Genomic DNA, 72,089 nt, shown 5'->3' on the forward strand with positions numbered 1-72,089 from the left:
TATAAAGACAAATAAAAGGGACTTTGATGCAGGTTTATATCACTGCATCTGTTTGCTTATTTTAAATCCAGGAGGAATAAAAGGGCAAGGAACTTTTCTTTCCTTTCTCGATACAGTTAGTATAGACAAGTAAGAATTCATAGGGCAAAGTTACTGAGATTGGTTCATCCAGCAAAAACCAGAAAACTATCAGGTTAATCTTGATTTGTGTTTTACTTTACATTCCCTTTTTTCTCTGATTCCAATAATGGTACAGAAGTTAGCATTTTTTAGAGGATAGGTAGAAAATCCTCATGATTTTTACTACACAATGACACAGGTTTGATTCAGAAGCAGGTCTTCTGTCATTTAAGTAATTTAGTCAAGAGAAAAAGAAAAAGTGTTTCCTTACCTCTGCATAACGTTCTCTTTGATAAAGCTCACAAACCTATGAGTGGATGAGAATCTTAAATCCTTGCCATTTGGCAACCGAGTAATAATATTTCCTCAGCCCAATACCTAAGGCTAGATTCACACTCTAATAATAAGGAAGAGATAGTAAATAAAATGAGATTGCATATGGATAACTGGGCCACTCACTTCACATTTTGTAGGTTCAATTTGTTACAGCAGTGCCTTGTGTCTATAGTGGCTTAAATGTCCTTACTTCTTAATTATGCCGGTTGTATTCTCTTGATACATCAATTAGTCCTGGAAATGCAGAATTTGCTCACACCCCTAAGCAGCCAAGCTATTATCAATGTCTAATCAGTTCACAATATACTGAGCTCTGTAGAAACATTTTAAATTACCCAAGCTGCAGACACTAGTCACTAAGGCACTAGGATAGCTGAAACTTTTGGGGAGCACGAAAGCAATATCATGGAGCACTACAACCTATTCAGTGGCAATCCCTCTCAGCAGGAAATAGCTTAAGCACATTCTGGGTGACTCTCTCTAAGTAAAACAGAGAAATACAGCAATTATGTTGTTTTTCCTACTACTACACTAACATTAAAACTCATAAAACCACCAAAGATTAGGGAAATAAGCAAACTTGAACAATAACAACACCAATTTTTATTTGCCACCCAATTAATGTCTCAACTGAACAGAGAAAATGTAAAATTGTTTTAATCTAAATTTTCATAATCTTTTCTCTTTCTCTTATGCACATACATGCATCTTCCTTCTAAATCCCTCACGCATAAGATGGTCATTCTTATGAGCCAATAATGTAGGGATTACTATCCACCACATGTTCCCCAGCTATTATATAGATTGCTAATGCTGTGAAATGAAGACGGGAGCAGTACCTTCATTCACCCTGTTAAAGTTAATAACCCAGTGATTTACAAGACATGACACATTTGAAGACAACTGAATTCATTGTCTCATTAAACAAAGCAGACAGGGTTGAAAATATTATCCTCCAGTGCTTTCAACTTGCATATGTCCCATTATAGTTGTATTAATGGGGCTTCAAAAAAGTAATATGCAGGTAGGTAATTGATATTCTTTTTCTTTTAACTTTTTTATTGACTTTATTGGGGTGACATTTTTTAATAAAATTATATAGGTTTCAGGTGTACAATTCTATAATAACTGATCTGTATATTGTACTGTATATTCACCACCCCAAGTCAAGTCTCCTTCCATCACCATTTATCCCCCCCTAAACCCTCTTCTATCTCCCCCACCTTCCTTTTCCTCACCTAATCATATGTCTATGAAGTTTTTTTCCCCCTTAATTCCTTCACCTTTTTCACCCAGCCCTGCTACCTCCTTCCTCTGATGGCGGTCTATTTGTTCTCTAAATCTGTTTCTATTTTGTTTGTTAGTCCATTTTATTAATTAGATTCCACCTATAAGTGAAATCATATGGTATTTGTCTGACTGCCTAATTTACTTAGCATAATATTTTTCAGGTCCATTCATGCTGTTGCGAAAGGTAAGATTTCCCTCTTTTTATGGCCAAGTAGTATTCTGTGGCATAAATGTACCTCAGCTTTTTTATCCATTTATCTACTGATGGACACTTGGGCTACTTCTAAATCTTTGCTATTGTAAATAATTCTGCAACAAAAATAGGGATGCATATAGTTTTTTGAATTAGTATTTCAAGTTTCTTTGGATATATTTCCAGAGATGGAATCTCTGAGTTATAAGGCAGTTCCAACTTTAATATTTTGAGGTCACTCCATATTGCTTTCCAAAGTGGCTGCACCAATCTGCATTCCACAAATGGAATATGAGGGTTCCCTTTTCTCCATATCTTCACCAACACTTGTTGTTTGTTGATTTATTGATGGTAGTCATTCTTACAGGTGTGAAGTATTATCTCTTTGTGGCTAATTGATATTCTTTTTTTTTTTTTTATAAAGCAATTTTTTTAATATATTTTATTGATATTTCGCAGAGAGGAAGGGAGAGGGATAGAAAGCTAGAAACATCGATCAGCTGCCTCCTGCACACCTCCCACTGGGGATGTGCCCGCAACCAAGGTACATGCCCTTGACCGGAATCGAACCCAGGACCTTTCAGTCCGCAGGCCGACGCTCTATCCACTGAGCCAAACCGGTTTCGGCTAATTGATATTCTTAAAAGAAGATATTGACCCTTAGTTTTCAATGTGTTAATAAGATAGGATGAGAAATCAATAGGGCACATTTCATTTACTTGCACAAAAATTTACATGTAATAATTTATATTTTCTTTTTCAACATTGGCTAAATTGGCACACATACATTACTTCTTTTCAATAAACACAACCTGCTCATTCACCTTAATTCACTACCCAAACCTCACCCCCACCTCAGTCTACTCTCTCCATACACTAAGATCCCTGCTTCCCCCTGAACCCCCCCCCCCCACCCGCCACCCAAAGTCCACTAAGATGCCTGGGGAAAAAAAGTCTATTATTGGAGACTCTAAGGCCAAGCTTCCTCTTCTCATACCCTGGCAATATGCAAAATAATAGATAACGATGAAGAAGCAGTGCTTTCAAACTCAGTTAAAGAGTCACTTCTATTAAATTTGTTCTACTGTCTCTCATTTTATTCATGGTCTTTTAAAGTATATGTTAGATCAGTGGTCAGCAAACTGCGGCTCGCGAGCCACATGCGGCTCTTTGGCCCCTTGAGTGTGGCTCTTCCACAAAATACCACGGCCTGGGCGAGTCTATTTTGAAGAAGTGGCGTTAGAAGAAGTTTAAGTTTAGAAAATTTGGCTCTCAAAAGAAATTTCAATCGTTGTACTGTTGATATTTGGTTCTGTTGACTAATGAGTTTGCCGACCGCTGTGTTAGATCATGATACTATTATATTTGAAATTCTTCAATGGCTTCTCACTGCAACCAGAAGACTATCCAAACTACTAGGCCAACTTCTCAGCTTTCATTTCCCTCCATCCTTATCCTTTTCACTAGTCTTCAGTCACATTGGCCTTTTGTCTGCACCTGATAATGTCAAGTTTCTTCTGTCTTGGGGCATTTACAGTTATTCTTTTATCTGCTCATACACTCTTCCTTAAGATTTCTTGTGTTCTATTGTCTTGTTACCATTCAACAGATAACTTAGAAAGCCTTTGCTAATAAATTGGTTATTGCTACAACTAGCTAGTTTATTAATATTAATAATAGAAAGAAAGCAAAGGGGAGGCCAGACATTATAACTATATCATCTAGGCAGCTTCACCAGAAAGCTGCAACTTAACTGGGAACCACTCCCCAGGGAACCACTGGTCCATTTTCTGCAGATCACTGGGGGTAGAGGTCCAACAAAGGGGAAGATGGGCGCATGTGCAGTGAAGTCAGGGTGAGGTAGGGAAGGTGCTTGCCTCTTGGTCTAACCTGGAAACAAAGATAATTAGCTAGGGGGGCAGAGGCACTGCAAGCAAGCAAAATCTTGAAGGCTTAATTAGTTAAACTCCTAGTTATACCCTAAGACCAGGAGTTCTCACTTTCTTGTTCATCCTGCTTCCTTGTACTCATCCATGCTTCCTCCATAGTCATATGGGAAGCCACATGGTCCATGGCCATGTGGACCTCACATGCAGTGGACTACAGCTGGGAACACAAGCTAAGCTGGCCAGATGCTAGATTGGACTGTGCTTTAATATAGAGTGAAGACTCTGGGCAGTGGCTTTGACATTAGCCCTGCTGAAGATAAAATGTGATTTCCCCATGGTGGAACAGAGGGAGATGGGACCTTTGATGGGAAACTCCCTTAATGTTATTTCATCAATAAAACTTTCCACGATACCGATACCTCACCCTCCCATGGGGACTTCAGGAAATTCTTGTTCCTGCAGAACCCCAAGAGCTCCACTTCTACCATTAAGAGGTGGGGACACAGAGAACACCCCCACTGACAACAAATTTACATGTAAAGCAGCCCTCTGGGCACTATGATATTATCCTATTTTGTTTTGACATTACATACCAATACTTAAAATGTTTTTTACTTGGTTACGTGTTTACTCTCTCTTTTCCCTGACAAGAGAATAGTTCATTAGGGGAGGGGTTCTGTTCCATTAATGGCAATATTACAACAGTGTCTGAAACATAGTAGGTGTCCAATACAGTAGACATTAGCATATGCTGTTCTTGAGTACTCAAAATATGGCTGGTGTAAATGAAGAAGTAAAATTTTAATTTATTTAATTTAATTAATTTAAATTTTAACAGCCAAATGTGGCTAGTAGCTATTAAAATGAAGAGCACAGCTTTTGATAATCAGTTTGTGTTCCAAACAAAATAGCTTCTATCTCAGATGGTGCTGGAAATGCACAGAAAGATTTTTCTCCTTGGCTATATTTTTCCCCCGAAAACTACATGCAAGCCATTGCTCCTTTTGTAGGAAATAAACAGCTCATAAATGTTACAGTCTAATGAGAATATATTCTAATAATTTTGATTAATGCTCATAGATATGGACCTTTAGCGAAATGGGAGAATAAGTTGACATTAATCATGACCTCACCAACTACAAGGCAAAAAAAAATTTTAAACAACATTTTAACATTTTATGAGCTCAAAATAATGAAAGTGAATTCCACATATTCTAGAAATGAAGAAAGGGAAAACAAAAGAAGAGTGATAAATGATACTGAGAGGTGATACTCAGAACCCTTAAGATTTCAGATCCTGATATAAGGTTTTAAAGGCAGGGGGATAGCATTTTAAATCCAGTATTTGGCAGAGGAACTTCAGAGCCTAAAAAACTTCTATGGTCTGTAAAAGAAAGGGAATAGAATAAAATTTACTCTTCAAGAGAGTTTGCTATTAGTCTGGGTGGAGGCTTGCATCTAAGTTAAAGAAAAACAAAAAAAAACATCCACCAAAAATAAAATTCCAGGCTCTCAGCACAGATTGGTAAAGATTACAAATTTATGCAACTATGCTCATAAATTAACATATACGATCAGACTGAAGATCATTGAAAACCTAGGATCCTGGAGAAAAACCTTCAATGGAACTTAGAAAGCATGCTCTATTGTCATGATCTTTGTTATAAAAAATAGACTCCCCTTTTTCTATAACAAAGATCATGACAATAGAGCATGCTTTCTAAGTTCCATTGAAGGTTTTTCTCCAGGATCCTAGGTTTTCAATGATCCTCAGTCTGATCGTATATGTTAATAAGCTAGATTCATAAAAAAGTGCATCCATCATTAAAGGGTGTTAAGGTAACAAAGAGTTTCTTCTAGGCCAGGAAAACAAGGTAGGTTGCTATATAGCTAAGGAAGAAGCATACATTTTGAAGAAATGGACAGCCACACCTTAGGAACAATCCAATGAAAAGTCCATGGCAACCAATGTCCACTGCTCTGTTCCTGTGTTGCTAGGAGCACTAGAACTTGCACCATAGCTGCCAGAACTCTGCTTCCCTCTGATGTTGCCTTTGGTTTCCCACTTGTGCCTTTCTAATAAGACTAAGATGCGTCTTCAAATAGCATCTAGCTTATGAGGAGAGCCCCAGGTGTAAGAAGGCTGAAAAATGTAGATTTTATCTTTGCAGACTCTATAGTACAAAAAGAAAGTCTAAAAGGAGTTATGACTGAGTGTTGAATAAGCCAATCTGAAAAATATGCCTCTTATATCTGATCTCCCTAATGCGACTTCCATTATTATGGATATATAAAATAAGATTATACAATATGTTGCAATAATTTTTGAACAATGACCTTAAAATTCTCCACTTCATGGTACATTCCATTTGGAAAGGTCATCCTATGTGTTTGTTCTTGATTCTTAGTACTGGCATAAAATAGACACAATATTTGCTAAACAAATAAATTCTAAATAATCAATTATAAAATTAAACCTCAAGAGACCACAACTCCTTAATTTAATACAAACAGGAGAAAAGGGAATTCATGATAATATAGATTCCATGGTAGATTGAGGTATGCTTCTGACTTTTGAGGAATGTACCATATTTATATGCCTAGAGTTTATATTTTATGACAAGCTGGTATTCCAAGTTGTTTGGGTATAGATTCCCAATAAGCATACATATTAGAGCTCTGAAAGCAAAGGGGACTAATGAGTATTTTTAAAGGATAACTATTATTCTATGATGTAAATAATAGAGACTTAAAGAATGCAATATCGCCAGTCAGAGAACCAGCCATTTAAACTTTAATGTTGACTTCGGATTAATGAAAATCATTGATTATGTTTAGACCAGGGGAGCACCTTTCTCTTCAACTTTTATCACCTTTAATTACTAGAATCCAAGTTATAAGGGTTTTTAGTATTTCTGTAACCTGATTTTTAATATTATAAAATAGAATTACACTGTTAAGATCTTTAAATTTTTTTACATAGACAATATAAAAGAATATTTAATTATTCTATATTATTGGGGAAAAGGTAAATGAAATTTTTTAAATGTGAAAGATAGACCTCCAGTTTCTGGTTCTGCACACAAGGATCCAAAACAACAAGTAAAAAGCCGAATTTACTAAAAAAATCAACAATCCTTTTAGAATCCTTAAGAGAGGTGAAAACACAGAGCAAACCACTGCCCCCAACATTGGAGAGACCGACGTGCCAATATTGAAAACACAGAGCAGAGATTGAAGAGTTAAGACCACGGGGAAAACCGGTGTTGGTATAGGGAAGGGGTCCTCAAACTTTTTAAACAGGGGGCCAGTTCACTGTCCCTCAGACGTTGGAGGGCCGGACTATAGTTTTAAAAAAAAAAAAAAACTATGAACAAATTCCTGTGCGCACTGCAGGCCCGGGATGAGTCGGCTGCTAAGCAGGACAGGCAGCGGCACCCGGCGGGCCGGATAAATGTCCTCGGTGGGCCGCATGTGGCCCGCAGGCCATAGTTTGAGGACCCCTGGTGTAGGGAGATCTGAACTGTAATTGACAAATTGCTGGAGGCTCAGTGTAGACAATTCTGAGAGCTAAGACCTCTTGGAGGACCCTGTCACAGGAAGGCACCACAATTTTTGTGAGATGTACCTCCAAGGAGCTCAACCAGGTTCCAACAGTATTTTAGAGAAAAATTCCCTCATGCTTCTGACAGCAGAGGGAAAGGAATCATTTTTGAAATACCCAGAGCACTCTGGTCTTCTTAACAAGGCCTGACCTCAAGAAGAATTGATTAACAGAAATTTAATCTGCTGCGGTTTTATCAGAGCCTCTCTTACCTGGGGGAAGGGAAATACCCAACTCTAGTCCATTTTAGCCATCCTCCTCCCATCTAAGAGGGAATAAAAAATTAAAAACACTCTTGAAGTTTGCAACCTAGAGGCTGAGACCTAATCACAGGACTATAGAACACACCCTCTCTCCTACTCCCACCTCACAAGCACATTACTCAAGGCATATTTACAAGAGTTCTTTTTACCCAGTACATCAGGTCTAGCTATCAGGAAAAAATTACAAGGTATACCAAAAGGCCCCAAACCACAATTTAAAAAGACAGAGCAAGCTTCAGAACCAGACATGGACTGGAAATTTAAAACAATTATGATTTATATACTAAGGGCTCTAATGAATAAAATAGACAGAATGCAAAAAACAAAAACAAAAACAAAAACAAAAACAAAACAAAAAAAACACAGATGGGTAATGTAAGCAGAGAGATGGAAATCCTAAGAACAAATAAACAAAAGAAGAATGAAGAATGCCTTTAATGGGCTTACTAGTAGACTGGACACAGCTGAGAAGAGAATTTCTGAACATGAGGCTTTCTCAAACTGTGATCTCCTGGTTCATGGGTCAACACTCAACCACTGAGCTATGCCAGCCAGGCCCGAACCTGAGGCTTTCCCAGTAAAAACCTCTAAAACTGAAAAGCAAAGAGAACAAAGACTGAAAAAAAAAAAAGAAAGAAAAAGAAAGAAAGAAAGAAAGAAAGAAAGAAAGGAAGGAAGGAAGGAAGGAAGGAAGGAAGGAAGGAAGGAAGGAAGGAAGGAAGGAAGAAAGAAAGGGAAAATATTTGAAACAATAGTCCGGACATTATAGCTCAGCCATTGAGCATAGACCCAGGAACCACAAGATCACCTGTTCAACTCCAGGTCAGGGAAAATGCCCAGGTTTCAGGCTGGATCCCAGTAGGGGTCAGTTGATGATGTTCCTCTCTCATTGATGGTTCTGTCTCTCTATCCTTCTCCCTTCCTCTCTCTCAACAATAATCACTGAAAATTCCCCCAAATTAATGCCAGACACCAAGCTGCAGATTCTGGAAGCTCAGGGAACAAGCAGAATAAATGCCAAAACAAAACAAAACCAACCAATGAAAAAACCTACAATTAGGCACTTTATTTTTAAATTACAGAAAATCAAAGATCAAGAAAAAGTCTTGAAAGAAACCAGAAGGAGGGTGGGAATCCTTACCTATATAAGAACAAAGATAAGAATTACATCCAAATTCTCTTCATAAACCATCTAAGAAAGAAGAATGGAGTCAAACATTTAAAGTGCTGAGAGAAAAAAAAAACCAACCCACCAACCTAGAATTCAATGAAATCATTCTTCAAAAGTGAAGGAGAAATAAGACTTTCTCAGACAAACTAACAATTGAAGAAATTTGCTGCTAGTAGACCTGCCTTGCCAAAAAAGAAAGAATGCTAAAATAAGTTCTTCAGAGAGAAGAAACTCTTTCTTTATGTAGAAACTCAATCTTCATAAAGAAAGGAAGAGCATCAATGAAGAATTAAGTGAATATAATAAAAACTTTTATTTTTATTATTCTTAATTGGTGTAAAATAATAATAGTAACAATGAATTTGATTGTGTATGCTTATGTATGTCATATGTGCATATGCTTATGCATATATACATACATATATATGTTTATGTATGCTTATATATAAGTGAAATGGATGACAGCAATGATACAAGGGTTGGGCAGGAGGAATTAGAAATATTTTGTTATTATAAAGTACTCACACTGTCAGTGAAGTGATATTGTGTTGGGTTATTTAAAAGTAGGTTTATAGAGAGAAACCAAGATGGCGGCATAGGTAAGTACCTAAACTGCTGCCTCGCACAACAATTTCAAAACTACAACTAAAAGACAGAACGGACACCATCAAGAACCACAGGAAAGCTGGCTGAGTGAAAATTCTACAACTAGAAGGAAAGAGAAAAGCTCACAGAGAATTGGAGGTACGGCAAAGGGTCTTTGTGCGCGCAGAGAGGAAGGGTGGCTGAGAGCCTGGCTGACTTTCTCTGGCGGAAGGGGGAAGGAAGCCCTGGACCGGACTGAACCCCAGTTCTGACTGCACTGAACCCCAGTCCCGGGCGAAACCCCGTGGACCCAGGCTAATAAGGGGGCGTCTGGACTGTCAGGTAGAGAGAAAGGCACCCGAAGACTCGACTCAGAGACCCGGGGGAGACCTGGGGGAGCCCCGGTGGGCAGGGTTCTGGAGGCACGCGCGCCAGTGTGCACAAAGGCTGCGGAGGTTGCCACAGGCTTTCCCTAGCAGAAGGGAGTCGGAAGCACCTGACTGCACTGAACCCCAATTCTGACTGCACTGAACCCCAGTTCCAGGCGAGCCCCTGGGGACCCACGCTCTTGTGGGGGGAATCTGGACTCTTGGGCGGAGACTCGGGAGCCAGGGAAGGCAGAGGTCTGAAGGCACGCGCGTGCGTGCAAGGGCAAGGCTGACTGGAAGCCAAGACTGTCTGCTCCGCCCTGAGACTCCACCCCATCCAAGCTGAGCACAGAGGCTTTTGCAATTTGACAAGTCTAATCCTATAAGGCTGTCTCCAGCACCGAACTTCTCCCAGCGTAGACACAGCTGATCCTCACAGCCAACTGGCCTTCAGGTCAATTCCTCCCAGTGATACCAACAATAATCAAGACTTAACTACAACAAGGCTGTACACACAGTCCACAAAGGGGTGCACCAAGAGTGTCCACTTCAGGTTAACTGGGGAGGCCGACCCACTGGGCCATATAGGAAACCTAGCACAAATATCTACCCTACCAACTCAGGGAATCATTGAAAATGCGGCATCAAAGAAACAGATCACAAACGAAAGAAATGGAGGAAAACAAACGACTGGATATAGAATTCAAAACCATGGTTATAAGGCTTTTCAAGAATATCCTAGAAAAGGCCGATAAATATAACGAGACCCTCGAAGATATGAAAAAGGACCAACTAGAAATTAAACATACACTGACTGAAATAAAAAATATTATACAGAGACCCAACAACAGACTAGAGGAACACAAGAATCAAGTCAAAGAATTGAAATACAAAGAAGCAAAAAACACTCAACTGAAAAAGCAAAAAGAAAAAAAAATCCAAAAAGTTGAAGATAGTGTAAGAAGACTCTAGGACAACTTCAAGCGTACCAACATCAGAATTATGGGGGTGCCAGAAGAAGAGAGACAGCAAGATACTGAAAACCTATTTGAAGAAATAATGACCGAAAACTTCCCCCACCTGGTGAAAGAAATAGACTTACAAGTCCAAGAAGCACACAGAACCCCAAACAAAAGGAATCCAAAGAGGACCACACCAAGACACATCATAATTAAAATGCCAAGAGCAAAAGACAAAGAGAGAATATTAAAAGCAGCAAGAGAAAAACAGTTAATTACCTACAAGGGAGCACCCATACGATTGTCAGCTGATTTCTCAACAGAAACTATGCAGGCCAGAAGGGAGTGGCAAGAAATATTCAAAGTGATGAATAGCAAGAACCTACAACCAAGATTACTCTACCCAGCAAAGCTATCATTCAAAATTGAAGGGCAGATAAAGAGCTTCACAGATAAGAAAAAGCTAAAGGAGTTCATCACCACCAAACCAGTATTATATGAAATGCTGAAAGGTATTCTTAAAGAAGAGAAAGAAGAAAAAAAGTATAGATAAAAATTATGAACAACAAATACATATCTATCAATAAGTGAACCTAAAAAACAAGTGAATTAAAAACCTGAGGAACAGAATAATCTGTTGAATATAATAGAATCAGGGACATAGAAAGGGAGTGGACTGATAATTCTCAGGGGGAAAGGGGTATGTGGGGGGGTTCAGGAAGAGACTGGACAAAAATCATACACCCATGGATGAGGACAGTGGGGGGGAGGTAAGGGCAGAAGGTGGGGTGGGAACCAGGTGGAGGGGAGCTATGGAGGGAAAAAGGAGAAACAATTGTAATAATCTGAATAAAGATTTATTTTTAAAAAATTACAACAAAAAAATAAAAATAAATAAAAAATAAAAGTAGGTTTGTATTAGTTATAAATGTGTATTGCAAACTCTAGGTAACTACTAAAAATTTTAAGAAAAGTATAACTAATATGCTAAGAAAGGAGAGAAAATGGAATCACTTATAATGCTCAGTTAACATAGACACAAACAGCAGTATGATGGTTACCAGAAGGGAAAAGAAGTGGAGATGGGAGTGGGGGAGGGAGGGAGGTAGTAAAGGATAAAGCAATTTGACTGCAATGCAATACACAGATGATGCATTATAGAACAGTACACTTGAAAACTATTTAATTAACCAAAGTCACCCTAGTAAATTTATTTTTAAAAGTCTCAAAAATAAATAAATAAAATAAAATGCTCAGTTAAAACCATAAAAAGCAAGCCCTAACCAGGTGGCTAAGTTGGTTGGAGCATCGTCCCATATACCTAAAGGTTGTGGGTTTGATTCCTAGTCAGGGCACATACCTAGGTTGCAGGTTCAGTCCCCAGTGGGGGCATGTATGTGAGGCAACCTTTCGATGTTTCTCTCTCTTTCCCTTCCTCTCTAAAAGAAATCTTTAAAAAATATCCTCGGGTTAGGATTAAAAAAAAACCTCACAAAAGTCAGAAAATATAGAAACAAAGGACAAAGGCAACAAATAGAAAACAGTAACAAACTGTAAATATTAATTCAACTATATCAATAATCACTTTGAATGTCAATGGCCCTAATGTACCAATTAGAATATAGAGATCGCCAGAAGATCAAAAGAAATGGCTTAACTGAATTTTTAAAACTAGTCACTACATTTTCAAAGAAAATTGATGTTATTATTATAGAGTCCAAAAACAGTCTACCCTTCTAATTATGTTATTGCATTTCTCACTAAGTTTTCACTGATAAAGAAAATTCATCTGTCTGGTTTAACTTTAAAAATTGCATTTCTGTAACTTTGGTATTAAGAATTGTTATCATTAGAAATCTTTCATTTTTACTGTCCACTCTGGTGAGTAATGTTGATAGGGGAGACTATGCATATATGGGAGAAATTGTATATAGGAAATCTTTGTACCTTCCTCTTAATTTTGCTGTGAACCTACACTGATATAAAACAATAAATTCCTTTAAAAATAAACTATAAGATAAAAGACAAAAGAAATCTTTATTTCTAAGAATTTAGATGGAAATTTAAAAAATAATTCCCATTCAATGTTAATTGATAATAAAAGCATTTAGGCAAATATTTGCTATCTTTATTAGTAAAAAGGAGACATTCTTTAGATTTTTTACAATTACTTTGAATTAACCTTTGATAAGACTTTACATTTTCATGTTAATATGCTCTTGTTATCCCACATCCAATAGTATTTTTGCACTAAGAACCAAATACCAAGAGTAAGGCTATGAATGAATGAGCAGAGCAAACCCTCTCACTCTAAAATGCACTGTACATTTTCAGCTAAATGGTTAGCTGAAGCACTCCTGTTGTTGCCAATAATATAGGTCGCTGGGACACCTGGGAAATGGAATAACTGGGCTGTCTGATCTAACAGGAAATGATTGCAGAGCTCTGTGGTGTTTCAGTGCCTCAGGCCATAGGACAAATTTGTAGGTGATCTGAGAGGAAGTTCTAGAGTCAAGATGACACCAAACTATAATTTTTTTATTCAAATCCCCGCTGAAGCTGTGAGAAAATAAGTGATTTAAGCTTTTAATCTCTTTTCATCTTTCAATTTTAATGTCATAGAGATTTTATAATAAGCAGCAAATGATAAAAAAATAAAAAAGCGATAGAAAATAGAGTAAGTGCCACATACTGTCTCTTAAAGAGTTCAAAACACATTTGTGGATATCATCTCATATTGAGAGATGATATTTAATTTTTCAAAGTCTCCACAAGTCAACTTAGTATTTAAAATACACATTTTGGGGTTTTTCTTTCAAAAAAGTAAATATTCTGTTCATCTTTTTCTTTATGAGTGTTTTTTTTGTCTATCTCCACATCAGACTTGATTGGGGTGGAGTGTACACTTTGGAAAAAGAGGTGCATGCTTATTGCCATATTTGTAAGGATGATTTTATTTTTTATTTTTTCTTAACACCCCAGATTTCACATCTGTTTCATTGTGTCAATCTCATTCTTAAAACATTCTTTCTGGAATAAGATAAGGTAAAAATCAATAAATCAACCATTGTGGATAGATGGCTTACCAGACTTTAATTCCCAGCACATTGATCACACAAATCCTTCTCTTTGTGTACTTAGTTTTTTATTATTATTCACTAGACCATGACTGTGAGTGCCCCCAGGCAAGAGTCATGTTTTATTCATCTTTATTCTACTTGCAAGACCTAGCCTTAGACTTAGTAGGCTATTCATACAACATAGTAGGTATTCATACAACATTTATTTAAAGATTAAGAGAATTAATGAGTTAATTAAATCAGATTTCTTTTTGCTTTTATGCCACATAGACCTTCTAACAGTTATTTCCATAATATATAGGAATTTATTTCCATACTTCAAACTAACATTCCTACTATTTCCAGTTTTATTAACTCCAAAATTTTCCCTATGTCTTTAATTTTGTTTCTGTTATCCAAAGTTTGCCAGCTAATATACTAAATGGTAAGATATGTTGACTAGTTTGATAAATATTAGATATGAATTCTTATTAGTGAAATTAAAATTATTCAAGATAAGGGTCATTGTGTAAACTATTTTAGAGATTCTCCCACTCTTGTAGATACGAGAAGCCAGCTAGGTCTATTCTCTTTACCTTGATGAGTGCTTTGAGCTGAATCCTAAATTGTCCTGTGTCCAGCTGTGAACTCTGGCACTTTTTTGACAAATTCCATTTATTTTGGGATACAGAATCCTCCCCTGAGATGTTGATGTTTGCCCAAATCCACCACTCAAGTTTTTTATGGTGATAAAATATCTAAGGAAACTAGGAGCTGGGATTTCCTTGATTCAACAGAAAAGATCATGTGAACTGTTTATTTTTGTGTCTGTAAGTGGGGTGAAACCTGGTTTAAGATTTTTTTTTTACAGCCTGGTAGAAAGGTAATGAATTGAGTTAGCTAATATCACTCGCATTAGGATTTCTTCAGTAGGCATCTATTATCTACTAAAAGGAAGTTAAGAGTTGCTCATAACCAAATTGTATTAGGTCAGTTCACAAAGCATTTATTAAGAACTAGAGGCCCAATGCACGAAGATTCGTGCAAGAATGGGCCTTCCTTTCCCTGGCTGCCGGCACCGCCTTTGCTCCAGGTGGAGCCGCCTTTCTGCCATTGCTCCGGCCAGGAGCCGCCTTTCCACCTTCCCATGCTGCCCAGAGGCCCAGAGTGGCTGGGGTGGTGTGGAATGCCTGCGTCGTCGCCATGGTGATGACGCAAGCACCCTGCCCCTGGCCGCTCGGCGACTGTGTATGCAAATTAACCCGCCATCTTTGTTGGGTTAATTTGCATACTCACTCCTGATTGGCTGATGGGCGTCGTGAAAGTACTGTCAATTTGCATCTTTCTCTTTTATAAGTGTAGATGGGGATAAAAACAAAAGGTTCAGCAGAAGGATGCATAGGGGTAAATGGGGCTCACATTCCCTCCCCTACCCTCACAGCTTAAATAGCCTCCTTGCCTACACTTACAAAAGAGAAAGTTTTTCTGAGGAGAGTCTCAGGCTCTTAAAACAAGGAGGACGAAGGCAAGTGAGTGAATGTCTACATGCTGAATGTGGAGGTCCCCGGCGCTGGTTCATAAGATCAAACCAGCTTATGACCACAGGTGTAAGGTCTTTCCTTGGATATACTGCCTGTCCCAATAAAAAAACCCTCCAGATTTTGACATTTGGGGTCTCATGGTCAGCTTTCTATCCCAGTAATCCAATTGTAAAGCCTAACAGGAGTCTGTAAACCAACAGAGCTTACCCTTCATTTCTTAGTGCCCCACTCCTAGAAAGAAATAACTAGGCAGTGTAGCATCTCCAGGTAGGTTAATGATGTTTCCAACATGAATGAACAGACCAACACAAACAGATGAAATGAACCTCAAAAGAATTAGAGAAGCTCAGGAAAAATGCAGGGAGTAGATAGAAGACATTTTAAAAATATATAGCTTTTGGATAAGAGAAAATTATGCATCTATGAAATGAGAACAGGATATTTTTTAGAAAAGTAATGATCATATCATACAATTATAACTATTAGTATTAAATTTTTAATGCATTTCAAACATCAAAAATGTTGAGGAAATTATTTAGACTATAGAAGAAAGGACAAAAAGTTATAAAAAAAAAGAAAGAAAGAAAGAAAAGATTTTAAGAACCTGAGGTCCAACATCTAGCTAATAGAAATTTTTGGAAAGAGAAAGAAAGGTAGATGGATTAGATGATAGATAGATTGATAGATAGATAGATAGATAGATAGATAGATAGATAGATAGATGATAGATAGATAGATGATTATATGTAAGGAACACATTAAAAAGAAATAAAATAACTTTTTTCAGAACTGAAACATTGAGCTGAGAAACCATCCAGAAAAATATAAGTGAAAAAAGGTCTAAAGAAAAAGATATCATCATGAAATTTCAAAAGTATTTAGATAGGTTTCAAATGCTTCCAGAGAGCTAAAAGACATAGGAGCCAAGGATACAATATATGCAATGTCAGGAATCAGAATGGTATAGGATTTTACAGCATAAACATTGGAGATTGGAACACAATGGTACAATGACATAAAAATCTGAAGGAGAATTATTTATAACTTGAGTTCTATCCTCTGACACAATTCAATCACAAATGAGCGTAGAATAAAAATATTCAAACATGCAAGGGCTCAAAAATATATATTTTTTAAAACCTGCTTTCAGGGAAAGAAGCCATAGGAGAATGTGCTCCAGCAAAATAAAAGAGCAAACCAGGTCTGGGGTCCAAAAAGGGGATTGGAGCATTCAACACTGGAGCAATGCCAAGGAAATGATGCTAAAAGAGGGGATGAGACCAAAGGGGAGTGCCAAGAGGCAAATGGTGTGACAGGCCTAAAAAATAACCAGTTAAGACAGGCTTAAGAGGAAATTAACCTGCCATTGTGCACCCCACTTAGTAATATGATCAACTAGGCTGCAAATGACCAATCAGGGCTATTACAGAGGCCTGATCACTATGATGCAGACAGCTCAGATGGGAGCCAAATGAATTGTCACAGTGGTATCATAGTGGTATCTCTGTTAAAGCACTAAATATAATATTCTCAGTCATTTATATATTTGGGAGTGACATATGTTTTAAGATATTGAATATTAAATTATGCCATTTATATTACAAATCTTGCAACTAAATAAGGGTGTAGAAATAGGAAAAAATGAACTTAACATTACCAGATTCTGGAAATATTAATCCAAATCAGGTTACTATCAGGACATTCCAGGTACATAATTGCCTTTTATTTTATTTTATTTTATTTTATTTTATTTTATTTTATTTTATTTTATTTTATTTTATTTTATTTTTTAGAGTATTGCAGATGTTTCCCAATTTCTCTTCCCTTTATCCCCTTTATCCCAGCTCTTGCCCTACCCCAGGCCTTCACCACACTATTGTCTGTGTCCATTGGTTATACATATATGCATATGAGTTCTTTGGTTAATCTCTTCCCATCTCTCCTCTGTTCATCTACCTTATGGTGGCTCTAGGTGTTCCTTGGTTTGTGAGGATAATGCTAGTCTCTGCCTTTGTCTTTACCCTGCCCTCTTTTCTGTTGCATGTCTGTTTTTTGTTTTGTTTTTTCCAAAGTCTCTCCTCTTCTTACAAGGATGCCAGTCATTGGATGTAGGCCACACCCACAGACACCCAAACCTTCATCTCCAGATGCTTAATTACCAAATAAGGTCACATTCTGAGGTTTCAGATAGACGTGAAATTTGGAGGGGCTACTATTCAAACCACAACACACACCTATGAGAGGAGCTGAGAACTACAGGATTGTTTTTTTCTGGGCAACCATGGCTTTGGTGAAAATGGAGGGTTCTCTTGCTGTGAGAAAGAGATTAAACTGATTTGCAGGAAACAAGCTACATCCCTTGGGGGGGTGTCAGACAGCTGGTTTTGCCTGATCCCCGAAGGCCAGAGATAGGGCAAAACTGGCACTCCAATATCCCCCGAGGAGTCCCCGATTGCGAGAGGGTGCAGGCCAGGCTGAGGGACCCCACCCGTGCACGAATGCATGCACCAGGCCTCTAGTAATAAAATAAAAAGAAAGAAAAGATAGAGAAGACTGAAAAGAAACAGCCAGTGAGGTGCAATTAAAACCAAGCTAGGCAAAGTTGAAGGACACCCCCACATGCACAAATTTCGTGCACTGGGCCTCTGGTATTTCAAATATAATAAAGAATAATATTCTTCTGTATATATAGTACAAGTTTTAAAAACTCTATTGTCTATAACTGCATTGGCTCCATTTTGGGGGTTTTTATATGTGAAAAAAAATCTAGAATAAAATAGAATAATTTTTAAAAGGCATTATAATTTAAATAATTGAATAATAATAATTATGTAAATTTTCAGGAAATGATTCATTGTCAATTTCTCTAAACTTGGGTCTCCCCTGTTTTTCCTGCTCTCTTTTTAAATACTTTTTGCTCATTAATAACTGTATTTCAAACTAGGATATTATTTTAAAAATCTATTTTCATACAATTTAATTTAGTTCAATTTTTTACTTTAATTCTATTTGTAATAATGTATTAGTTTTGGAAGAAATATCAGGTATCAAAGATTCATATAAGCTATTGGTCAAAAAACAGCTTTTGTATTATCTCTGGATCCAGTAACCCTTTTTCTCTGTGCATCAGTTTCCTTATGTACACCCTCATGCCCTCAAATTGGGTATTTGCTATAATAGGTACTGATGTTTGTACAGCATCTTCTATCATTATAGTCTATCAAAATGTATTTCCTCTTTGTAGAGAGGGATTGAATTCATCATCTGGAATTATCAAGCAAAGGCTATTTCAAAAACTATAGGATCTTTGCAGACTTCTTACAGTAACTCTTATTATTCATGGATTTACAAGCTTCAAAAGCAGAAGCGCTCACATTGACCCCCTTATTACCTCTAGATATAAACAGTGGTCTTTTTAACGAGCTGCCTTTCTGCCAAAAAGGAAGAAACATCATAAAACAAGGACAGATACCACAGTTTGCCTAACAGATTTGTAAAAACTAAAATGAGCTTTGATACCTTGGTTTAGCCTGAGTGTGCCAAAGTGGGGAAGATTCCAGTTCACTGTGGGTAGGGGTATAAATTTATCTCAAGGGATATGTAAAATCACAATACACATACAAAAGATTTCTATTATACTGTTGTTATGGAAGCAAAGAATGAAAACAAAATGTTTATTAAGTTAATTGCAGCACATCTGGACAATGGAATACTATGTTATAATTTGAAATAAAAAGTTAGGCTTATATTCACCCGGATGAAAGGGCGTTCATAATATGTTGATAATTAATAAGGTCAAAGGATATATTTTATTCTGAAAGTATATAAACCAAAATTTTAACATTGATACACTGGGTAGTGATATTTTATGAAACTTTTGTTTTATCTAATTTTTCTAATTTATATTAAAATTATCACTTATTATTTAAATGATTTAACGAAGAAAGATTACATACCCTAAAAATATAAAAACTTGAAAGTTGTCATAAGGTCCTGATAATTGTGATACTTTTCACAAATCCATGAAAATTTTTTTTTAAAAAAAATATGTTTTTATTGATTTCAGAGAGAGGAAGGGAGAGGGAGAGAGAGATAGAAAGATTAATGATGAAAGAGAATCATTAATTAGCTGCTTCCTGCATGCTCCCTACTGAGGATCGAGCCCACAACCTGAGCATATGCCCTGACCAGAATTGAACCTTGACTTCCTGGTTCATGGGTCAATACTCAACCACTGAGTGACACCAGCCAGGAAAGCCATAAAAATGTTATACAAAATAGTATGTTTTCTAAAAATTGCTCAAGATATCAGAATGGTTTTTATGAATAGTGCTGATATATGTCAGGGAGAGCAAAAATCCCACCAATTTGATCCCATCCTTTGTAACTGAAAAGCTTACAAGTGTAGTAATTTAACACTAGAGCATAAAGTTCCCTGTATTATCTTAATCATTCCACTTCTTCAGAAAGACAATGAACCTCTAGTTCCCACCATTTAGAGTGTACTGAAGTTATTGCTTTGTTTTACTAACTGACCCTTTTTATTTATGGGTAATGGACATGAACAGATTTATAATAACTTTAGATTGAGCTCTTTAAAATCAGATTCCTATTCAAATAGCCACAGTATCATGTTATTAATGACTTTGAGGCTTTCATTGTATAAATACAAAAATAAAAATGGATTATAGTTATTCTTACATATTTGGAGAAGTGCCAGAAATTAAAGGAAGCCAGCTTTCTCTGTACTGTTTAGAAACCAGTGACTTTTAGCCTTTTATTTGCTTATAGATTAAGTTGAGAATACATATAATGAAACCTATGGACCCTTTTCTCAGATAAAGTGTTTTATGCACATATAAAATTATTTTATATACAATTTTGAGTGTTTGCAGATGGATAAATTAGTATTAGTGGGTAAAACTAAAAGAGAAGTTAAATTCATTTCTAAACTAGAAGGGTTTCCTTAAGAAAGCAGATATTTCCAACGATTTTTACTTCATTAAGTGCTCAGTGAGGATGATTAAGTATATTCTAAAAGCAGATTGAGTGAAATGCTATAAAAGGAATTCTGACTTCCAAATTAAAGTTTGACAAGATGACCTCAGAGAGTACTTTAAGACTTTTATCATTGGATTCAAATAAAAATAGTGCATTTAATCTAATAAGTGGGCTTTAAGAACATGAAGGGAATTAAAGTGCCATACTACTCTCTGCCACTCTATTTTCTCATTACAAAGACAATACAAGTGTTTGGTGTTCTCTTTCTTTGTCCTTAGAACTTCTGTTTGAAAATGGTGGACTGATCCCAGGCACATATATGCCTTTTCATCCCTATGACCCCTTACATTTAAAGTAAAGAAAATAAAGAGGTATAAAGTCCTTAACAATGAAGAAAATGGTGGAGATGCAATCAATGGGTAAGAACCATACATTTTAGAAAAACACAAAAGATAAAAGGATGAACCAAACATGACACTAAATTACAGACTGGAATAATGGGGACAGAAACTGCAGGAGAAAAAATCAAAGTCAAAGACAGATTTAACCTGCTGTAGGAGATGTTTGAGTGATTTTAACCCACAGACCTCAAGGCCATCAGAGAGTAGAAATCTCCTACCATCCCAAATAGTATTCCCACTACTTGGCACTTACCTATGGTCAAAAATCATCTTTCTTTGGAAAACCAGGACACCTCTTTGAGTTAAAACCTGTAGAGCAAGTCTCCTCTTATTCTGGCATTTAGAGGCTTTCTAGTTTAATGGCTACTCCTACCCACCACCTAATATGAAGTCTGCTGAACATGACACACACAGAGCTTTGAATTTATTCCTTCTTAAATGTAAGCAGAAAACTGCTGGAACAACATGTCATAATAAATGCAAGAAGTTCATCAAAAGGTTGGTGGACCTTGAGCCTTCAGCAAGGGCTGAATCATATTTTTCCTGCTGGAATGGCCAAAACCATTTCCCCAAACCTGAAAAAGATGCATATATTATTGCCTACTTCCAGACAGCTGAGGGCATTTCAATCTACATGTTATTACCTGCTGCTGGCCAAACAGCTGAACAGCCGAGGGCAGTTCCCCAACTTGATAATGCTTACTGTATACCAAGCCTTACCTTTGATATGTATATCTGCTTTGCTTTAGGTCAATTTGTGTTAATAAAGAGCTAGGGGTCCAGAGATTGAGAGAACTTGGTTACTGAAGCTAGGTCTCCTCTGGCTCCCCAAAATGCCTTCCAAATTTGCATTTCATGTCTAGTCTCTTTATTCATTTACGCGCAGCCCTTCTCCAGATTCCTGAGCCCTTCTAGATGCTGAGAAACACCCCAGCAGAAAACTAGTTTTCAACATAGTTCAGAGAATATCTGCATGCAACATGATAGAGAAAAATCAAGAGTAGCATATCATTAGTGTATCATGATGATGAGAACTTGTTTAAAATCATTTTTTTCAGAGATACTAATGAAAATATAGTATCTGTAAAAAGAATGTCATGCTATGAAAAAGAAACAATCTAAATTATAAATTTAAAAACTAATTGGAAGATTATTTAATTAATTGAAAGATTATATATTTTTGAAACCTTATAGAATGTATAAAAAGATAGAACATGAAATACAAAAGGACCTACTTAGAATTGGTAACATTTGACTTAAAAAGTGATACCAAGAAAGAATGAATTGTAAAAATTTAAGTATAAACCAAGTTTAACAATTATTTTTTAATTAAAAAACAATGTTCATAGCTAAAGTTTTCCAGTGCTCAGGAATAGGTTGGACAATAATAGGCAACTTAATAGGGTTTTCACAAAGTACACAAATGAAGTTATGATTAACTCTATCCTGGAGTTTTTAGAAATCACCAAATAACATATATGTATACTAATAAGTCTAATATGGCTGCAAATTCAGAATTACAGCAGGGAAAGGTGAATTATTCTAGAAAGAGGGAGCAGCACATGGACAGCTCTGATGTGAACAAATGAAAACTTCCTATTGCCCTATGGTGATCACTAAAATATTTAATAAGCACCAGCCCCTGCAGAAATCAACTAGGATAGATACCAGCTCTACACAACCAGTACAACAGTACCTGGTGGAGTGTCATTCCTGTAGGTACCAAGAGTAAAGGACAAATTCTTTGGCTTAATAGGAAATTTTAGCTTTGGTATCCAAACCAGTTTTTAAAATGCGTAAATATGATCTTGAAAAGTGAAAATAATGGATTCTAGGGGTGAAATAGATGAGGTAGCTTTGCTGTATTAAAGCATATGGTCTTATGAAGTGAGAAGACAAAATCTTTTATTTTGTATTTTGAAGAAAGAGTACAAATACTTACATGGTAATCTATTTCATTGGGTTAGAAATAGCTGCCCTGTCTCCTCCAGAATATCTAGTTTTTACCTGTGTATGTGTGTATAAATTTAAAATACATTTATTAATGGGTAAAGAAATTGTTGACCTTATTTTAAGGCAATAGATACCTGATTTACCTTTTAGTGGAAGTTTTGATGCTAGCAGGGTCTCAGGGTTTCTTAAACACTAGAAGAAGCAAGAGAAGAGGTAAGGGTTAGAAGAGATGCTGGAAACAAGGATTTATGAAAGGACCATCATGGTTCAGGTGCTGTACTTTTCCCTGGGGAGTCAGAGATGAATTATTGGGATGACAGACAAGAAATATGTCACTTTACAAGAGCCATGAGGAGGGAAAATTAGAGTGATGAAACAAATGGGAAAAAAATTAATCTACCTGTAGAAATAAGACTCAAACCTGCCAGAATCTTTAAATCTGATTACTGTATGTCACTAAAGATCAAGTCTTATTTCTTATTCATCCAAGAGCTGAAAAAAATGGGTTATGCTTAATTAAACTTGAATGAATTAATTAAATGAATGATTATGAATCTTATGTTCAAACTAGGTTTAAAGGGTAGGGTAGTAAATTCAATATAGGCAACTTAATTTTCTTATTTTAAATCACAAATATTTTTTTCTTCAAAAACAAGGGTGTGTTTTTTTTCCATTTAAAATTTCTTTTTTATGTTGCTTCTTCAGTTCACAGAATCTTGGCCATAGTGAATAAAATTCATCCTAGTTCAAGAACTTCCATTTTCAAAAAATGACCTATTAGAAGTTGACAATTAAAAAAGGGATAAATTGAGATGTGTATAAAAAGTAACCATAAATTCACATTCCTTATAAAACATTTAATTTAATGATTATATTGATTTATCCATAAATAAAATTTGAGGTACAATCAAGATTATTTCTTGCTTTTTAAATTATAGTTATTATTAAATCAGACTTTTGGTTGAATTTTGTTATTTAAAGTAAAAGTTACCTTATCCTTCATGCAGTCTTCCAGTATCCTCACTATTATCCTCTGCCCAAACCACTAGAGGGCAAGACAATCTAACATATTAGAGCAGATCTAATTTTATCCAACAGAGGGCAGTCATATGTGTACTAGGCAAACAAGTCAGCATATTACATTTCAGCAGTTCACATCTGCCATTTCCTTTGGGGATTATAAGAGAGAGGAGAGAGAGAAAGGAAGAAAGAACACAACCCTCTCAATAAACAATTCATTGGCAGACTTCTGAAATTATTAACAAGTGAGTTTAATAAACAATTTGCTTGTCTCTAGATTTAAATAGTTTAACTTTGAAGTGTAAAAAACCACAACTTAGAAGATAAATCTTAACAAAGGGAAATGAGAAAACATACGAAAATCATTTCCAATCAAAGAGACCAAGTGTTAACAGCTTTATTTTTATGTACAAACACAATATCAGGTTACTCTTAAAGGCTAAGTAGTGAATCAGCAGCATAAATAATTCTTTATTAAACAAAAACTAGAGAATGCTGTAAGTGAAGTGACAGATGGGATTAACCATTTCTCATAAAACATCAAGAAGAGGCCTGGGTTAATGGAAAAAGTCAAGAATCAGGAAGCCTGGGTTTTATCCCCAGCTACTATCTGTTGGCTGCGTGACAACTGGTAGGTTGGCCAGTCTGCACAAGCCTTCAATTTCCTCAAATGCAAACTTGTGGAAGTTGTGACATAAGGTATTTCCACATTTGGCTGATCACTGGAAACTTTGCTTTGCCAGTCTCCAGATCTACTGAATTAGAACTGAATCTCCAGAAATGAAGCTCAACAACATACATACATACGTATACCTGTATGTGCATAACATATATATATATATATATATGTTATATTTGTACAATTTAATATATATATACATATATACACAGGCATACAATTCTAGGTAATTCTGATGATCTGTCATTGTAATCAGTCATTATTGCAAATAGGCTAAATGATGGCTACCTTTTTTTCACTTTAAAATTTTATGACTTTATGATTATTTAACATCACTAAGTTGGTTTTAAGATATAAAATATTTTTTCCTGGCCCAACACTAAAGAAAAAAAAAAAAAAGACAACAGAAACTCACTCACATTAAAAACAATTTAAACCCAAAAAAAGAATTTAGATAGAAAGTTTTCAAGAGTTCAACTGATACTTCAGTGTTTTTTTTCTTCTTTTTTTTTAACTATTTGCCATTACCACTTTTTCATTATTATTGATTTTTTAGAGATAGAGAAAGGGAGAGGAAGAAACATCATATAAGAGTAAAACATTGTGGCCCTGACCGGTTTGGCTCAGTGGATAGAGCATCGGCCTGCAGACTGAAGGGTCCCAGGTTCGATTCTGGTCAAGGGCATGTACTTTGGTTGTGGGCAAATCCCCAGCAGGGGGTGTGCGGGAGGCGGTCCATGCATGTGCCTTGACCAGGAATCCAACCAGCAACCTTTTGTTGCACGTGATGATGCCCAACCAACTAGCCACACCACCCTGTGGCTGTCATTACTACTTTTGATTGTATGTGGCTGTGATTGTTTATGTGCATAATCATGTTGACTTTATCATTGTTGTTGTTGTTATATCTTGGATTTGTAACAGTTTATTACCACAGGAATGATCTTAGTGTCTATGCTGTGGTTCTAAAATGGAAGAATTTTTCTCTTATGAATTATAATGTCACCAGCACAACTGAAATTCTACTTTAGGATAAGGCATGAGAAATCAGACTAAACCCAAAAGCAATATCTGAAGAACGAGAAATGAATTCTGGAAATGATTGGTAAATTATTTTCTGTGTAAAGCTTATCATTTTACAACTCACTCCAAGAAGGAGGATTCTCTATAAGTTTAACTTTATCTTAAATCACCGAAGAAAACTTTCTTTAAGTCACGTAATACATAATTCAGTCTAGTGACAGAAGATGTAACATGACTTCATTTTTGGTGAATATATTATATTTTTGGAACACAACTCGGTCACAAGGGCATTTCAATCTTTGTGTTATGCTGGTACTCTGGGAAGCAGTATGGATTCTTGTGGGATTTAAATATAGTAATTGATGTAGAAGATGAGATGCCTCATTACAGATGAGTGACTAATAGCCTTAGAATCAGAGGTGATATTGAAAGATGATCAAAGGCAATGATAGTCTCTGCTAATATCCTGTCTTGATCACCACATTATTTTTTAATCAGATTCTACACAATTTTCCCTCAAGAAGATATGAGAATTTATGATTTAAATTATTTCATGTGACACAGCACTTCCTGTTTCAGTGGAAGAACAAAGCAGAATAATTCAGAAATCAGATCTATATAAATGGCTTCCCTTTACTTGTCTCATTTATCTAATTGTCATTCTGTATCCCTTCCCCCTTGTAACCTCTCTCTCTCTCACTCTCTTCCTCCCAGATGGTGTTAAAAAGTCCTCTTTTAATTTTGCACTAGCACTTAAATAAATATTTCTATTTCAAGATAACTCTCTAAAATGTATCCTCATATAATGGTAGCAAAAAATATATAATTCTGCAATTCCAAAAGAGCTAACCTCCAATCAACAGTAATTCAGTTAGTCTTATGTTTTATTTTAAAATAAAAACAACTCTAAGCAGCTCTTTGCCAACTGTTCAGTTCATTTTAATATATGCACATTTTTTGTTTCGGGGGAGCAAGCTACAATATTTCATTCCATGCACCTTTCTGAAAGCATTCTTCCAGAGCCAACCAGCCCCAGAGATGAAGTAGATAGCCAGTCCAGAAGATGAGCAGAAAAATATTTAATTAATTGTAATAAATAGCACTCCCATATTGCATTTGATTCATGCCATATCCTTCAACAACTGAAAATACAGAAAAAAATTTAGGATGAATTTTATAATAAGAGTTTAAGAATGTGGACATTTTACCACTATCAAATAAATGTATAAGGCATGTTCATTTTAGGCTAACATGACTCCCCTGAATTACCTGGATGGTAAACTAGTTGCTATTAATTTAACCATTAGGAAAATTAAGCCTGCGGGAAAGGTCTTCAATATTCAGAAAGAACTTCAATATTTAATTTATTTTCAACATAAATATATACCCTCAATGTAAGGTGTCTGATTAAATCAACTGCTACCCCACGCCAATGACTGTCTTTTTTCTTCTTAGGTTTAAGTTTTGTTCTTTGATCCTAATTCATGGAATAGCTCACACACCCTTAGCCTGCCACACTCATCTGTAACAGGTGCATGGACTTCTTGGTATTTCCTTTGCCCTTCAATTTCTATTTAATCCATGTACTATAATTGCTATGAAATCTGGCTTTCCAATTAGGACAAATGGTGCCTATTTAGTTTTTTCAAATACTGTTAGTTCCCTGACCTTAAAGCATAAACAATCTAGAAATTGGCTCAAGAATATTCACAGAACATCTACATCTCTCACTCTCCTACCAGCTTCTCTAATGTCCCTTGGATATTTCACATCAGTATGATTCTAAGAAAAGGAAATTTATTAAATAAAAACACTTTAGACTATATATATATATATATATATATATATATATATATATATATATACACATATATATATATATTAAAAAGCATAATATGCAAATCAACCAGACTGCAGAACAACCGGTCGGCTATGACATCCACTGACCACCAGGGGGCAAATGCTTAATGCAGGAGCTGCCAATCTCTCGGTTCCTCCTCCCAGCTGGCAGACTTGAAACACCCAATGGGGAACGGGGACCTGGAGGTGGGTGGTGGCGCACATGGGCAGCACTGGGGCTCTGATCGCCTTGCCAGTCGCTCCACACAGAGGGCGACCGGTGGTAGTGAGGGGAGGGGCCAGCTACCGCAGCCAGGGAAGATCAGCCCTAATCACAGGCCAGGCTTAGGGACCCTACCTATGCATGAATTTTGTGTGCCGGGCCTCTAGTATATATGTATATTTAAAAATTTAAACAGATATTCTGTAAGTCCATTCTAAGTGTCATAGTGGGTGTTTATATTTTGTTTGTTGTTGTTTTATTTAATGAACAAGAACCAGAGCATTTGCTGCACTAAATGGTTGACTCATCCACAAATTCTTTTCATCACTAGTTTCTAATATTGTGTAAAATACCACACTAACCACAATGTTCCTTTGAGAATCCAGACATCTCTAAGTCTACCAGATGACCGCATTCTAATTTAGCATCTATGGAGCCCAATTTAGAGTCATGAATCAAAAGAAGCCACCCTGATTCTCAGACTCGAGGAATTTATATTGTCTCTTTTCTTCTTTCTCCCAACTTTTCTCCTCTTTTTCCTTCATGCTCTGCAGAGAAAAATCTAGACGCCCTTTGAAGATAGAGAAATACAAACAAATTTGAAAAGTTGAAAAGATAGATTCTCCTAGTTCTTGGCCAAATCTAGAAGGTGAGCCAAAGTGATAGGAACAAGGTACAGTAGGTTCTCGGGTTACTTCAGAGATGTGATCCTATGGCGACCTAACACGATTTTCGCCGTAAGTCGGACCCACCTACATAAGCACCTACGTCATTCACATGGAATACATACACAGCAGTAATGAAGTGAAACAGTAAAAAAAATTTAAAAGAAAGATAACCATTCCTGACCTTTACTTGTGATAAATAACTAATAAAAAACATAAAGCACATATGTACATACGTCGAAATGATGGAACTTTTTTTTTTTATATAAATAAATGGGAGATGGCGACATAACCATGAAACGACGTACGTCGAGTCCAGCATAACCCAAGGACTGCCTGTATTACTACTATATTTTTGGGAAAGTACTTATCAGACAATGTGAACTGAAGAGATGGATGTGGGAGCTTCCAACACACACTATATACACTTGCTTTGCTGTCTAAAAGCCATCACTAATATGCAAGTGTATTATGCATAAATTTGAAGCTATTGCAACATCTTACATTTTAAAACAGATATAAAATGATGAATGGGGAGAAAGCATAGTGTAGGTTTTCTAGTACCACATTTTTTCTACATTCCATTCAGGTTTATACAGTAGAATAATCTTATATTTTTTAAAAGTGTGGAAAGGGTCTCCAGATAGCGTGGGTCATTTATTTCATTAATTCTTGAGCTATCAGAATGGACTAATGCTGCGTCTCGTCAGATATTAGTGGTGAAGTTTCTGAGTTCTGGAATCAGACGACTGGGACTAAATCCAAGCTCTTCTACATGCATAGCGTGCAACTTTGGGCAAGTTACTTCATTACTCCAAGATTCGGTTGCTTATCTATAAAATGGAAACAAAGTGCCATATTATAAAATTATTGTGAGTTAAACCTCTCAAGTTCAAATACCGGGCCTGGTGTTTAATAATTACACAACAAACATTATTTCTGTAATTTTCTTTGTTCTTTTAATACTGGCAATAAAAAAAACAAACAGGGAGAAATTCTTTAGCATTTGGGTCAACCAAAATCAAATTGGATAATCAGTTGTGAGCCGACTTTAAGTCACAAAATATTATGGCTATGAAGCCAAAATTCCATTACATAGAGACGGCATGTTGGTGAAAAAAAGCAGGAGAATCGGTGCCAGGAGAGTATTTTTAGCTCCAGTTTCTCCAATTACCAGCTATGTGACCTTGAGTAAGTCACTTAATCTCTGAGGGTCAACTTTCTCATATGTAAAAAGGAATCACACACACATACCGGGCATTCATTGTGGGGATTAAAATAGGTCATTCACATGAAGTTAAAATTATGAATGTTAAGTTGAGTAAGGTATTTCCTTCACTTTGGGAGACAATAAGAAACAGAAACAAATCAATCAATCAAAACCAGCACATGCTCAGCAGAAGGCCTTTCCTCTGCAGAGCCTTCCCTGCTTCTACAGTTTTTCCTCCCCAGAGCAATGTTGTTTACTCTGCCTCTTCTGTTACCTTCAGGCATGTCCCCCTCATCTGTCTCATACTTGTTTATAAGTCTATAGCCTATAGAAATGAAACATGTCTCATTTGTTTCCATATCTCCAGCAACTAGCACAGAGAATGGTTCTCAGCAAATGATTTTTTAATAACTGATTGACTATTTAAATGAAAGAATGTATCCTCCTGACATTAAAGATAGGACAAATCATTTCTTAGCCTGAGTGGCCAAGAAAAAACAATTCCATGCCACTATTAACTTCACAAGATTGTCTTTTACATGTGTATCTCCAGTTGCATGATTCTTGGTATTGTGATGAGAAATGCTATGCTAATATTCCACGGTCAAGCAGATGTGCCTTTTGTTGGGTAGATAAAGACTGAAGCCTGCTGGTGGAGCTGACGCTGCACAACCATCTGGAAAGAAAACTTGGAATACTGTAGTGGGGCCAGAAAATGAGCATTTGCTTCATGAATGTGGCACTCGTACAACTGTTGGAACAAAGCTGGCTGGGAACCAAACCCTGTGCTTGTCTGCCTGTCCTCCTGGAGGAGTTTATATGTCACATCGGCTACAAGAGACAGGCAAGGGTTTTAAGAGACAAGCAGAAGAGAAGATAGAATGTCATTTAAAATACATTTCTAGGCTCCATCTCAAGTGGAAACCCAGTAACTTTGAATGGATCCATGCCGACAATGTTTAAACATTTCCATTCATGATCAGATCACTCTCATCTCATCTTGGCTTCAGTCACATGTGAGCCATAGAGGCCGGTACTGCCTAGGACATAAGCAGAGAACCTACACTCACACTCACGTGGAACAGATTTGGGCGGAGGGCGTAGTAAACGTATAAACAATTTATATACTAAAGCATTCAGCAATTCTTGATGGAAGGAACAAATCCTTATAGCTCTTTGCCAATAAAATATAGGGTTTTGCTGTTTTTAGTAACCATTTGGAAATCTTGGGGAAATATCCTACTTCACAGCTAGACAATATTTTAATATTTAATCAGCTAATCTAAAAATGGTTATGAAAAAACCTTAGTATTGATATTTGTCTGAAATTATTTATATAAATCTCTTCAAAGTATTATCCCTCTGAACTAACAAGATACAGGTTTTGTAGTGATAGGAGCTAGTAAATTCAAATCAGTTTTTAAAACATGAAAAAAATTGGAATTAAATCAGTCAGACGGAATGTCAGAAAATGAGTTGTAATTTTTCTTTAATACATAATTAACTATGGTTCTTCAAACTCTAACTCTTCCGTGTTTGACAATACTGAGTCTGTATAAGCAATCCATTCTTTGTTAGGTTGGCTTTTATTGCCCACAGAGGCCTAGTGGTCTATCTATCTAACCCATCCTTTCCCTTCCAATGTAATGTAACCAATGAAATGCCTTTGTGTGGAGTGTCAGTCACAGAGTCATGGCTAAATCAAAGACCTATTAAAAATTGTGGTAATAATCTGAAAATAGGCCAAAAAATAAGCATGCCAACATACTAACCTAGAAAATTTTACTCAACTCAAGGCTTCTCAAGATCAAGGACTGGGTCCCAATCATCTTTTAATTCCCAGTACTTAGGGCAGACACCTACACTTAGTAAAATCTCAAAGGATTTTGTTCAACAGCATGAGACACTGATTAAGAATTTGACTATGGTAAAAAAATATCTCAGCTCAATATATGCTTATAAAGGCAGAATCAATAATGGATGTATATTAAATACATTACTCTGTTCTTTAAATTTTGACTTTTAAATATCCTACAACAAATGGATCTTTGCAGTAAGCTCATTTAAGGTGAGCAGAAAAGAGATTAAAGGGTAGAAAGAATGAAGAAACACTACTTGGGGTTGTATAGATGAAGTAAAAGTAGATGTGAAGAGGAAAAAAAGTTCTAAGCACTCCAGGGGAGGAAAAAAGTAAGTAGCAGAACTTAGTTTTATCACAAAATCAACCTTATTCATTTATAAAGAATTTCCTAAGGGATTTTAAAAAATAACAATCAATGAAAAGATCTTTAAAGAAGAAAAAAATAAATGAATCACTTTAATTCAATTCAATAAAAGCTTTTCTTTATTTTCTGAGTAATAGATTTCCCTTTACAGGCCCTCTAAGGCCAGGTCTCTGTAGTCAGCATAAAGTGAAATTGAGCAATTATTTGTTGGATTTTAATTTAAACCGTTGTAGATCAGAATAATTTAGGTCAATTATGATCAAGGATTCATGTCAGCATGATAGCCTCCAGTATTTGAGTTAATGATCCCCTCCCTCAGTGTGGTTGTGAAAAGAGCATTCAATAGGAGGTCAGAGGAGGTGGACGCTTTTTAAAAATTTATCAGAAAACTAGGAACTATTCATCTCTCTGGGCTGCAGTGTTATAAACTGATCACTGTAGATAATATTTGCACAGTCAAGTTGTTTTAATGAGCAATGAAACACTGTATGTAAATAACTTTGTAAATAAAAGTACTACATAAATATAATTAATTTATTGTGAAAACTCCCTCCACCTTTCATCCCATCATACTCTATATAGTTTGCCTACACTTCTCTTTAGCAAGACATTATAAGAGATATGGCTGGAAAGCAAAGTAATTTGCTATCCTATATAATAAAAGGATAATATGCAAATTGACCTTAAGGGCGGAAGACCAGGAATGACTGGTCACTATGATGCACACTGACCACCAGGGGGCAGACGTTCAATGCAGGAGCTGCCCCTGGTGGTCAGTGCGCTCCCACAGGCTGAGCTCTGCTCAGCCACAAACCTGGCTGATGGAACCCTCTCCCCGAGTGCACAAATTTTCATGCACTGGGCCTCTAGTTAAAATATATAAACAAATGTATTGGAAAGAAAGGAAACATTTTCCAATGTACATGCATTAATATCAAACAAAGCACGTCTTAGAAAAATCGTTTCTTCTATAGTATTCAGATTGTTTTAGGGCATATAAAAACATGTATGATTTAACACATGATAAAAATGTATACTTTTTCATTTATCCTAATAAGTGGTCTTATTTTTTCAATGGGCCTGAATTGTTTGCTTCCATCTTACTAATGCTAAAATTTTATAAAATCAACTTTTTAGTTCAGTAGGTTCAAATTCATATACCATAAAAGCAGCTCTTTCAAAAATTGAAAATGTCATTAAGCATTTTATGTGCAATGAGTACTTAGAAATGCATAATGCTTGCTTTTGTTATCATTATGGTTAATAATAGTTTACTCTCTAAACCATGCAAATATTGGCAGCAATATCAGGCCTTGTTTAGAAATTTCGGATTCATTTGAAACCTAACCTAAATAAAACTAGACTGGGTGAATCCACATGAACCAAAACCCCAAATTCTGTGAATTTTCCTCCCAAATTTACAGCACTTTAAATCCTCCCTATGATACTGTTGTAATTAGCTATTCTATATATATAAAAAGCTAGTGACAGGAATGCCATAATGACCAGAATGACCAGTCGCTATGACGCCCACTGCAGCCAGCAAACTGGCCCAATTGGGGGTGAGGCCGGCCGGTCAACCTCCCATGGTCCCTCCCCCCAGCCAGCCCCATCCCTGTTCAGCCTCCCTACCCTGATCAGGGGCAGGGCCAGTCGGCCAACCTCCTGTGGCCCCTCCCCCTGGCCAACCCTGCCCCTGATCAGCCTCTCCCACCCCGATCTAAGGTGGGGCAGCTGGCCAACCCCCTCACAGCCCTTCCCCCCAGCTGGCCCCACTGCGATCAGCTTGCCCCACCCTAATCAGCCTGCAGCCCCTCCCCCTGGCTGGTCCTGCCTCCAATTGACCCCCTAACCCCAATAGGGGGCAGGGCTGGCCAGCCAACCTCCAGCAGCCCCTCCCCCTGGCCGGCCCTGCCCCCAATGGCCCCCACCACCCTGATTGGCCCACAGCCCCTCCCCCCACCTGGCCCCACCCCTGATCAGCCTTCCACCCCATTGGCTCACAGCCCCTCCCCGGGCCGGCCCCACTTCTGGTCAGCCCCCCACATCCTGATAGGGGGTAGGGCCAGCCAACCTCCTGTAGCCCCTCCCCTGAGCCAGTTCCACCCCCAGTCAGCCCCCCACTCCAATTAGGGGCAGGGCCAGCTGGCCAACTGCCCCTGCTGGCCCCATCCCTGATCAGCCCCCGCAACCCATGGCCTCTCTCCCTGGCTGCTGGCCTCCAATAGGACCCCCACCCCATTGGGGGGCAGGGCCAGCCAGCCCACTGCCCACTGCCCCTCCCCATGGCTAGCCCCACCCCTGATCAGCCCCCACCACCCCAATTGGCCCACAGCTCCACCCCCTAATTGGCCTCCCCACCAATCGGGGGCAGAGACAGCTGGCCAATGACCTGCGGCTTCCCCCTGGCTGGCCCAGCCTGATCGGGCCCCATCAGGGTGGGCTGGCCAGCCAACCTCCCACCATCTCCTCCTCCTGACGGGCCTGGCCCCAAATGCCACGATCAGGGCCGAGCCAGCTGGACCCCACCTGTGCACATCTTTGCACTTCCCAGGGAACCACTAGCTTATTCCCTTCAAAACACTTTGGGAAGGGGGCCAACAAAGGGAAGATAGACACATGCCCAATAAAGTTGGGGTGACATAGGAAAGATACTTGCTTGTCAGTCAAACCTGGGAACAGAGAAGATTGGCAAAATGAGTATGGCTGCTGCAAGCACATAAACAATTGGGAATACTAATCTCTCAAACAAAGGAGTTCTCTTTCTCTTGTGACTCTTGACTCGTGGGGCTCTTTTGCTCTGGCTCCCTTTCATCCACCCACATGGCCCACAGCAGATGGATGGACTGCAGCAGGAAACCCAAATTACGGTAGCCTGATGCTGTACTGGACTGTGCAGCCATGGAAAGGAACTGGACACTGCTCTGATTTTAGCCCCGCTAAAGGCAAAATGGGACCTCTTCCTCGGCAGGACTGAGGGGCGTGGGACTTTGGAAACTCAGGGGTTTGATTCCACAGAAATAAATCTTTCTATAATACTTCATTCTTCCATGCAAGTCTTAAAAATTCTTATTTCTTGGAATATCAGAAAAAAATCCACCCCCATTAGCAGCCAGGACCTCCTATCCAGTAACACCTAGGTGCATATGATTTAAACAACAACAAAAACATTATCATAGTTGCCAAGAAATTAAAACAATATTTTATTGCTTTTAGTGAGAGACAGATATTTTATTGTTCTTTTTGCTGCTATTTGCCTATTTGCTTTTAGTGAGAGATCTATTTAAATTTTGTTTAATTATTATTAAACATGGTAGCAAAATGGGAATACATGAAAAATAAACCAGACATTGTCTGGAGACAGTAAAATTGTCTTTTTTCCAACTGAGATATAGAAAGATTTTTGGATAGTAAAAATTACTTCACAATTAAGATGAAAATTATTTACCATTAAGATGAAAAGTTATGATTAAGATAAAAATTATTTTCAGGTTGGCTTTTTAAATAAGTCTTTTGTTTTGTTTTTCTCTTTCTGTATTGGTATCCTATCTAATAAAAGAGTAATATGCAAATTAACCATCACGGAGGCGCCCATAGCCACAAGATGGCGGCACCCAGTCCTCTTAGCCCCGCTGGAGTCCCCCATTCCGCCCAGCAGCAGCAGCCCGGGGTGTCCGGCTGGGAGGCACCAGCACCCAGCAAGATCCCCGGCCACAGCCTGGGCTGGGGTCTCAAGCCCGCAGGGCCGCGCACCCCTGCCACGCGATCTTCTGGCCAGCAGTGGCAGCCTGGGCTGGGGTCTCAGCCTGGCCGGGGTGCACCCCCTGCGGCGCAATCCCTGGCCAGCAGCGGCAGTCCAGGGTGTCCGGCTGGGAGGCACCAGCACCCAGCGCTATCCCTGGCCACAGCCTGGGCTGGGGTCTCAGGCCGGCAGGGCCTAGCACCCAAGCCACGGGATCCCCCGGCCATGACAGCAGTCTGGGCTGGGGAGGCAGCCTGGGCTGGGGTCTCAGCCTGGCCGGGGAGTGCATCCCCCGTGGCACCATCCCCGGCCAGGGGAGGCAGCCTGGGCTTGGTGGGGCAGGTACCCCCAATGGCGCCATCCCTGGCCATGCTCATATGGCAGCCTGGGCTGGGGTCTCGGCCTGGCTGGGCTGAGGTGGCAGCCTGGTCGGGGTGCATTACCCCCCCAACCCCCTGCCATCCTCGGCCAGGCATGGTAGCCTGGGGTCTCAGCCACTGAGTCACACCAGCCAGGCAGATATGGAGGAATCTTAAATGTTTCTTTTTTAAAAATATATATTTTATTGATTTTTTACAGAAAGGAAGGGAAAGGGATATAGAGCTAGAAACATCTATGAGAGAGAAACATCGATCAGCTGCCTCCTGCACACTCCCCACTGGGTATGTGCCCCCAACCAAGGTACATGCCCTTGACCAGAATTGAACCTGGGACCCTTGAGTCTGCAGGCCGATGCTCCATCCACTGAGCCAAACCAGTTAGGGCTGTCCAATATGCTAAAGAAAAAACCCTATCTAATAAAGAGGGAATATGCAGGGGAGGACATTTGGGGGTGACCAGGTTGTCAGGGGAGGGCAGTTGGGGATGATCAGGCTGGCAGGGGAGCAGTTAGGCATTGATCAGGCTGGCAGGGGAGTGGTTAGGGGGTGATCAGGCTGGCAGGCAGAAGTGGTTAGGGGCAATCAGGCAGGCAGGTGAGCAGTTGGGAGCCAGCAGTCCTAGATTGTGAAAGGGATGTCCGACTGCCTAGATTGGGCCTAAACAGGCAGTCAGACATCTCCCGAGGGGTCCCAGATTGGAGAGGGTGCAGGTTGGGCTGAGGGACACCGCCCCCCCCCCCCACAGTGCACGAATTTTGTGCACCAGGCCACTAGTAGCCAAATAAGAAACTATGACTTCTGTGGATGCAATAATAATGTCAATCTTCTACACTGGGTTTGGCTTCTAAAACATTTCAGTTTTGGCTTCAAAAACACATTATACAATACAATGACAATTTTTTAAAATTAGAAATTCAATATAGACCCTTTGCTTATTTTTAAAAATGAAAATATATTAAAATATACATATTATTCTATCTCAATCAACTTGGGGTTACATGATTTTACTTTTAAAAAAAAGAAAAAGAAAGGTAATTCTTTAAACAGAATAGAAATTTCTCTTTTACTATGAAATTAGAGGACTCAGAGATCCTGTATATCAGCAGTTTCGTTTTACTCATGAGATACTTTTCTAGCTGTTAGCTCTGAGAACCCAGTTCTGCTGAATCATCAGTTTAGTGATTTTTAAATTCTATTATGGCTGCTCTTGAGTACTCAGAAACTTAAATTGAAAATAAAGAAAAACTATTCAAAAAAAGGCTTTAAGTGTACTTAGGAAATATATTTTAAAATAATTTTCAATATAGAGTTTTACAAGAAACAGTAAAAGAAATGTATATGTATGCCGTTCTTTAAAAAAAGACATACAGCTATTGAATATTTCATTTTTTATGTTCTATGAATGGAAAATATATACTATGGCATATGAGTAACTCTAGTATGCTCATAATCATTAATATATTTCTTTATAATGTAAAATAGTTGGTTAAAATTACTCTTTTTTAATCCAAAACAATAATTTGAGAAGATATATTCACTCCTTGTCACTGGGCTAGTTCTGAGTCTTGGCTGCCCTGCCCTGGCATGGTTGGACCTCCAGGCTCTTGACTCACACAAGAAAGAATTTATGAATGAGTCGAAGTGAGAGCTAAAGCAAGTTTTATTTAGGTAGAGAAAAAGAGGATTTTTGGAGACAGGATCAGGGGTTGAGCCCAGGACTGGCTGCTGCTTGGCCCCCCTGGCTGCAAGTCTCACAGCACCCCACTTGAAATAAGTGAAAGTACACATCTGAGTGGATGTGGTGTACTAGGGAGTGAGTCATGTGCCACCATCATTCAGTTTTTGGGATTTTATGTGGTTCCAAGGGTGGGTTGTTTCTCAACTTTGTGGTTCCAAATTCTGACTTTGGTTAGGAGGGGGTTTTGTTTCTAATAGGGTGCCTTCCAGAAGTGTCATAGCGTTCATTCCCCTCAGTCCCCCTTCTACTTGTGGTGTCAGTTTTCATTACAATGATGATATAATGAGCTTTGGGGTTATTCTCTGGTCAATTTTCCTCTACCTTGGATTGATGTTTTAGTCAGTTCTTGTTGTTGCCTTCTGCTACTACCACAGGAACTTCCTGCCATTGACTGTTTCCCTTTGATCTTGCACAAAGGTGAGGGCTCTGGTGAGGGGACCTAGCAGCTTATCAGCCTGTGATATGCACTTCCACTTCCTCATTCACTGTCAGGAGCTTTCCCTAAGAGTTTCTAGCCTGCCTCTCTATGTTCATTGCAGCATTACTCACAATAGCCAAGATATGAAAGCAATCTCAGTGTCCACCAATAGACAAACGGATAAAGAACATGTGGAATATATATGCAATGGAATATCACTAAGCTATTCAAAAGAATGAAATCTTGCCATTTGCAACAACATGGATGGGCCTAGAAGGTGCTATACTAAGTGAAATAAGTCATTTACAAATACCATACCATATGATTTCATTTATATGTAGAATCTAATAAATAAATGAACAAACAAAACAGAAACAAATTCATAGATACAGAGACAAACTGATGGTCACTAGACAGTAGGTAGAAGTGGGAGGATAGGTGAAAAAGGTAAAAGGAATTAATAAGAACAAATTGTCATTTATAAAAATGGTCACAGAGATGTAAAGTTCAGCACAGGAAATATAGTCAATAATACTGTAATATCTATGTAAAATGTCAGATGAATACTAGACATAGTAGGTTGATCACTTTTTGACATTAAACACACACACACACAGTATTTTAGTGGGTATAAAATAATCTGTTTTTTTGTTGTTTTCTTTGTATTCACACACTTTATTTAACAAGTTATCTATTAAGAAAAATCTGTTAGGTTATTTTCAATCTTTATTATAAACAATACTGTGATGAATACCTTTGTGCTTATAGTTTTACATACTTGGGCAATGATCCCTTTAAAATATACACTGAGTGGCCAGATTATTATGATCTCTGAACGCATAATAATCTGGCCACTCAGTGTGTGTGTGTGTGTGTGTGTGTGTGTGTGTGTGTGTACACACACACACACACATTAGAGGCCCAGTGCATGAATTTGTGCATGGGTGGGGTCCGGCCAGCCTGGCCAGGGGGAGGGTACATGGGCGGTTGGCTGGCCTACCTGCTAGTCGAACTCCTGGTCAAGGGTATAATTTGCATATTAGCCTTTTATTATATAGGATATAAACTGAGTGGCCAGATTATTATGCATTCAGAGATCATAATAATCTGGCCACTCAGTGTATATATTTTAGTGTGTTCCTTGGGTCTAATGTTGTTAACCAGTAGGGAGAGATCCTCGTCCCCACATGTTGCTAGTGGGAGTGGAATTCTAGCAATATTCTGAGTAAAAGCATATTCTGAGACTCACACAGGAGGGTGAAATGTTGAGGAAAGCTTTGGAATTACATCCTTGAGTTTCCAAGATCCCATTCTCACTTTTCCTGCCAATGAAGAAGTGTAGCTGTGGATTCAATAGGGCTTAGATTCAGAGTCAGTGTCCAAAGTTTCCATTCCATATTGGAGCAGTGTCCAATACAGCATCAGGCTAGCTTAGCTGTGTTCCCCGCTGCAGTCCATCAGTACACTGCATGTAGGGTCCATAGGGCCACATGACAAGGAAGCATGAATGAGAGAGCTCCATGAGCCAAGAGCCAAGAGCAACAGGAGAATTTCTTTGTTTAGGGGATTATGTATTACCAAAATTTCTCTGTTCTCAGGTGTGACTAACAGACACCTTCCCTAGTCACTCCAATTTCATGGCACGTGTGTCTATTTCCCCTTTGTTGGACACCTTCCCCTTGTGATGGGTTGGTGGCTCCCTAGGGACTGTAAAATTGGAGCTTCCTGGTGAAGGTGCCCAAATGACATGTCTATAATGTCTGGCCCTCCCTTTGCTCCTTTCCTATTAATAATAACTAGCTAATTACACTGGTCACTGGTTTCAATGGCATGTTCATTTTACACTTATTCTCTAAACAACAATAAGTATGTGTTTCCCTTAGATCATATAATTTGCAAAAAATGGCTGATGAGATTGATAGTAATATGAAGAAATTTGATTTTTTTAAATTATTGGAAGTCAAACATGTCAACATTTAGAAAATGTGCTTATATCCACAAACGGTTATTTTCTAAATGACCAATGCACAATGTTATACTATCAAACATACATAAATAATGCATTTAAAGTACAAGATAGATACATTTTAAAGGAACACTTTGAAAAGTTCATTGGTGTAATTTCAGATTCCACATTGCCAATAACCTTCAAGAAACCACCATTTGTCAACCAAGGTGTAATATAAAAGAACATGCAAAGTTATATTAAAGGGCTCTTCAAATACTCCTCTCTGTTCTAACTACATCTCTGTGTGGGGTTAGATTTTTTTTAATGTACTCCAACTAAAAGAACAGACAGAAATGAATTGAAAGCAGAAGCAGACATGAGAATCCAGCTGTCTTCTCTCAAGCCAAACATTAATGAAATTTGCAAAACTGTAAAATAATGTTGCTCTTCTTCTAAGCATTTCATTTTGGAAAATATAATCATTTTGTTAAAAATAAGCAGGTGCCTATGTTAAGAGGTGATGGATTTATTATTGGTATTAAAATAAATGAACAAATATACATTTTAATTTCTTAGTTTTAATGTATATGCTAAATATCAATAGATAAAACCCATATAAACTAAACTTTTTATGGATCCTCAATTTTTAAGAATGTTATGAGATTCTGAGACTAAAATGTTTACAAATACCTGACCTAATCAATACAAAATTACTCACAGGTGCACACCCCTTAAGAATCTGATAATCTTTAAAGAGTCCAACAAACAACACCCAGCCCTCCATCTGAAGGACATCCAGTAATCTCTTTCTCCCATTTCCAAATCTCGGACAATTTTTCCTGACAGTAATTGTTATGTAAAGAGATCACATTTTATTATTTAATTCAGTACTTAAAAGATTCAAAATGTGTGTCGGTGTGATAACATTGTAATTAACTAGTTTTTAATACTAGGAAATGAACAAAGGCAAGGCCAGACATTCTAGGAATGTTCCCTGCAAAACACTGGGGGAGGAATCCAACGAAGGGAAAATAGGCACATACTCAGTAAAGTTGGGATGCCATAGGAAAGGTACTTTACTGTCAATCACACCTGGGGACAGAGATGGTTGGCCAGAATAGGTGTCACCACTTGCAGAAATTTAGAATATATGATCCCTTAACAAAGAAGTTCACTGTCTTGGTTCCTCTTGGAGCATTGTGCTTAACTCCTGGTTTGTGGGGCCCTTTTGCTCCTGCTTCCTTGAATTCACTTGTGTGGCCCCATACACAATGTACTAATGGACTGCAGCTAGCCTAATGCTGTGCTGGACCCTACTCCAATATGGAAAGGAAACTCTGTACGCTGGCTCTGATTTTAGCCCTACTGCTACACTTCTGTGACTGGACTAAGGGAAATGGGACTTTGGAAACCCAGGGGTGTAATTCCATGGAAATAAAGCTTTCTACCATATCCCATCCTTCCGTGCGAGTCTCAGAAAATTCCTTTTGTCGGAATATGCAAGGACTCCACCCCCAGCAGCATCCAGTGGGGAAGAGGACACCCTCCCCCCGCCCAACACACACACACACACACACACACACACACACACTTCACCCAGTAACAGGATCTTGCCTGCTTTAAATTATTAATTTACTTTATATGACTACATAGGCAGGAAGAGGATTCTGATACACATTTTTATACAATAAAAGACAGAACCCACAAAGGAGCAACAACCTTTTTAATTTCCTCAAGTCCCAAAGTGCAAAGCACTTGATTATCAATTATTGTGTTCTTAGAGCAAGACCTGAATGACTAAGAGTTGGGAGGAGAGCCAGCAAATGTATCCATGATAGACTTTTTAGAGGGAATAAGCAGGAATGAGAAAAAAAAATCCTCTGTCTCTCTTGACAAATGGAGGACATCTGGTCACTTTAATGAAGCATATGGACACTGAACATTAGCTGAGTGTTCCTTCTGTTGTTCTTACAGAGACTCTACAACTCAAGAGACTATAATTTCTTATTTTAAAACAGGAAAAAATGGGATCTATTTGTGTGATAAAACCCATGGTAGACCGAAGGAACAAATCTGACTTTTAGCAAAAGTATACCATATTTGTATGTCTGGAGTTTATGTTTTATGACAGGTTTGCATCCCAAGTTATGAGAGTATGGGTCCCATAGGCATCAATTGTGGAGCACCTAAAAACAAAGGGGAGAAATGCATATCCTGTAAGACACATTGGCATCACCGGTGGTAAAGGAAGCAGGCCCTACAATAGAGTCAGGTATAAAGCCAGTCATTTAAATCTTAAAAATTAAACCTGAAGTTGAGCAATCAATCTTTGGTAAAATGTATAATCAAATGAAGGCTACATAAGATTAAAGCAAGGAAAAATTATTTCTTTGACACATCGTTTGGGTAAAACTTGAGGAGTTATTGAATAATTAAGATGTGCACCCTTCCTACAAGTAACAAACTACTTGAAAAAAAATACATCTGGGGACTCAATAGGGACCCACAGGGGATGTTTAGGCTTCTTTCAGTTCCTCTTCACTGGTGACCCAAGGGTACCTCAGGGGAAATAGACTTAGAAAAATAACTAAAAATGTCACTTTATTCAAGAAAGACATCTCTGTCTTTTCTTTACTAAATGTCTTAACCTTTAGAACAATCTCCTCCGTTTTTCACACATACCTTGAATTATAAATAGTGACCTAATTTGAAATTGTCAGAGCTGAGGTGGCTAGTTAGCACAGACAAAAAACTCCTGTCTGAAGCTAACCAAAACAAAGAGCACATGCAGGTTTGCCAGGGGGATGAAAAAATTCAATTCAGTCGGTGTTTTCTCAGGTGCTGTTAGTGAAAAGATCTCTCTCTCTCTCTCTCTTCCTCTCTCTCTCTCTCTCCCCATACCCTCCCTCTCCCTTCTTTCTCCTTCTCTTTTTCATCTTTCTTCTAGTTTATGTAGAATGATAAATAAGATAAGAAAGGACCTATTGTTTTCCCATGGCCCGATCCCTCATGCCCCTCTACCAGCATTAGCACAAAGAGAGAATTATAAACCAAAAAGTTGGCAGTTCCTGCCTAATTTATGTGAGCTATTTTAAAATGTGAGAGTCAGAAGAAAAATCTCATTCCTTCACAGTCTTAGAATGATCCTGAGGGAAACACACACACACACACACACACACATGCTTTGGAGAGACACAATTTTAACCTAGTCAAATTAAATGCTAAATTAGGAAATTTATCCTTACAAATGAAAATTACAGTTCCAGAGAAAAACATTCATATACATACACTTAGCATAAACTTTGGTATTTTCAGTACAACATCAATGGACAACATCTTCCATAATTGATAGCTGCTTTGTGCAAAATATTAACTCTTCTTTCTCTCCCCATCTCCTTCCTTAAGAAACCATTTAAATTATCTAATTAATAACAAGTTGATGTTTTAAACATAAGAATGGAAGGACTTTCTCAAGAAATAATCTGAAATATCATTTTAGTTTACATTAAAAACTAATCATTTGCAGTAAAAATCAAAAGTGCACTGTTTTTTCTGGGCCTATCTTTCCATTATTAATTTTAGTAAATCTGAGCTCACAAGATTGTATCTGCAATATTCAATGAGGCCAAACTAAGCCAGCTGCCCTCTGCAACTGCTATTGGAGAAAAATGGGCCTTGTGGGAGTGGGGTTCTTGGGGTACCACTGGAATAAGCATTTCCAGAGGCACCAAGAGGAGGATGAGATATGGTAGAAAGCTTTACTTCCGGGGAATTACACCCCTGGGTTTCCAAAGTCCCATTTCCTTTGTCCAATCATAAAAGACATGTAGCTGAGGTGTCTTAAAGGTAGAAGCAAAACCAGTGTCCAGAGTTTTCTTTCCGTGTTGGAGCCCGGTCCAGTTCAGCATCAGACTAGTTGCAGTCCATTAGTCCATTGTGTGTGAGATCCTCATGGCTGTGGGCCATGTGGGTAAATGCAGGGAAGCAGGAGCAAAAGAACCCCGAAAGCTCTGAGTCACAGGAATCCCAAGAGAACCAAGAGAGCAAACTTCTTTGTTCAGGGAATTAAGTCCCAGGAGGCCAAGTGAGTAAACTCCTTTATTTAGGGGACTGTGTATTCCCAAATGTTTGCATGCTTGCAGTGGACATGCCCATTCTGGCCATTCTTAGGTGTGATTAACAGCAACCACTTCCTAGTCCCCCCAGGTTTATTGAGCATGCATCTGTCTTCCCTTTTCCTTTTGTTGGAGCCCTGGGGAGTGTAAAGTAGCTTCCTGGTGAAGCTGCCCAAATGACATGCCTAAAATGTCTGGCCTTCCCTTTGCTCCTTTCCTATCCTATATAATAGAGGTAATATGCAAATTAACCCTCACAAGATGGCTGCCTATGACCAGGCCAGCAGGGGGGTTAGTGAGGGATGACCAAACAACTGAACAAGCAGGCTGGGTGGAGCGACCAGGCCTGCAGGGGCGTTAGTGAGAGACAACCAAATGACTGAACAGCAGGCTGTGTGGGGCGACCAGGCCAGCGGGGGGGCCATTGGGGGTGACCAGGCCAACAGAGGGGGGCAGTTGGGGGCAACCAGGCTGGCAGGGGGGGCAGTAAGAGGCAACCAGGCTGGTGGGGGGCAGTTAGGGGTGACCAGGCTGGTGAGGGGTGCAGTTGGGGGCCATCAGGCTGGCAGGGGGGGCAGTTGGAGGCAATTAGGCTGGCTGGGGGGCAGTGAGGGGTGACTAGGCCAGTGGGGGGGCAGTTGGGGGCAACCAGGTCAGCAGGGGGGCAGTTAGGGGCAACCAGGCCAGCAGAGGGGGGCAGTTGGGGGCGATTAGGCTAACAGGGGGGCAGTAAGGAGTGACCAGGCTGGTGGGGGTGCAATTAGAAGCAACCAGGCCGGCAGGGAGGGGCAGTTGGGGGGCAACCTGGCCAGCAGCGGTGGGCAGTTAGGGGCAACCAGGCAGGCAGGCAGGTGAGCAGTTAGAAGCCAGCAGTCCAGGATTGTGAGAGGGATGTCTGACTGCTGGTTTAGGTCTGGGATTGGGCCTAAACCGGCAGTCGGACATCCCCCGAGGGGTCCCGGATTGGAGAGGATGCAGGCTGGGCTGAGGGGACCCCTCACCCCCATGCACAAATTTTGTGCACCGGGCCTCTAGTTATTAAAAACTAGCTAATTACAATGGTATCACAAATAGCTACCCACTTCCTCACTTGACGTGAGATATAAAAACTTAGTGATATAGTTTTTTTAACGTAAGAGAAAAATTATATATATGTAACTTTCTTCTCCATACTTGCTCAAGCCCTAGAAATACAGAAACTACTCCAAAGGAAAAAAATTTAAAATAGTTCAAAATAATGGCATATTAACTTCTTTTCTAATGTTTAATTCTGTCTAACATGTTCCTCACCTCAGAATAATATAATATCCTCTTAATTTTTATATCATTTTTTTGTATTATTGGATATTTTTTTAAAATTCTATATAGGTTTCTTCTTTAGATGTTAGTAAAAACTATACCTAGTTTTAATAAGGTAAAAAAATCTTAAGCAAATTTTTATACCTGGATTTGTTAAAAGAGAAAGTGTTAATTTAAAAATAGACATATTAAAGATATTTGTTTAGCCCTAGCTGGGTGGCTCAATTGTTTTAGCGTCATCCCATCCACCAAAAGGTTGCAGGTTCGATTCCTGGTCAGGGTTTGACCCCCAGTCAGGGGCCATTAAAGGAGACAACTGATAGATGTTTCTCTTTCCCCTCAATGTCTCTATCTGTCTCTCTCTCACTATTTTTCTCTCTCCCTTCCTCTCTCTCTAAAAATCAATGAAAAAATATCCTCAGATGAGGATTAAAAATATGCTTGTTTAGATTTCACTAAATTACTAGTAGAAAGCCAACCTAAATTAACTGATTCTTAAAGGAATTGTGTGGACTACCTTCTGATAACAGAAGACACTTATCAGCCAACTTCATTACCTAATAGTCCCACCGCTGTGCTCCCAGTCCCAGCTACAGCTGCAGAGGTTGCTATTTCAAGCCTTAGGACTCTCAGGGATATTCCCAGGCTAAGTCTCAGATTGGAACAAAATTACAAATTGCCTCCCTAGACTTTGAATCTCCATATTTTAAAATGAGTCTTGTCCCTTCATTTAACAGAAAAAAAAAAAAAAAAAAAAAAAAAAAAAAAGCAAATTTGTCAATGAGTTCCAAGATCTTTAGAGATAAATAGTGTGTAAATAGAGGTTGTAATAATATTGTCCAAGTCCTTGATCCTTACATACATATTAACAATACATGGCAATGTTTTACTTTGAAGCAAAATTCTTGGAAAACTGAAATCTGTTGGTTTGAAAGTGATATACCTGAAGCTTTGCTACTAAATAAATATGTTGTGGGCTGCACCAAGTATTTTAAAACTACTTTTCTGACTATAAAAAATTAATACTTTTTTCACTCTACATTTTATGGAGAGTTTGTTAGGATTAAGTCTTATAAGTTATATAAAACACTTTAAGCAAACTAAACAAATGCCATCATATAAAATATAAGAACTTTCTGAACTGACAGTGCTGACCAAATTCTTATGCATAAGTTTTGTAAAGTTGGTGAAATTTTTGCACCATTAAACTTATGCACTAGTCCTTGGTCTATCTGTGAAACCATTTATCTTTTTTTCTTTTTCAAGACAGTGTCATTAATGATCTGATCATTTAAGGATTCTTGAGTTTTTAGATGGACTCTAATATTGCCTTGATAAAGAAAATACATGTTTTACATTTTTTTAAATCTAAAAAAAATTGGTGTAATGTACCTCTCTCATAGTTAGTGTTGTGAAAAATATTTTAAAGTTAGATAATACTTAAATACAATATTTATTAGATCACAGAAGGCTGGTTTATTCTAGGCAAAAGGCATATTGCTTACAAAATAAATACATTATCCGTAGTCTTAGTGTGGACAAAAAGTAAATAGATGGGAATGAGTTCATTGTTGAAAGAAGACCTTTTAATATCCTTTAAGTACATGAAGTAGTTTGAACTCTTTATTCAACTGTACATGACAGGGAGATTCTTGAAGAATTAGACTGTTGTGGATTTGCCCTGTGCATGTTGGGTGGCCTGTCCATTATCTGTAAGGCTGGAGCAAGAATCCCTTTTGGTGAGTTTGTGAAAACTCCTCTGACCAAACTATTATTTGGTTAACTATATCCTAGAGTCTATACTCTTTGAGAACGGACTAAACATCAGGGTTGCTCATATGGAACTAATATCTATTTATGAGAAAATAAGAACTTATTTTAAAATATTTACATTGCAAAATGTCCTGGTATGATTTTCTGATTTTCACTCTTGTTTCTTTTCTATAAGCTCTTGTCAAAGCTCTTCTGTTTTGTTGCTTTATATTTGACATGCTTTATATTTGACAGTCCTTACCAATCCTCACACTTGGAGTGTAAGGATTAATTTATATCATAAACTTTAAGATATAATCAACTTTAAGATACAATGTGACCAGAATTTAATTTTTTTATAATCCCTTGATTGAAACTGAAAGCACAAAATCTCCTTCAATGTACCTGAGGTGGAGTATTTATTAAAGGAGCTTGACTAAGAACAAGTACCAAAACCTTTTATTTTTAAAAAATATATTTTTGTTGATTTCAGAGAGGAAGGGAGAGGGAGAAAAAGATAGAAATATCAATGATGAAAGAGAATCATTGATTGACTGCCTCCTGCTGGCCCCCCACTGAGGACCGAGCCTGCAACCCGGGCATGTGCCCTTGACTGGAATCAAACTGGAGACCCTTCAGTCTGCAGGTTGACACTCTATCCACTGAGCCAAACCAGCTAGGGCAGTGGTCGGCAAACTCATTAGTCAACAGAGCCAAATATCAACAGTACAACGATTGGAATTTCTTTTGAGAGCCAAATTTTTTAAACTTAAACTTCTTCTAATGCCACTTCTTCAAAATAGACTTGCCCAGGCCGTGGTATTTTGTGGAAGAGCCACACTCAAGGGGCCAAAGAGCCACATGTGGCTCGCGAGCCGCAGTTTGCCAACCATGGAGCTAGGGCACCAATACCTTTTAAATGTCTCAGGCCCTTTGATTTTCCAATCACTCTATGTTCATAGCTAGGCTCCCAGGTTAATAAACTGGGAGGTGGGGTTAGGCTGGATTGATGTTCAATTTAATTTAATTTAATTTAATTTAATTTAATTTAATTTAATTTAAATATGTATCTTAATGTTGGTAGTGAATATATGAAGGTTAACAGTAATATCCTATCTAATAAAGAGGGAATATGCTAATTGCCCCTCACGCCATCACAAAAGATGGCCGTGCCCATGGCCAATAAGGAGGGAATATGCTAATAGCTGCCCCGCCCTCAAAGATGGCAGCACCCACAGCCACAAGATGGCAGCGCCCAGTCCCCTCAGCCCCGCCGGGGCACCTGCCTCTGGAGTCCCCCAGTCCCCTCAGCCCCCCAGCCGTCCAGGGCCCCCAGGTCAGGTAACCAGGGCTGGCTGAGACTTGTGCTGCCGGCAGTGGCAGCAGCAGAGGTGTGATGGGGGCGTCACCTTCCCCTGATCACCGGGTAGCCTCCCGCCCCTGAGGGCTCCCGGACTGTGGGAGGGGGCAGGCCAAGCTGAGGGACCCCCCCCCATCCAGTGCATGAATTTTCATGCACCAGGCCTCTAGTAATCAATAATGCCAATTACATTACCTCCTAGATTTATTTTATGTGTCAGTATTAGCTGAGAAGAGCATGGCTTGTCTATTCTGGTTGCTACTAGAGGTGGGGTCTTTGAGATACCCCAAGAAAAGGAATTTTCTGAGACTCCCACAGGAGGATGCAATATAGTAGAAACCTTTATTTCAATGGAATTACACCCCTTGGTTCCCAAAGTCCCATTTCCCAGTCATAGCCCTACTGTAGCTGGGGTTTCAGTAGGGCTAAAATCAGAGCCAATGTCCAGAGTTTCCTTTCCATGTTGGAGCTGGGTCCAGTACAGCATCTGGCTAGTTGCAGTCTATTAGTCCATTGCGTATGGGGTCTGAATGGCCATGGGCTACATGGGAGGATGCCAGAAAGCCAAGCCTGAGCCATGAGTCAAGCATGCCAAGAGGAACTAAGAGAGCCAACATCTTTGTTCAGAGGATTAAGTATTCCAAACCTTCATGCACTTACAGTGATTATGCCCATTCTGGCCAGTGATCTCTGTTCCCAAGTGTGACTGACAAAAAAGTATCTTCCCCTATATTATTCCAACTTTACTGGGCACATGTCTGTCTTCCCTTTGTTGGATCCCTGAAGAGTATAAAGTTGCAGCTTCCTGGTGAAGCTGCCCAAATGACATGCTTATAATATCTGGCCTCCCCTTTGCTCCTTTTCTATTATTAATAACTAGTTAATTATAATGCTATCATCCTCATTTCACACTTTCAACTTCTAGAATATAATAAACTTGGTGAAAAAATTTTATGAAGATCGGTATATTTGCCTTGAGAATAACAGAAATAGGGAAATGACCTCCTCATGCCTCAGTTCAAGGTAGGGTTCTATACAGTCCAAGATGACCAATCACCAATACTGACTTTTGAGTCCCCATGAAAAAATTAAATTTTGCTGTGAGAAAAGACCAACTAAAGCAGGTGCATGTGTTTTAGCAAATAATATAAAAATATTAAAACAAAAGGTTGTTGAGGTGTAATTAAAGAACAATAAACTCCACATAGAGTACAATTTGATATTTTGCATATGGATTCACCCCTGATACTACTGCCAATAAAATACAAATTTCTATCACCTCCAACTTTCCTCTGGCCCTTCGTAGCCCCTCCTTCATACCATAACTTGCTGTTGCCATAGCTTAATTTGAAATTTACATAGTTTTATATAAATGCAAAAATATAGTATACACTGCTTTATTGCTTGCATCTTTCACTCATTGAGATTCATCCATGTTGTTGAGTATATTGATAATTGTTCATTTTTATGGCTGAGTAGTGTTCTCTTATATAGACAGATACACCAAAATTTGTTTAATCCTTCCCAAGTTAGACATTTGGGTTGTTTCCAGTTTGTACCTAATAAAACTAAAGATGCCAGATGCCCAGCTTTTGCCTTCCAGCAAGGGTGGTGCATCTTTAGAGCGCACTCTGGGCACCATGGCAGCCCCAGCTGCAAGGGGGTGGAGCTGGGCTTTGCAGAGGTGGCACCTGGCGTGGTGGCTGTGCAGTGAGCAGTTCCCCAACAAGTTTTTAGAAATCAGCTACCCAGGGAAAATGACTTTTACTCATATGAGATGCCTTCTGAGGATCCTCTTCCAGAGACGAGGTGACTCCTGTGCTTCCAGATCAACTCTGGGGCTCATCTCTGCAGGGTTTGCGGCTGTTTAAACTCCAAAACATCCAAATCACAAGGTGCATTACAGCAGTAAGGAGCACCAGATTGGAGATCGGGACATAAGCAGACTTACAGGCAGATAATTTGGACAACACAATTCCAGACCACAACTTCCCATTAGTTGACATCATAATGGAAACAGAAGGTGAGATTGCACCTGAAATTTCAGAAAAAAGAAGATGAATCAGAGATTATAGGGGGCACTGTGAAGCACCCGAGGAAGAATTGGATTCCATGGCAAAACATGAAACCAGAGAAGTTAAAAATTTCACAAGTTTAAAATGAAAATAGCCCTGGAACCAGAAGAGATTTTCAGATATGGCAGAGGAATTGCCTCCATTGGGATACCTGACGAAAATATAACTCAAGAAAAGGATATTCCAGATTGCTCCTGTGGTGCCAAGAGAATATTAGAATTCCAGGTCGTGCCTCAGCTGCTCCACTGCCTAAAGGTCGACAGATTGGGCAGGAGTGTTGATTGGGGCATCTGACCATCTGCACCTGTGCTGAAGGCTGCAGACTGGGCACTGGCTACACATGGGAATTTGGAAGCAAGATGTAACAGATACATCTTAAAGACAACCTCATAGAGACTTAAAAATGCTCATTATCTCTTTGACCTTGCAATTCCATTTTCAGGGCTTTATCCTAAGAAATTAATTGTACCAGACAGAGAGGTACAGAGATGTTTTAGGCATTGTTTACAATCCTATCTAATAAAGAGGGAATATGCTAACTGACCTCACACCATCTCAAAGATGGCGGCACCCACAGCCAATAAGGCGGGGATATGCTAATTGACTGCCACGCCCTCAAAGATGGCAGCGCCCACAGCCACAAGATGGTGGCACTCAGTCCCCTCAGCCCCGCAGGGGTGGCAGGCGCAGCAAGACTCCCCCAGACGGGCCCGGCCACTCTGCGCACCTACCTCCAGAGTCCCCCAGTCCCCTTAGCCCCCCAGACACCCAGGGTGGCCCAAGGCGCAGGCACGCCTCGGATGGAGGTTGCCCAGCTGACACCCGAGGCACAGGCAAGCCTCAGATGGCAGCTGCCCAGCCGCCCAAGGCCACCCGAGGCTCAGGTAACCAGGGCCAGCTGAGGCTTGCACTGCCGGCAATGGCAGCAGCAGAGGTGTGATGGGGAGTTGCCTTTCCCTGATTGCAGGGTCACCTCCCACCCCTGAGGGCTCCCGGACTGTGAGAGGGGGCAGGCCGGGCTGAGGGACCCTCCTTTCCAGTGCATGAATTTTCATGTACTGGGCCTCTAGTATCTAAATATTGGTGAAACAAAATGTCCAGTAACATGGAATTACATAAATTTTGGTGTATCTACCAAGTAGAAGGCTATGCAGTTTTAATGACACAGAACTATATGCACACCAAATAAGGTACAGATCTAAATAGAAACCAAGATACCATTATTTATGGTATTCATAGTATGATCATATATTTTTAAATATTTGTATATATGTATGTGCACAGAAGTAAATCTGGAAAGATACATGCTAAGTGTGAATTGGTTAACTATGAATGGTGGGGCTAGGTAAAATGTTCTTTTTACTTGGAAGTATATTCAATAAAAATGGGTTATGTGCCTAATTAAGTAAAAAATATTTAAAAATAGAACTGCCATGAACATTCATGTTTAATTTTTCATATGTTTTATTTTGTTTTGGCAAATACCTATGAGTGAAATGGCTGAGTTGTATGTCAGATGGATTTTTAACATTATTAAAAAAACACCCATCTAACTTTTCAAAAGTGGTTTAGCATTTTGCATTTTCATCAGAACTGTATAAAAGTTGCAGTTCTTCCAAAATACTTGGTATTTAGCCAATCTAATTTAGTGGCAGCTAAAATCTCTGTTCAATATTTTCAGCTACATAGTTGTTGCTTTCCATTAGCTCCTTGGAGTTGTTTTTTGTTTTTTGTGTGTGTGTTTTTTTAAGAGAGCAGAAGGTAGGGAGGAGAGGGAGAGAGAGAAAGAGAAACATGGATGTGGGAGAGACACACCGATTGGTTGCCTCTCACAATGTTCCTGACTGGGCCTACAACTGAGTCTGCAGGTCAATGTTCTAATCACTTAGCAAACTGGCCAGGGCAAAGATGATTCTTTTAACAGCTATATAAGATTTAAATTTTTGCACTGATATATTAATACTTAAAACTATAAAGAGTAAGCTATAGCTATTAATCTGCATTTTAAACGTAAAATTTTTGACTTTTATAGGTGCTGGAAAAAAATAAAGGTTGTAAAAGAGTAAAGATAACATTTTCTATGTATTTCTTTAAATTATAGCTCAACTACCCCTCAAAAATATTTTTTTGCTGTTAGGGGAAAAAAAAAACAAAACAAGAAAAATTCTAGCCAAGAGAACATAACTGGGGACCTGCTCTGCATCTGGCTTCATCTCTGGAAAAGTAATCGTTGTGCCAATTAGATCCTGGAATTTATAGTGTTTTTATAAGGCAAAGTGGTCAAGTTGGTTCAATGAAAGCTGTAGCCAAATTTATAGGAAAATGTGTCACACAGGCTTTCCAAGTACATGTCAGAAGACATAAAATGAAGTCAAACTACAGGTGAGCAAAGAATTTTCTCTAGGGCAGGAAACAGATGTGTTGATTTGGGGGAACCGAAATAGCTCAGGAATCCATAATATGAACAATTGTCCAATGCCTTCTTAACACCTAGAAGAAGCCCAAACATTTCTCCATACTTTAAAATGGCCATAAATTTTACTCTTTTTAAAAAACATCTTTATTGTTCAGATTATTACAGTTGTTCCTCTTTTCCCCCCGCCCCAGTACTCCCCTTGACCTGGTTCCCACCCCATGCCCTTACCCCCCCTTCACTGTACTCATCCATAAGTGTATGATTTTTGTCCAGTCTCTTCCTGCACCCCCCACACCCTTTTCCCCTCAAGGATTGTCAGTCAACTCCCTTTCTATACCCCTGATTCTATTATATTCACCAGATTATTCTGTTCATCAGATTTTTTATTCACTTGATTTTTAGATCCACTTGCTGATAGATATGTATTTGTTGTTCATAATTTTTATCTATACCTTTTTTTTCTTCTTCCTCTTCTTAAACAATACCTTTCAGCATTTCATATAATACTGGTTTGGTGGTGATGAACTCCTTTAGCTTTTTCTTATCTGTGAAGCTCTTTATCTGACCTTCAATTCTGAATGATAGCTTTGCTGGGTAGAGTAATCTTGGTTGTAGGTTCTTGCTATTCATCACTTTGAATATTTCTTGCCACTCCCATCTGGCCTGCATAGTTTCTGTTGAGAAATCAGCTGATAATCGAATGGGTGCTCCCTTGTAGGTAACTAACTGTTTTTCTCTTGCTGCTTTTAGTATTCTCTCTTTGTCTTTTGTTACTGGCAATTTAATTATGATGTGTCTTGGTGTGGTCCTCTTTGGATTTCTTTTGTTTGGGTTTCTCTGCACTTCTTGGACTTGTAAGTCTATTTCTTTCACCAGGTGGGGGAAGTTTTCGGTCATTATTTCTTCAAATAGGTTTTCAGTATCTTGCTCTCTCTCTTCTTCTGGCACCCCCATAATTTGGATTTTGGTACTTTTGAAGTTGTCCCAGAGGCTTCTTACACTATCTCCATATTTTTGGATTCTTTTTTCTTTTTCTTTTCCAGTTGGGTGTTTTTTTGCTTCTTTGTATTTCAAATCTTTTACTTGATTCTTGCGATCCTCTTGTCTGCTGTTGGATCTCTGTATATTATTTTTAATTTCAGTCAGTGTGTGCTTAATTTCTAGTTGGTCCTTTTTCATATCCTCGAGGGTCTCACAAAATTTATTCGCCTTTTCTAGAAAATTCTTTAAAAACCTTATAACCATGGTTCTGAACTCTATATCCAGTCGTTTGCTTTCCTCCATTTCTTTCATTTGTGACCTGTTTCTTTGTCTCCGCATTTTGGCTGCTTCCCTGAGTTGATAGAGTGGCTTTGTTTGCTGGGTGTCCTTTAGGGCCCAGTGGCTCAGCCTCCCCACTTACCTGAGGTGGACACTCTTGGTGCACCCCTTTGTGGGCTGTGTGCACAGTCTTGTTGTAGTTAAGCCTTGATTGCTGTTGGTATCACTGGAAGGAATTGACCTCCAGGCTAATTGGTTGTGAGGATCAGCTGTGTCTACGATGGGAGAACTTCTGTGCTGGAGACACCCTTATGGGGCAAGACTTGCTTCAGTGGGGCTTTGGTGCTCACTGAGTCTGCCCCGAGTGTTCCTTATGGATCTGAGGAGTTGTAATCTGGATGGTCCTACTCTGACCACTGGGTACACTGGCTTTTGGATCTCCAAGGAAGTGCTAATTTAGCCTCTGCCTGAGGCCACCCAGCAGGAGCTTCTGAGAGATCTTCAGATTCCTCTTCTTTGTTTGGGTTTTGGAGGTGTCCAGATGAGGCCCAGCTGTGAAGCAACACAAGCTGCTGTTGGGCCTTGGGCCTTCTTTTGGATGTTCTGGGTTTTTCTGACTCAGCTGCAGTTTGTTAGGTAAGTTTAGTTTTCAAAGGACCAGGCCATTCATATGCAAAAGCCTCTGCACATACTTGGATAGGGCGGAGTCTCAGGGCAGAGCAAACAGTAATGGCTTCCCTGCCCTAAGAGGCCCCCGGGTCTCAGTGTCCCTTGGTAATCGCTGCAAGTATCTCTGAGAGAAAGCCGCCCTCGAGTTCCGCCCGTTGCCAGACAGTCCAGTTTCTCCCCATATGAGTCTGGGTCCCCAGAGTCTGGCCCAGAACTGGAGTTTAGAACAGTCAGGAGCTTGTGTCTCCCTACGGATTGAAAAAGCCAACCGTGTACTCAGTTACCAGCACTCTCTGCGCTCGCCTCCATACCTCTGGACTTTACTTCTGCAGCTCCTCTGAGTCTCAGTGCGCTTTTCTTTTCCCTTCTAGTTGTAGAATTTCCATTTAGCCAGCCTTCCTGTGGTTCTGGATGATGTGTGTTTTGTCTTTTAGTTGTAGTTTTGAAGTGGTTGTGTGCAGCAGCAAGTTCAGGTGTTTACCTATGCCGCCATTTTGGTTTCTCCAATAAATTTTACTCTTTATTTAGTTATCAATACATGAAATCATAAAGAATCACAGCTCAGATATAAATTTTTTAGATTAAGAAATACTAAAATAATATTTTCCTACTCCTATAATTTTCAGTGATTTCTGAATTTATAAAAAAGATGTTGAAAATTGAGGATACTTATGTAATTCAATTCCAAATAAAAATCACTGAAATGCTCACAACTCAACACATATTTATTGACCACCGTTATGTGCAAGGCACTGTGCCCAGGGCTGAAAGAGACATAATAATAATAATAATAATAATAATAATATAATAATACAATGAAACAAGTATTACATAGAGGCAAATGCCAAGCATGGTTAATACCGTTTTAATTAGCTAGTTATTAAAAATAGGAAAGGAGCAAAGAAAAGACAAGATATTATAGGCATGTCATTTGGGCAGCTTCATTAGGAAGCTATAATTTTACACTCCCCAGGGAGGGAAGGGATCCAACAAAGGGAAGAATAGTCACAAGCCCAGTAAAAATGGGGTGAATGGAGAAGGTACTTGCCTCTTAACCAACCTGGGGATACAGATGGTTGGCCAGAATGGGCATGGCCACTGCAAGCATGCAAACATTTTGGAATACATAATCCCCTATACAAAGAAGTTTACTCTCTTGGGCTCCCGGGATTCTTGTTCGAGGTAAGTGCTCTTGCATTCACCCCTATGGCCCACAGCCATGTGGATCCCACAGGCAATGGATTGATGGACTGCAGCCAGAAACACAAGCTAACCTAGCCTGATGCTATATTGGACTATAAAAATATGGAAAGGGGACTCTGGACACTGGCTTTGATTTTGGCTCTACTGAAACCCCACCTACAGTTAGTTCTTCTATGACTGGACTAAGGGAAATGGGACTATGGAAACCCAGGGGTGTGATTCCATGAAAATAAAGCTTTCTACTATATCTCAGCTTCCAGTGCACATCTCAGAAAATTCCTTTTCTTGGGATATCACAAGAACGCCACCCATAGCAGCAAGGGGGTGGGTGGGGAGACAAGGCACACTCCCCTCTGATAATATGGTGACTAGAGAGAAGAAAAAGACTAACTCTTTTGTAAGGTCATTCAGAAGAAAGGACAATTGATAAGAGTTTGAAGAACAAGTAGGAGCTTGCTTGCGCAAAAAATCAGAGAGGGCTCTCACTACATTGAGAATGTTGCAGTAACTGGGATGAGAGAATACGGGAAGATGGCCTGAGATGAAGCTATGGAAAAGTCAGTGGGAGCCAGGTCAGGTAGAATTATCTTTATTAGATCATGAAAGAATATAGTCGCACTGGAATTTTAGATTCATTACTCAGGTTGTTTCTTGAGAATGACTTTGTGGGCAATAATACTGGAGGTGGAGAGACTTGTTAAACATTATAGTATTCTGGCTAAAATGTCTGAGTCTAAACTAGGATGCAAAGAATGTCTTCAATAAAAGTTCAAGGAAGGAAGAAAGAAGGGAAGGAGAATGAGAGGCTGGGAAAGGGCAGGGAGAGAGGAAGTCAAGTCTTACCCTCATTTCTCAGAGGAGGAAAAAAACGGGTCCTGAGAGATAAAAGTGTCTTATCCAGTCTACAAAAACAACAGTTTAGAGCTTCCAGCCCAGAGACCCTTATATGGGGGAGGGGAGTTTGAATTACAGCATTAATAAGAAACTTAAAAAATAATAGCATCTGCAAAATTTTTATTGTCTTTGCTGACTTATTTAAAATAGTAATTTTAACCTCAAGAAAAGCATGTGTTACCGATTGGAATGTAATGTTACTGGCAATGTCTTTGTACATATTTTCCAAGACTTCATGGAGTTGGCTTAAGTTTTTCTTTCCTTAGACCGAAGCTCATGTTTGCTGAAGTTCTGTTGCAGTACAATGGGGTTCCTCTTCTCATATGCCTATGTTTTTATGTATGTTGTGATTATTATCAAACTTTTTCAGGGTTATAGTTAATTTTTTCAAGATTATAGTTAAATTTTTATTTCTTAACCACCTCCAAAACTTTCCAAAAGGTGAGGTACTACAGATGGCTTCTAAGATAATACATTTTAGCAATGCTAAGTGTTTGTTCACATTTTCCAGAACATTTACATCCAAGAAGAACCAAATGGGGATACATTTCCTCATTCTTTACTCATTTAAACACCATTTGAGTTAAACATCTTGAGTTCAATGAGGTTAACTCTTAAAAAACAAATGTGTTATATTTTATAACCATGCTACAGAATTTAGAACTGAATCGAAAACAGTTGGCTTATTACAGCCTGTATCAATTATGAAATTGATGCAAAGTTAATATTACCATAATTTCCAGATTTCTATTTCTGTCAGTGCCAACACCATTATTTCAGTCTCCTGGACTAAAAGCTTTGACATCATTTTTTATTCTGCCCTCTTTTTGCCCATTATGAATAAGTTACTAGTAAGTCCATTTGCAACCTCTTATAAAACTGCCTTAATCATCTTAATAGTAATTAATCTCTCCATCACCTATATCCTCTTTTTCCTAGTAAAGTTATTTATTTAGTTATAATACCAATCTCCAAGAGCTTGAAATAAAAATCTACATAATCTTCATTTGGACCATATGTCACTTTATTTCAGAATGTCTTTTTTTTTTTTTAAATTAAAATAACCTTTAAAACACTCCATGTGTTCTACTTTCTAACACTCAGCTATGGGTTTTTGGAAAGGCTACACACAGGTCACTTACTCCATGAAGTGGCATATTGGCCTTTGTTTTGGAAAATCCTCCAGGTATTTATCCAGAAATATTCATGAAATTCTGAACCATCATCATCAAAACTGCTTCATAGTTAATTGGGAACTCCCAGAGTCTTCCCTCTTTCGTCCACTGGATCATCTCTTCAAAACATTATGAAAGGACTCTTCATTTATTACAGCTAACTGCTTAGCAAATTCCACATCCCAAAGTGAAGGTTGCTGTTTCAGGGGCCTCTTCAATAGCTGTCTTAAGATAAAAAATATTAAATCTCTTTGCCCTGAATATATTTTTCCTAAAAGCTTTTCTAAGATCAGTAGTCTTATCCTGGACAACATAATTGTCAGACCCTTCATCAAACTGAATCTAATGAATGGTGTTTGTTCTAACTCTAGCAGTGGCACATCTGGCAACTTTCATATGTGATATCCTGGTACTGAATCTAATGTTAGGCCTTTCTCCATCTTTCTGTGCCATTGAGTCTTCCTCCTGCTGCTGGGGCTGCCTGAGCAGCCGGTTGTCTGCTTGACAAAAGGGAGAGAATCTGCAACAGCAGATGCAGTGGCCACCAACTCAGGACCCGGTGGCCCTCTTCTCTTCTTTGGGGCATCTCCTGTAGCTTTTTGAAGCCTGCCAATTGTAGCCTGCAAACTTCAAAGCGATCTTCTGTTGGGCATCTTTGTGGTTTGTACACTTACTGTGTTTAATTCAACTGCATGACCTTGATGATATTTAACAAGTCTTTTTTTTTTTTTTTTTTGTATTCTCCTTTACACTGCCTTGGCTCTCCGTCTCCTTGCAAATCTCATGGGTTGGAATGGACTGCCCATCTTTCTTGCTAAAGATCACGTTGTTAGTGCAAAAATATTCTTGGATATTATTTTTTGTCCTGACCTGTCTGTGTGGAACATCAAGTAGCACAATCGCAGCCATGGATACCTCTGGGCCTCCAGAGCACAAAGGTAGGCAGGAATGGGGGACAAGAGGTAGGATAACCAAGACTCTTAGAAGCATTGCCCAGAAATAAACTGAACTGCAAATAGGAATAGCATGTCATCTCCATCACCTATATTCTCTCTCTCTTTTTAAAAAAAATCTTTATTGTTGAAAGTATTACATATGTCTCTCTTTCTCCCCCATTAACCCCTCTAGCCCGCCCCCGCCCCCTGCCCCAGGCTTTCACTACCTAATTGTCCATGTCCATGGGTTATACATATATACATACAAGGTATTTGCTTGATTACCTCCCACCCACCCACCCTCCCCTACCTTCCCTCTGAGATTCCACACTCTGTTCCATGCCTCTGGATCCTCTCTGTTCATCAGTTTATTTTGTTAATTAGATTCTACATATGAGTGAGATCACGTGATACTTGTCTTTCTTTGACTGACTTATTTCACTTAGCATGATACTCTCCAGTCCCTCCATGCTGTCTCAGAGGGTAAGACATCCTTCCTTTTTGCTGCTGCATAGTATTCCATGGTATAAATGTACCACAGAATTTTTATCCACTCATCTACTGATGGGCACTTGGGGTGCTTTCAGGTCTTAGCTATTGTAAATTGTGCTGCTATAAACATAGGGGTGCATATATTCTTTCTGATTGGTGTTTTGGGTTTCTTAGGATATATTCCTAGAAGTAAGATCACTGGGTCAAATGGCAGTTCCATATTTAACTTTTTGAGGAAACTCCGTACTGTTTTCCATAGTGGCTGCACCAGTCTGCATTCCCACCAGCAGTGCACGAGGGTTCCTTTTTCTCCACATCCTCTCCAGCACTTGTCATTTGTTGATTTGTTGATGGTAGGCATTCTGACAGGTGTGAGGTGATACCTCATTGTTGTTTTAATTTGCATCTCTCTGATGATCAGTGACTTTGGGCATTTTTTCATATGCCTCTTGGCTGTCTGTATGTCCACTTTGGAAATGTGTCCATTTAGGTCCTTTGCCCATTTTTTTAATTGGATTGTTTGTCTTCCTTTTGTTAAGTTGTATGAGTTCCTTATATAGTTTGAATAGTAACCCTTTATCAGATGTATCATTGCCAAATATGTTCTCCCATGCAGTGGGCTCCCTTTTAGTTTGGTTGATTTTTTTTTTTTTCTGTGCAGAAGCTTTTTATTTTGATGTAGTCCCATTTGTTTATTTTCTCCTTAGTTTCCTTTGCCCTAGCAGATGTAGTCTTAAACACATCACCTATATTCTCTTAATTCTTTTACCTAGCTGAGATTATACTGAATATTAAATTATGTAACCTGTATGTTACACTTAATTTAAAACACAATGTTAACAGATCCATTAAATATCACTCTATAACATTAGGGCTATTAAAATATTCTTACATGTTTAGACATTTGGTTGTTTTATTTAAATAATAAAGTAATAAAGACTTTTGGGAATAAAATCTTCCTTGTATTTCAAATTATAATCCCAAGATAGATTCTAAGAATTGTTTGTTTATTTATTTATTTTTATCCTCACCCAAGGATATTTCCACTGATTTTTTTAGAGAGAGGGGAACAGAGGGAGAGGAGTGGGAGAGAGACACATCAATTAGTTGCTTTTCACACATATCCCCACAGTGGGCAGGGAAGAATCTGCAACTGTGGTAGGTGCCCTTGGCTGGGAATCAAACCCATGACCCTTTGGTCTATGGGTCAACGCTCTAACCACTGAGAAAACTGGCCAGGGCAACAATTATTTTTATAAGATTAAAGGATATGTGTATTTTAATTATTAATTAATAGTCCAGTCTTTTTTTTTACAAAATGGTTCCATGATGTTATACTATATTCAGCAACACTATTCCCATTAAATTTTGTGAACTTTGCTAATATGATAATAAATATTTTCCTATGAGTTCATTAATTACATGTATTTTTTCTTTTATAAATAATTTTGACCCTTCATTCATTTATCTTTTCGCAATTTTGATGTTTTCTTATGAAATCTATGTGAACTCATTATATATTAAAGAAAAAATTCTTATAATACTTGCTGCAGGTTTTTCCCCAAAGTATTGTTTTTGTTTACATGTTTTATTTACACACACATTTTTATTTTAGTGTAATTAAAATAATGGATCTATTTCTTTGTTATTTTATTATTTGCATTGTTTTATTATTAATGCAATATGGGCATATTATAGGAAACAGAAATTGCTGCAGTATAGAGAGAAGAAAATAAAAAATCAGTGACAGTGCTTATAGTAAATTACTAGAGGCCCAGTACACAAATTCCGTGCACAGGGCGGGGGTGTGTGTCCCTCAGCCCAGCCTGCACCCTCTCCAATCTGGGACCCCTCGAGGGCAGTCAGACATCCCTCTCACAATCCAGGACTGCTGGCTCCAACCGCTCTCCTGCCTGGCTGCCTGATTGCCCCTAACCACTCCCCTGCCAGCCTGATCGATGCCTAACTGCTTCCCTGCCATCCCAATTGCCCCTAACTGCCCTCCCATGCTGGTCTGGTAACCCCTAACTGCCCTCTCCTGCAGGCCTGGGTCCCCCCCCAACTGTCTTCCCCTGCAGGCCTGGTCACCCCTAACTGCCCTCCCCTGCAGGCCATCTTGTGGTGGCCATCTTGTGTCCACATGGGGGCAGGATCTTTGACTACATGGGGGCAGCCATCTTGTGTGTTGGAGTGATGGTCAATTTGCATATTACTCTTTTATTAGATAGGATTAAATAAAAAGATATTTCAACCATTATACCACAATGATGTTTTCCCCATAAATTTCAATGTAAATCCTATTTTAATCATTTCATAAAATTAAATATTTATACTCCATAATGTACTTAACAATTTTCTACTTGGGTCATTAAGATTTTTAGTATGATAAACAATGTCTCAGTAAATATTTTGTACATGAATCTTAGATTGTAGTTTTCATTTTGTTTTTGGGATACATTCCTGAAAGCTAAACTATCGAGTCAGGGGTTATAAACACATTAGGACTTGCCAACTTGCTTTCCAGGGTGTTAATTCACTCATCCACCAATGGTATCTAAGGATGCATATACTGCTTTTAAAAGTCTGTTAGATATGTAAAGATGTTTATTTGATGCATGTTTTCTTGTTATAATTGTGGTGGGCACTAAATATGGTTTTTCAGCTCCAAATCCACCATTCACTGCCCGACTTGGAGATGCTGACTGGGGCTAGGACTCTGCAGATTATTTCTCTTCGGCCAGCAGTTCCCTTTGGATCCTGTGATGAGGGCCCTACAAGGGGATTACAAAATAGGAGAAGGGAGAATAAGAACTTTCTCCTTGCCACATGCTCCTGCCAGTCTTCCCAGCCTGGGCTTCTTTCCCTGACAGCAGCCATTGATCCCATGTTCTTTCCACACTCCCAGAATAACACATGCTCTCTGTGGTACCAGTACCCACGGGGGGGGGTCACTCTTCTCAGAGGTCTGGATCTCAGTTCCCTAGGATCTTCTTGTAAGCTTCCTGGTTGTGAAAACACCACCTCTTCCCTCTGTTCCTCCAGATCTCGCATGCTAGCGCTCATGCAGTTACATCACCATCATCTCAGAGAGTTCCATTGGACTGAGCTACACTAATTCTTGAATCAAAGGTCAACCTAGAACAATAGCTCCAATACTTTTCTGCATATGACAATCCCTGCAGGAGCTTTCTCAAACTCCCAAAGCCCAGGCCACACCCCAAACCAATTGAGTCCCAGTCTCTAGGGGTAGAAGCAAGTATCATTATCATTATTACTAGAGGCCCAGTGCATGAAATTCATGCATCGGGGCGGGGGGGGGGGTGTCCTCTCAGCCCAGCCTGCACCCTCTCCAATCCGGGACCCCTCAGGGGATGTCCGACTGCCAGTTTCGGCCCAATCTCAGGGATTGGGCCGAAACCGGCAGTCGGACATCCCTCTCACAATCTGGAACCACTGTCTCCTAACTGTTCACCTGCTGCCTGCCTGATCACCCCTAACTGCCTCCCCTGCCAGCCTGATCACCCCTAATCACCTCTGCCTGCCAGCCTGATTGCCCCTAACTGCCCTCCTCTGCCAGCCTGGTTGCCTCCAACTACCTCCCCTGCTAGCCTGGTTGCCCTTCACTACCCCCCTCTGCTGGCCTGGTCACTCCTCACTGCCCGCCTCTGCTGGCCTAGGCGCCCCACGCAGCCTGCTGGTCAGTCGTTTGGTCGTCCCTCGCTAAACCCCATGCTGGCCTTGTCGCCCCATGCAGCCTGCTATTAGGTTGTTACTGTGAGAGTGTTGTGACCAATTTGCATATTACCCTTTTATTAGTATAGATTATTAATTTATTATTTTCTAAGCTTCCCAGGTGATTACAGTGTGCAAACAAATAACCTAGGTGTTGGTTTAAACAAAATGACAGGATAATTAACATCATATATTCTTCTATAAGATTGCTACAAGGGACTAATCACCACTCCCCCTTCTCTCAAATCCCGGCTGCTGATAACCATAGAAACTACTTTTATCTTTTTAGTGTCTGGGCTACCTACATTTCTGTCTTTGAGTAAGGCCTAGAAAGAAAATGCATTCCTTGAATTCATTTGGTGCATTAAAGAAAAGTCTTCACCCTTCATGGAAAAAAAACAGTGCTAACAGGTATTTTGGTTTCCTGGTCTGCAGGTTGGTTTGTTTAGAATGGCTTATAAGTGGCATTTAAAGGCACTGAAACACCTGCAGTGCTCAAAAAAGTGTGAAATTCTTTTCTGCTTTTGTAAACAGTAGCGGAAATATCAGGGCATCTGAAGTTCCCGCTGAACACCCCGCCATGCTAAAGGGAAGGCGAGCTAGCTGACCAGGGCAGAGTTGCCTGCTGGCCGACAGGAAGATGTGATAAAGTGCTCATTTGGTAAAAGAAAACGTACATTTTTGTTTGAATTACCTGGCAAAGGTTAATTTCTGCTCACGAAAAGGTTTGAATGTTTGGGAAACAAGAAATCAGAATGCAGAGTTCCTTGATTTGGTTTTTGTGCTTCACATTACTCCAAATGAAAGGAGAATAAATGCAAAGGGAAGGAAGAGAGATGAAAGCGAAAGGGCAAGCTGCAGCCTTCTTCCATGTAAATGAGTTATTCTTCTTAATAAGTCCTGTTCCTGCAAGTAATTAGCTGAATATGGAATCTGAATGAATGGGTAATGCTAAATAAAATAAGAATTGACCCCAGTCCACAGCTGTTTGTTGAAGTGAACCCTTTAAGACCCTCTCAGGGCTGTGGCAAAGTCAAATGCATAACTGGTTCAGCTCAGCTAATTCAAAGCAAAACCACAATGCTTGTCTCAATTATCAGAATGTTTCAGGAGAAAATGATTTCTCTTGTGTTTTCCACTTCATTTGCATGTATAGCTTAAGGTAATGTATTCACAGACACATCTCTTTTCTTTATATATTTCCCATAATTTTCAGAGAGCAAATATTTGAGGAAAAAAGAACCCACAGTTTATCTACATTGTATTACTTGTCTTTTTTTTTTTTTGCATTGGAGGAAAAATGCTGCCCATAGTGTGTTTTCAGTTTGTTTTGTGTCATCCGTATACTCACTTCATTTGTTCAAAATCATTTAGTAAATTTTTACTATGAGCTAGGCATCTGGATTGCTTTCAGGTATAAGAAATGAATAATGTATGGATGAAGTACGGTCATTTATTGAGACAATTTATATATATAAAAGGCTAAGTGACAGACCATACGTCTGTCCGACCATCTGACTGGCCTGCCGGTACATAGGACGCGCGCAGGCAATTTAAAAATAAATGTTGACTCGCTCATGTGCAATATATATAAAGCTCTCTCAAGGAAAATTAGTAAAGCACTCTGAAAGTGTTTTTAGTCTTAATGTGGTATACAGTGAAGTATCAGAATAAGTTTAATCAATTTATCAGTCATTGTTTTTATCAATGTTGTTTTTATACCATGTTTTTGTTGTTTTTATATCTTTTTGTTTTTATATCATGTCTTTGTTGTTGTTATATCATGTTGTTATTGTTTATTCATTAATAAATTTATATATTATTTTCATATACATTTTACTGATTTTCTTTCATCTCTGATACTTCTATTATAGAGAAAGGGTGAATAGTGATATGAAATATTTCTTCTAATTAATTCCCTTTCAATGTGCACAAATCCGTGCACCGGGCCATTAGTTAATTTATGATTGTTCTCTCTCGCTTTTTCTTTCCCACTCTGCAGGGAGTAGCCAGATCCATTGCATTGCCTTGCCTTGGGGATTTTGTTGGTTGTGGGTAAAGTAGTAGCTGCTTCTTTCCCAAACTGAAATGGTACCTCTTCTATGGGTTGTAACCCCTGGAGGGGTACAGACATGTAGTGGATGCATCAGAAAGGTTCAGTCAAGAGACAGAAACCACACAGTAATTTGAACAAGGACATTTTAATATAAAGAATTATAAAATGTAACAATGGAGTAACTGTCAAAAAGAAAGGAGAATGCTGAGGCAGGAATCTGCAAACTTTTTCTGTTAAAGGGCAGGATAATAAATATGTCAGGCTTTGGGGACCATTTGGTCTCCGTTGCAACTATTCAGTTATGCCATTGCAGTGTCAAAGCAGCAAGAAACAAATATAAATAAATGAGCTTGGCTGTGTTCTGATAAATCTTTATTTATAGAAACCAGCAGCAGGTCAAAGTTGCTGACCCTGTTCTAAAGAATCCCTTCAGGCTGCTAAAGAGAAAATCACAGGTGCAAAATGGCGTCACTAGTGCTAAAGCCCATGATACCAAACCTAGATTTAACACCCGCTCTGATTGCTGTTTCCGCCTCTCCAGGGAACAGAACCTTAGTCAGTCCGTCTGGGATTTTCTGGTCAAGCACCAGGAAGGTAGTCTGTCAAATGGGCCCACTCCACCTCCCACAGAAAGAAACCCTTGCCATTCCTTTCCACTCAGAAAAAGATGCCTGGTCTAAAAATAACTTTCTTCTTTCTTTCTCCCTCCCTCCTTTCCTTCCTTCCTTCCTTCCTTCCTTCCTTCCTTCCTTCCTTCCTTCCTTCCTTCCTTCCTTCCTTCCTCTCTCTCTCTCTCTCTCTCTCTCTCTCTTTCTTTCTTTCTTTGCTCTTCTTTCCTTTCCTTTTCTGTTTTATTTTAATAGCACCCTTGCCTCACCCTCTTGCTATAAAAACCTTCCATTTTGGACACCCCCTCTTAGTGCCCTTCTAGTTGCTAGATGGGATGCTGCCTGGCTCACCAATTGCTTAATAAAGCCAATTAGTCGTCACATTTACTTGGCTGAATTTCCTTCTTGAATGGGGCTGAGGGAAAGAACCCAAGGGAAGAACAACTTGGAAAGCAGGCCAGCTTCCTAGAACTGGGAGCCAGACCTATTGCTGGTAGAGTACTTGGGTCCTCTGGATGGTGAAGTTTGTTGCACTGTCCTAGCCAGAGCTGGTGCACAGGACAAGCAGAAGCAGCCTCGGTGCTGGGAGCCCACCTATTGGCAGGCCAGTGGGAGGCCTGGTGCACATGGAGTCCACACCAGGAAGGTCAGTGAGATGGTCACCAGGCTGAGCCTGAGGTTCTGAGTCTGTCAGAAGACTGCACATGCATGGTGCATGTATGGAACAGACTGCCTCTAGCAGCAAAGCAGGAGCAGAAGCTAAAAAACTGACTGCTCAAAGGACCCAGAAAGACCAACTCCTTTCTCCCGCAATGTCCCTCTAGTGCCCTCTACTGATAACTTTAGCACCATGCTTGCTGCAAAGTTGGTGATAAAAGTATAGATTGAGAGCAGAGGCATAATAAACTGATAATCGTCACGATGCAGAAGAATTCTTAATAAAATAAATCAAATCCTACCATAGAACAAGTATGCATCTCAAGCCATAATTTCTGGTGGACTTTCTACAATTCTAAATATTTTCTTTAGCTCCCAACTTCTCCCACTGCTGGGCCAGCAAGAAACTCAACCCCCATTTGTTCGGTGTATCCAACCTCTCCAAGCTTGTGTCAAGAGGCCAAGGGACTGGGAAGAGAGAAATCATCCGATCCTCCAGTTGTCTGCCCACGTAGGTTTCCATGGAAAATGTCCTGTGTGTCTGCCTGCAGAGCCATTCAGCTCTGGCGGCACTTCCCTTGGTCATGGGTAAATTTGTTGCCAAATTTCCTCAACTCTGTCCAGGATTGGCTCCACATTTGCTATCATATTTTGAAATTTTGGATCTATGTTTTCAATAAATGTAAACAAAATTTATAGACTGGGAAATCTTTGCATAAACATATCTATTTTCATTTTTTAAAATAAACACTTTTCAGTAGACTGTGGAAGACATTGGGAAAATGGCAAGCCTAAATAAATCTCATTCTGGAATCAGTAGGGGGCTGGGTTACCTGCTTCCAGTTCTCTCTTCCACAGCCGCCCCCACACATGACTAATAGGAGTACTGCCCTAACAGCCACAGCAACATGCACAACTTTTTCTCTCCACTTAGCCTCATATTCACGGTGCCAGACTAGTTAAATTGAGCTCCCATAGGAATAAACCCAGATTGAGAGTCAGACCAGAACCCCTAGAAACAAAGATCCTAGTTACCTAAATACAGAATAACAGTAACAAGAACAATATGAGGGCATGTTTTCTATGTGATTATCACTGCCCTAACAGCTTTACATGTACTAACTCATTTAATCCTCATAGCATGCCTATGAGGAAGATAGTTATTTTCCCCATTTAACAGATAAGGTAACTGAGGCACAGAGAGGTTTGGTGACTTGTCCAAAGTTAAGTGGCAGAGATGCCTGAAATTGAAGCATCTAAGCTTTAACAGTCTTTACAGGTAATGCATTTTTTCCCCAGTTGTATCCTATATAATAAAAGCCTAATATGCTAAGTGTCCGGTCATCTGGTCGTCCATTCAACCAATCAAAGCGTAATATGCGAATGATATGTTAAGGCCACTCAACTGCTTGCTATGATGTGCACTGACCACCAGGGGGCAGACAGTCGACTGGTCGACCAGTCACTATCACTTGCACTGACCACCAGGGGCTAGATGCTCCGACCAGTAGGTTAGCTTGCTGCTGGGGTCCGGCCAATCGGGACTAAGTGAGATGGGACGGACATGCCCTGGAGCTCTCCCACAGTCCCTCCAGGCTGGCCAACCTCCCGTGTCCCTCCCCAGCCCTGATTGTGCACTGGTGTGGTCCCTTGGCCTGGCCTGTGCCCTCTCACAATCTGGGAACCCTTGGGGGATGTCGGAGAGCTGGTTTCAGCCCGATCCTGCAGGCCAGGCCGAGGGACCCCACTTGTGCACGAATTTGTGCACCAGGCCTCTAGTTGAGTTATAATTTATGAAATTGTATAAAGTTTATAATGCTTCACAGATTATTTTGATATGAAAATAGGATTAGAAATCAAGCATTTGAGCTGCACATTTAATTATATTATTTGACCTTACATTCATTTCTACCAATATTATAGAGTTAATGAATTTTTTTTTTAAATTTTACAAAGTCATACAGATGAGAAGCAGTGCTAATTCAAGATTTCACAAAATCTTACCTATAGTACTTGTTTTGCTTCTATGTTAAAAATAAAATGTCCATGATGATTTTCTTCTTATATTTGGTATCCCCATAGATCTCCAGAGCTTTTTAGCTGGGTGTAGCAACTCATGTTATTATATGAGTTACCTAAAGCAGAATATTTGGGAGGGGTTAGAACTGAAGTCTCTATGGACATTTTTGAAGCCAATGTTAATCAACAGCAGTATTCCAGGAGCTATAATAGGTATCCTAGGATACTGTATCATATATTCACACACACACACACACACACACACACACACACACACATGAATATCTTGTGCTGCTTAATGAAAGGGGTATGTTATAAGAAATGTGTCATTAGGTGAGTTTGTCATTGTGCAGACATCATAGAGTGCATTTACATGAACCTACATGGTACAGCCTACTATACTAGTACATCTAGGCTACATCTAGGCTATATGGTATAGCCTATTGCTCCTAGGCTACAAACCTGTAAAGCATGTTACTGTCCTGAATACCATAGGCAATTATAATACAATTCTAAGTGTTTGTGTATCTCAACATAAAACGACACAGTAAAAATACAATATAAAATATTTTTTAAATGGTACACCTGTGCAGGGCTCTTACCATGAACTTGCAGGTCTGGAAGTTACTCTGGGTGAGTCAGTGAGCGAGTGGTGAGTGAATGTGAAGGTCCAGGAGATTACTGTACAACACTGTGGACTTTATAAACACCGTACACTAGGCTACACTAAATTTGTAAAACAACATGAGATTAAATCAAGCACAATAGAAAATTATGTAATCAAGAGACGCTGTAAACAGAAGATGAGACTGCTGTCAGCATAACATGCAGTACTGATTTACTGCAAAGTGGTTGTGGTTGTTTTTAAAAAGTAGAAAGAGTACACTCTAAAATAATAATAAATATTATAGTATAGTAAATACATAAACCAGTAACAGAGCCATTCATTGTCATTATCAATTATTATGCACTATACGTAATTGTATAAGTTATGCTTTATATGACTGGCAGTGCAGTAGGTTTGTTTACACCAGCATCACCACAAACACATGAGTAATGTGAGTTACTACATTACCATGGCTACAATGAGACTAGGTGATAGGAAGTTTTAGCTCCATGATCTGCCCAGTGATGGAGCCCTCCTATGGAACCAGAGGGAAGCACACCTTTCCATGCACCTGGACATATACAGATGCCTCAAATGTAAATTCTTCAAAAACTGTAGCTTCCTATAATCTTAACCATGACAAGATTGCAACCCCCCACACAGTCTCCCACTGAGAAGCCTGAACAAGCTCACTCACCTATCTTTTCCATCACCATCATATCCAGATGGATACCAAATTGAAGTTATGTCTCAGAAATAACTCTTAAACAGGTATTCTTTTCCCATCTTTACTGCTTTTCAAGTTAAACCTGCATCATATCTCCCCAGAACTGTTGCAATAGTCTCCTGATTTTTTCTGCTTAAATTTCCTACATTGCTTCCAGAAATAGTTTCATTAATTTTTTTTTAATTTAGAAAATAAAGCTAACCATCTCTCTTTCAACTTTAAAAACCAGAAAGCTTTTATTTCTTGTTGATTACTGAATGAAGATCCCAACTTTTTGGTGTAGCAAATAAAGCTCTTTACAATCTGGTCCACTATACCTTTCAAATCATCTCCCCCTCCTCCCTCTCCTGCCTTATTGAAATTTTCTTAGGTCTTAGACACACAGATCCATTCATAATGCTGCCCCTGGGTAAGTTCCCCCAACTTCTAAAACACTCCCTCCCACCTTTCTTATTTGATAAACTACAATGCATTGCTCAATACTCAGTTCAGTAGTATGTTAGGTCCTCAGTGAAACTTCTTTGGCACTGTTGGAAAGATGCTTTGCACTGGTCTATCTGTTCCACAGGGCTTTGTTCACAACTCTTTAGTGTTATTACACCATGATATTACAATTTATCTATTTTTACTGGCTGCCTAAAATAGACTGTGAGCTCCTCAAGAGCGGAGTTGCTAGTGTATTCATTTTTTAAAATGTCTCCACACCTTCACCTGCAATGGCAAAATGTTTCTCCTTGATATAGTAACCCACTAAAAAAAATGGAGTTTGCAGCAGTTAATAAGTTTGCTTTGTAGAAATATCCATGTATTGGAAACTATCAGTCTCCAAGGATGCCACTTTCTAAAGCACTTATATTAATCCAGATTCCAATTATTAACAGATAGTGGGCTGAGCTCATTTAATTCTATTATAGGATGGATGTTCTCCCTAAGTTCCGTCTCTTCTTTCTTTCATTATTCTCCTTTCTCCTTTATGCCAGGACTTCGTAATCCATTTCTGAGGTTCTTGGAGCATTTGTTGCTCCATTTCTCAGGGACTTGGATCCACCCCCTCTGCCTGTGACTGAGAGATCCCAGAGAGAGCAGGAGGCAGGGATAGAACAGGGATGACGTGCCTGGGTCCCGGGCCTGGCAGCACCACTTCTCTCCTTTCTCACCACCTCTGCCCTGAGAGCAGCCAGGTCCTCAGACACCATCAAATCTAGGGCAAATCCCTTCATCTCGCTCCCCTCCCTATCACGGCAACTCCTTTAAAGAATAACCTGTGAAGTCACATATAAAAACATGTGTAGAGTTGTGATAACAGTCCTCATGTATATGGCAGGCTGTCAGATAAAAAGGTGGGCTTCTTCTATAGGCCCGGGACAGAACTGAGACTAATATTTGAAAAGTACAGGGAAATGAATACCTTAACAATGAAGACTAACAGACAGTGGAAGAAGAGGCTGTGTAAGGAGGTAAATTGCCTTCAGAAAAGGAATTTAAGTAGAGACAATCATTTGTCCCAAAATTTGTCAAGGAAATTCAGTAAGAAGGGATTTCTGAGGTCACCTCCAACAGGAGAATATATGAACTCTACATCATAAAAAACTTGTTTATCTTCCCTTTCTTTTTCTTTTTTTTCCCCCCCTCTCTTTTCTTACCAGAGTTCCAAGAGATTCAACTAAGATGGAGGATTACTGAAACAGAGAATATGCTTCAGTTAACTCATCTTTATATCCTTTAATCAAACTTGTTGCAATAAAAATGTAGACTTTAGTAGGGATGGCTAGATAAGTGAAAGTTGACTGTAACCATGACTTGGAGTACTAATCCACTAGTAAATGCAAAGGGTTAAGATATGTCTTCCTAAAGGACATAATTTACTAACAAGAAAAGAATGGATCTATGAAGAAAAGTTTAAGATATTTATTTTGATCATTAACTTAAAGTTCTTAGATTAAATGATAAATTCCTTTTTCATGCCTTACTTGTACACAATATTTTCTTCCTAAGTATTAGGCATAGGAGGGAAGTCCCATACAATCATTCCTATAATATTTTACAAAGTTAAAATTGTAGTAAGTTATTTGGGGAAATTAGTGTTTAAATAGATTTAGCTTTTACATTACAGTTGAATTACTTAATTGTCAAGCTACTTTGAGTTCATTTCAAATTAGTGCTAATTGGTATGGCTTTGATTTCCTCCCAAAGAA

General features: G+C 39.0%; 1 pseudogene across 1 annotated transcript; it reads left to right on the plus strand.

Moving 5' to 3' along the window:
- The first annotated feature begins 29,288 nt into the window (after positions 1–29,288).
- Positions 29,289–50,823, plus strand: LOC308244221 (programmed cell death protein 2-like; annotated as a pseudogene). Its single transcript has 2 exons — positions 29,289–29,373; positions 50,100–50,823. The product of its transcript is annotated as a programmed cell death protein 2-like (transcript).
- The last annotated feature ends 21,266 nt before the right edge of the window (positions 50,824–72,089 follow it).

Source organism: Plecotus auritus (genome assembly GCF_963455305.1).
Source record: "Plecotus auritus genome assembly, chromosome: 3".
NCBI lineage: Eukaryota > Metazoa > Chordata > Mammalia > Chiroptera > Vespertilionidae > Plecotus > Plecotus auritus.